This window comes from Lathyrus oleraceus, chromosome 7, assembly GCF_024323335.1.
Source record: "Lathyrus oleraceus cultivar Zhongwan6 chromosome 7, CAAS_Psat_ZW6_1.0, whole genome shotgun sequence".
Taxonomy (NCBI): Eukaryota; Viridiplantae; Streptophyta; class Magnoliopsida; order Fabales; family Fabaceae; genus Lathyrus; species Lathyrus oleraceus.
In genome coordinates, this window is record NC_066585.1 from 283,207,830 (window position 1) to 283,279,918 (window position 72,089).

At 37.9% G+C, this 72,089-nt stretch overlaps 2 protein-coding genes across 3 annotated transcripts; both read right to left on the minus strand.

The window, feature by feature from the left end:
• Positions 1 to 20,868: 20,868 nt before the first annotated feature.
• On the minus strand, positions 20,869 to 25,199 carry LOC127103538 (fructose-bisphosphate aldolase 1, chloroplastic). 2 transcript variants are annotated; one of them, NM_001427013.1, is made up of 8 exons: positions 25,036 to 25,199; positions 24,646 to 24,745; positions 23,570 to 23,952; positions 22,550 to 22,819; positions 22,239 to 22,348; positions 22,026 to 22,116; positions 21,655 to 21,924; positions 20,869 to 21,424 (listed from the first exon to the last, which is right to left on the minus strand). In NM_001427013.1, the coding sequence occupies exons 3-8, from the start codon at positions 23,753 to 23,755 to the stop codon at positions 21,146 to 21,148; spliced, it is 1,206 nt and encodes a 401-aa protein (NP_001413942.1). In that variant the 5' UTR covers positions 23,756 to 23,952; positions 24,646 to 24,745; positions 25,036 to 25,199; the 3' UTR covers positions 20,869 to 21,145. The 2 variants fall into 2 exon arrangements, with proteins under 2 accessions (NP_001413942.1, XP_050896746.1); XM_051040789.1 differs by lacking the exons at positions 24,646 to 24,745; positions 25,036 to 25,199 and having other exon boundaries at positions 21,002 to 21,424; positions 23,570 to 24,310.
• A 10,869-nt stretch (positions 25,200 to 36,068) lies between these two features.
• LOC127103456 (zinc finger BED domain-containing protein RICESLEEPER 2-like) lies at positions 36,069 to 37,502 on the minus strand. Its single transcript, XM_051040712.1, has one exon. It carries the CDS (start codon positions 37,500 to 37,502, stop codon positions 36,069 to 36,071), a length of 1,434 nt encoding a protein of 477 aa, XP_050896669.1.
• Between the last annotated feature and the right edge of the window lie 34,587 nt (positions 37,503 to 72,089).

Here is a 72,089-nt window from a genome sequence, read left to right on the forward strand (position 1 = left end):
ACCATGGATAAAACATGGATTTGTGCCGATCGAATGACCAAAGAGTACGAGAGTGGGGTTTTGGAATTCGTTAAGTATGCTGTTCAACACGCTGAAAACCCCAGACGAATGCATTGTCCTTGCTTGCGTTGTTGTTATATTGGTAAGGTTGACGCACATGGATTGAAATCGCATTTGCTGAGGCATGGAATTGATCAAAGTTATCAGTGCTGGATATTTCATGGTGAGAAAATTAACGAGAATGTTGAATCGAGTGGAAAAAGTAATACGACCTATGCTTCATACGACAAAGACACGGAAACATACGATTGTGATCGAGTTGAAGAGATTGTAGAAGCACTGGAAGAAGATCTTCATGATTGTCCTGAAATGTTTGAGAGGATGGTAAGCGATGCAGAGAAACCGTTGTACAACGGTTGCACTAAATTCTCAAGACTTTCTGCGGTATTAAAGTTGTACAACTTAAAGGCGGGCAATGGATGGTCGGATAAAAGTTTCACAGAGTTGTTGGCCCTTATGAGAGAAATGCTACCGGATGATAATGTTCTTCCTAATCGAACCTATGAGGCAAAAAAAATGTTGTGCTCTATTGGCATGAGCTATGATAAGATACATGCTTGTCCTAACGATTGCATTTTGTTTCGTAACGAATATGCAATGTTAACTGAGTGCCCTAAATGCGGTTTGTCTCGATATAAGAAAAGATTATCTCCCGCAAAAGTCTTATGGTATTTTCCGATAATTCCGAGATTTAGGCGCATGTTTCGTAGTGAAACCGATGCAAGACATCTTACTTGGCATGCAGATGAAAGAATTATTGATGGAATGTATCGGCATCCGGCTGATTCACCACAGTGGTCGAAGATTGATAATGATTATCCTGAGTTTGGATCAGAAGCAAGAAACCTTCGATTGGCATTATCTACTGATGGAATGAACCCACATGGTCTTCAAAGTATCTCACATACCACATGGCCTGTGATTCTTATGATTTATAACCTACCTCCGTGGCTATGTATGAAGCGTAAGTACATGATGTTATCTATGTTAATCTCTGGGCCTAAACAACCAGGGAATGACATAGACGTATACTTGACACCTCTGATCGAAGATTTAAAGATTTTGTGGGAGAACGGTGTGGAGGTTTATGATGGATATAGGAAAGAAAGTTTCAATTTGAGGGCGATGTTGTTTGGCACAATTAATGATTTTCCAGCATACGGGAATCTATCTGGGTATAGCATTAAAGGTCAACGTGCGTGTCCTGTTTGTGAAGACGGAACCGATACGATTCGATTGGAACTTTGCCAGAAGAATGTGTTTCTCGGTCATCGTAGATTCTTACATTCTAAACATCACTACCGTGGGTGGAGAAAAGCATTCAATGGAGACACCGAACATCGTAGAGCTCCACCCGCATTGTCAGGTGAACAAGTTTTTGAAAAGGTGAAAGATGTGCGTACTGAGTTTGGCAAGCCTTTTGCACATAAGATTGTGAAAGGTGGGTGGAAGAAAAGGTCGATATTTTTTGAATTGCCATATTGGAAGTCTTTGTACGTGAGACATTTTCTCGATGTTATGCATATTGAAAAAAACGTATTTGAAAGTGTTATCGGTACATTACTCAATATAAAAGGCAAGTCTAAGGATGGCCTTAAAGCAAGGGAGGACATGTTAAAAATGGGAATGAGAACTGAATTAGCACCCGTGAAGAAAGGAACACGAACATATCTACCACCTGCTGCTTTTACTTTATCTAGAAAGGAGAAAAAAATTTTGTGTAAGTCTCTGAGTGAAGTTAAGGTTCCAGAAGGATACTCATCTGATATCAGAAGACTTGTTTCTATGAAAGACCTCAAGTTGAAGAATTTGAAGACACATGATTGCCATGTTATAATGGAACATTTTCTACCGATAGGTATACGTTCTATTTTGCCAGAAAAAGTAAGAAGTGCCATAACTAAATTGTGTTTTTTCTTTAGGTCAATTTGTAGTAAGGTGATCGATCCCGAGATCTTACCAACACTACAAAAAGAGATTGTAATTACCTTGTGTGAGCTTGAAATGTATTTTCCTCCGTCTTTTTTTGACATAATGGTTCATTTAGTTGTTCATCTTGTGAAAGAGACACAGTTGTGTGGACCAGCTTATATGAGATGGATGTACCCTGCTGAACGGTATATGAAAATATTAAAAGGGTACGTGAAATCCCGAAGTCGACCAGAGGGTTGTATATGAAAAAATTTGGAGTGAGATAAAGGTACAATCATTTGGCCCTTAATTATACGGTATCAATTATGTTTTTTCAATTACCGATACTAACTATCAATCTGTATGTTTTTCTTAGCGATGTTTTAACATCGAAGAAGAAAGAAGAGGGTTTTGTATGAAATTGGCCGGAAAGCTTCTTAGAGGGTTTCGGACATTTTTATCATCCAAGTTCCTTAAGGATGCGGATGGTAATTTTGTGGATGCGGAGCTTCCTAGAAAATATGAAAGTTTGATATCGGCTGAAGAATGGGAAGCTTTCAAATCCAAAAGACAAGACCCGACTTTTCAAAGAATAAGTGCTACAAATCGGGAAAGAGCATCAAGTCCCGCATATCCGTACCGAAAAGGACGTGTCGGATATGGACGCTTAGAACAATCCATGGTAAGTATTTATAAATTGCGAAAACAAATTTGTTCATCATATATTAGTTTTATCTGATCAAATTGTATGACTTAATGTGTAGCTGCAGAAGGAGGAAAGTTCAGAAACATCTCTTCCTGCACATGTTTTGTGGAAGGAAGCCCGTGTGGGCAAATCTGGAGTTCCTCAAGAAGACGTTTTAAACGTATACCAGAAATGTGTAAGTATAACATTTTTTCATTAATTGAATAACATTTTTATACACAAATATTTGACAAGTATACGGTATTCATCTGATTTTTCAGGAGGAGCTATCTCAGACTCTATCTCCCGATGATACTAAGAACATACTTAGTCGGGCATTAGATGTCCCTGAGTATTCTGGTCGGGTGAGGGGTAAGGGATTTGGAGTCACTCCGACCTCCCTCAGTGTTAAAAAAGGAAAGGCTCCTAGTAATCGGGAGCTTCATGCAAGATTGGAAGCCATGCAAGCTGAGCTTGATGCATTGAGGAGAGAAAGAGATGCTAGCGCCTCAACGGTATACAGAGATGCTTCGGACAAAAACAGTATTAACTGTACCTTTCAACCGAACATTCCAGAGGTAATTACATATAATTGTCTTAAATTGAACTATTTGCTTAAATTATGTATTTGACATATATACACATTAACGATTTCTTGTTATTATTGGTTTTAGGGCATTTCCCATTGTCAGCTGTATTTGTCGTCACCATACTATCGGATGGTTGGCAAGGGAAAAGTGCATAACGTTAGCGGAGTATTACTCCACACTAGAGAGCTCCCTGCTGGATGTTTGAAGGTATCAGTTGATATTGCAGTTGACCCGAATGCAGCATTACCATATCCTAGCGATGATTCGGATGCAACAACGGTGCACGAAGCAGTAGGTTCGTTTGTTGCATGGCCGACAAACCTCATATGCGTAGGATATGAGGTATGCTTAAAACTTATGTTAACTTTAATGTGTATATTCAAAGTTTAAAATTTATGCTTAAAATTTTACTTACATATTTTCCTTGATTATGTTAAATAGACTCCCACAAAATCCAAATCAAGAAAAGAGGTAATATACAATTATATGACATATATTCATGGAAGTTGTTACATTCTTAATTTGATCTAACTATTTATATGACATGTAGGTTCAAGAAAATGAGGTTAGCAATGCCTCCGCACAACAAATAAAGGAGGTTAGGAACGCCTCCGCACGGGTAAAAAGTTCTGGTGCTAAGAAGACCGTAGCTAGGAAAAAACCTACCACCAAGTATAGGTCGTGCCTCAGGACATTTATAGAGATGACCGATATACCGACCGGAGGTGTTCGGACTATACATATGGAGGAAGGGATTTTCGGCTTTGCTCACGACCAAATGATTGGTAATGAAGACTTCATGCAAGTTTTTGGTCATGAAGAAATCGGCGTCAACGTTGTCAATACATATATTAGGTAAATCCGGTCTACTTTGTTTTATTAATTAAACAACTTATGTTAATGATGTTTACTTTATGTTAATCCGGTTTACTTTATGTTTCAAAAGAGGTGTTAATGATGTTTTTATATTAGGTTTTTGTATGACAAAATGATGCGCCCCAATGATTTGGACGAGTCATTCGGATTCTTAGCACCCGCGAGCATCAACTTAGGTTTAATCTTAAATAGACCGGATACCGTGACGGAGTACGTTCTTCGGATCCTCAATGACAATAAAGATGCGGAGAAGTTGTTTTTTATACCGTTTAATACCGGGTATGCATTTCATTCTAAATTCATCTATTATAATTATTTTCCAAGTTACCATCTAACATTTGCCTAATCATTACAGTGGACATTGGTTGTTGCTCGCAATCAATCCTATCCGAGAAATTGTGTATTATCTTGACTCGTTAGGAAATGATTGGGCAACATACCCGGATATGAAGTTCCTAATTGACACGTAAGTGAGAATGTTCAAAATTTTTCTTAGTTTATGTGAATTGTTCTAATTGCTTCATTTTTATTTTATTAGCATCCTACAAGCTTTTCGGGCCCAACGAGATATCCAAACCTCAAGGAGGGGCGCCAACCGCATTACATGGATTAAAGTGGCGGTATATTTTTAATTACCACATTTTTTATTATATTAGTGATGATACTTGATAAAACTTAGGATTTATAATCCATATTTTTTTTCATGTAGTGTCCTCAACAACGTAATCAAATAGATTGCGGGTATTTCGTGTTGAGGTTTATGCGGGATACTCTTGCTTTGGGCCGATTAGTGATTCCCACCGATGTATGTATTTCTAACTTATGACTTATTTTTATATTTACACATATCTCATTTAATTAAATAGTTGGAATTAATTCAAAATATGTTATATTATTATGTAGTACTTTGAGGAATTCAAGTGTGCATTTTATACAAAGGATCAAGTGGACGAAATCAAAGAGGAGTGGTGTCAATTCATGATAGAGCTCAAAGTTTTTTCATAAATTTGTGTAATTAATGTGTACATTTGTAGTATATGTAATGACTTGTAAATGTGTACATTTGTAGTATATGTAATGACTTGTAAATGTGTACATAAATTTGTATATATTTTGATACATTTAAGTCAAAATTGGTTTGAATTGGTATATATATATATATTTGTTAGCCAAAAATTGGTAGAAAAAAGGCCAAAATGGCATGTATAAAATGTGATAACTGTCTGTCAAAATCTGGTTGAAAACAGGTAGAAATTCTGGTTTATAAACCTGGAAAAAATATGGTTTAAAACAAAAGCTACAAAAATTTTCGTATACATTAGACAGCGCTTTTGGAAAAAGCGCTGTCTAAGGGGGGTCTTAGAAAGCGCTTTAGGCAAAAGCGCTGTCTAAGGGGGGGGGGGCTTAGACAGCGCTTTATGAAAAGCGCTGTCTAAGCCCCCCCCCCTTAGACAGCGCTTTTGCCTAAAGCGCTGTCTAAGGTATACCTAAAAAAATTAAAATAGGGGGGGCTTAGACAGCGCTTTTTGAAAAGCGCTGTCTAAGCCCCCCCTATTTTAATTTTTTTAGGTATACCTTAGACAGCGCTTTTGCCAAAAGCGCTGTCTAAGGTATACCTAAAAAAATTAAAATAGGAGGGTCTTAGAAAGCGCTTTAGGCCAAAGCGCTGTCTAAGGGGGGGGCTTAGACAGCGCTTTTAAGATTTCAAAAAGCGCTGTCTAAACCTTTAGCAGCGGAGGTTTAGACAGCGCTTTAAAGCGCTGTCTAAGGCTAAAAAAAGCGCTGTCTAAGGTCTTGTTTGGCATAGTGTTGCTAAGGAGTCGGGAACTCGAGCCTAGCAATTGTCAGACAAACACACACAAAAAGGAAAAAAGTGCCCGGAGAGACCTCGCACGGTCTCCTGCCTACGTACCTCATCTGGTATGAGGATCAGGGCGACGTAGTTCCCCCCAACGGGGGAGAAAGACTAGCCAGAAACCAAGGGAAGACACACTACCAGGGAGCTGTACTCGAGCCTAGTGTTATCCTGCATCATTGCCCTATGTTATGGTTTCTACCTACTTGCACAACAGCAATCTAATCCTATCCAGGAAGAAAGCAAGCATGCAAGTATAAACAAAGCAAACATTCACATTTCAGACAGCACACACTATATCCAGTCAAGTGAAGCTCAAACAAAGGGTTCGACTGCCAAGGCAAGTCATCTGTACAAGGGTAGTGTTAGCTCTTAACCCTGACATTGAGAGTCAGGGTGAAGCCAGATGAAAGGTGAGTGAAGATTAGACTTCACAGCTCTTATCCCTGTCCAGGGAGAGCTTCAGACAAAGGAGTGTGGGTTCAGAAAGGAGGAACCCTTCTACACTAAAGACTCTGACACAACTGTACAATGTACAAGATCTTGGGTTTGTGTCCCAATGCATCAACACAGTGGTGTGAGCAGAGGGACGACTCAACAGAATAGTGGGAGATAAACTGAATATCTCTATGATCCACCGATTGCCTTAATCAAGGTCTTCACCTGCTTGGGGACAAAGTTAAACAATCACAAACATCGCCTCTTAAGGAGGACTTCAGACAATTGCCTGGCCAAGTAACAGGCCAGGTCTTCCAGACTACATGGAGAATAGGAATTCTACCTCAATTGGTTTAATAACCAAGCAACAGCAAGCAAGTTCTCAAGGAACTGTAAGCAACTAAATGTACCTGAAATCAATCAAGTATCATCAGTACTCAGACAAACCAACAGTAAACAGCAAATGTTAATCTGTACAGTCAAACACAAGTTAATGCACACAAGTGCAAGCCATGAGCTCAAACTCAAGCATCAAACCCTACAACACAAAGTCAATGTTAGTTCATAACATCAATTCACAAGTCAATTTACAACTTGCATTGTTCTCCTTAAGCCTTTTGCATTTCAACCTGAAAATCCAAACCAAACATGAGAAACTAGACCACTAGGCCAAGCCTAGGGTCCAAAGGAGATGAAAAAATCAAAACAGCAAGTGAAAATTATCCAAAATCACATTCAAACAAATCATAAGCAAATGCAATTGGTCCCATGCTCATATCAATCACCATTATCATTTTATGCACAATTTAGTATCAAACATGCAACTTGCAACCTCAAATGACCAAACAGAATGATCAACATCAAATCCATACCAAAACAATTCAATTAATTCCACACAAATTCACACCTAAACAGAGAACATTCAATGAATAGCATATCAAATTTCAGCTCAATTGGACAAAAGGAAGTAGGTCAATGAAAATCAAGAAGTTCAGACAATTTCAAACAAGCCAACACAAGGCATCAACACAAGCACCAACTTCCAAAAATCATAAAACAGTGACACAACAAGATAAATGAATGGGATTAAAACCACAATGACCTATAATGTGTCTACAGTGCTCATACCAAATTTCACATTCATCCAATACACTATGAGAATTTCACAAGCAACATGCCAACATGTGTCACACAATGTCACCAAATGAGCCAACAGAAGAGAAAATCCCAATCAATTAGAAAATGTCATCGAAAAATCCAGAAAAAATCACATGCGTTCTCAACATAACAATGCTCAAACATGCAAAATTTTCAGCTCAATTCAACATCCCTAAGCATTTTAAATAAAATCATGAATTTGACCTAGCTTGGTGTGACACAAATTGTCACACCTCAATTCAAAAATTCATATCTCATCCACCAAGTATCCAAAATTAGCAAACTCTACATGAAACTCACCATCAATGAGTCCAAAACAAGCACAAAAAATTTCATCCATTTCTTTGAAGGCATCATCATTTCATGAAAGATATGGTAAGACATGTTCAAATGTGACACATTGAATCAATCCCTAAGCCAATTAATTTTCCACACATGCACAAAAATAATAAAAATCATGATTAAATTCTACACATCATAAGGATCATCATGAAAAAAGTCTCACTCAATTTGGATGAAAAATGAATCCTCTAGGATTTTTTGAAGTTATGGCATCAAAATGTAAAATAAAAATGAAAAAGAAATGAAATAATATATAATTAAATGAACCAGTGGCATTTTTGTAATACTAAAGCACACGGCCAAAACGACGTAGTTTCAATTAAAAGCCATGGCGCTCTCTCATTGGTCCAGGCGCGCGGTAAACACATTTCAAATTCAGGCAAGGGAAATTGAAGATCAAACACACGTTTCTCATCATCTTCTTCGAACCAATTTCCAGAAAAATGAAAAAACGAAAATCTCAACCAAAATTGACAAACTTATAACCATTAGAACCGTCTTCCAACAAGGATCATGAATATGTAACCAATTCAACCTAACTCTAAGCATAGCAACGGGATCGATCAAAAATAGAAGTGCACATCAAACTTTAAATCACAATTACTCATTCAATTCTCAACCAAATCAAAAACTACGAGTTGCACGTTAACCTACATTGAAAGATCTTTAAAACGCATATCATGATTTGAGCAATGGTGAAATTCAAAAAAATCACCTTATGATGAAGCAGTGATGAATCTTGATGTTTCCACGTGTAATTCACCAAAACAGAAGTAGCACAACGATGAGGAAGGTGAATGGAGAAGCTAGCTTAGCTCGAGGATGCTCCAGTTGCGAGATTCATCAATTTGCCATTGTTGAGCTTACTTCCAACAGTCGTGATTCTTGATGCTCTTGGCCACGAATTCAGCAAACAGATGTGGATTAAGGCTTGTAGAAGATGAACCAAAGAAGAATCATTCAATTTGATGAAGATTTGATGAAAAAAGTGATGAAGTTCTTGAGAGAATTTGAGAGAAAATGGAGGGAAAGTTTGTTGCAATTCTTGGAATATGAAATGTTGTTAACAAATTCTGTTATGATTAATGATATATACTCACTCCTTAATCACCTTGTTAATCCAAATTAACAAAAATCATGTGATTAGTGAAAATGTGGTTTTATGTGAAAGTCCAAAAATGACCTCTTCAAATAACCAATGGAACAGTAAAATGAATGTTCACACAAGTTCTATTTTTCATTTGGAGTGTGTTGGAATTGGTTTCATGTCCATTGGCCTTGTAAAACTCAAATTCACTATGCCATGCCAAAAATACACATGAATCCACTTGAAAATTGACTTTTTGCCTTGACCATTTTTTATGGATTTTGATCATACACCATGAAAGTACATGTGAAATGGGGTTTGCTCACAAAAAGATCACTCAAATTGGACATTCCATGTGAAAGTTATGCCACTTTGATTATAGGCATTTTTGGAAAATGATTTGATCATATCTTGCCAACCATACATGAGAAATTCAAGTTCTTGGACTTTTTGGAAAGGTGAGAGCAAGATCTACAACTTTCATGTTGAACAAATTTTCATTTGAAGCTTTTTTGGACATGTAATTTTGTGGTGAAAAACTTTCCATTTTTGGAAACTTCCATTACAAGTCACTTTCCATTTTTGGCAACTTTTCTCCTGATTTTATTTTCTTCATTCTTGATGTTTGAAATGTCAAATGAAACTTGTTTAGACATGAATGAAGTGTATCCAACTCTCTCCCACCTCCAAATCCATAAAATCAAGCACAGTTGACCACAGTTGACTTTTCAACTAATAGATGAATTTGGCAATGCACTGATCAAGTTGAGCCCCAATTCTCTGATGAAATGGCTCAAGGATGATACCCTAGCCTCCATAAGCTCAATATAATCATGAAATGATCCCCATATCCATTGTAGACCTCATCTCCTTGCCATGCCCTGATTGGCCCAAATGCAGATGATTAGGGTTGACCAGTGGTCAAAACCCTAATCTCAAGGAATATGATCAATCTCTTGAACCTCTTGGATGATATCAATACCATGATGATGATGATGTACCATCTCAACCAAGATCAAGACCAATCTCCTTGAGAATCAAAACCCTAATTCAGACCCCACATCCTTAGATGATTAATGACCAGTCCAATGAGTGAAACCCTAGCTTGCACCTCCACCTCTCATCTTCTGACCAAGACTTGTGAGGATGACTTGCACAATGTAACCACATGATATGCAATATGCAATGCCTACTGACCTACAAATGATATGCAATATGTTAAGCCAGTCCCAAGAGAGGAGGGCAAATTTTGAGGTGTTACAATTATTTCTGTGTTACCATTTATTTTGGTATCCATGTTAACATTCTTTTTCGGTATTCAGACTGACTCTCACCGTACCAGACAGATTCTTCTTTCGAGACCACCTCTTTGCCGATTCTGACAGGCATTGGTACTTCACTTCACTTCAGTGCAAATTTTTGGACTTTTATTGTATTCAATCCCTTGATACCTCAAAAGTGCGAAAGCCGCTGCTATCTTCTTTTCGGGTCTCCAGTTGATTGAATAGGGGCAGTTGTAATACCTCAAAATTTGCCCCCCTCATTCATGCATTCATTTTTAGGTCATTTAACATTTCATATTGCATTTCATCATGTCAATCGGAATTAGATCCAAGAAGCTTGAATATCATCCAAGACACTTTGTGGGTCCTATCTGGGTGATCAGTCAACACAAGGGAATGACTTGAGATACTTCCAACATGTTCAAATGGGGTTTATTCATCAGTCAAAATGTTAATCTTGAAGGAGCAAAAGTTTGTTCATGAGCTGTCATGCTCGCTAGGCGAAGCCCACAAGTTTCGAAGAAAAAAACGAAAAATAAACAAATAAATAAATAAATAAATAAAATATAACAGAAAAATCTTGGACTTGGACCTCTCTCTTTTGAGCCCACAAAGTCACAAAAATCAAGTTATAAATTCTAGACTTCCATCTCCCAAAAAACCCTGGGAAAAAGATAGTGAGAGAAGAGCTAACAGAGTTCAGAGCAACCTCCAGAGACTGAAGGGAACTCATCTGCAAAGAACCAATTCCCTCTCATATAAACCCTCAGATTGCTTTGCAAACCCAACCGGGCAATTCAATTTCATTCGATCTCTCCAATCAGGTTTGCCCTATTTCCACTACTTTATACTTTCAACCTTTGAATTTTGATACCATTTTGATGCATGTGTTTGACAAGAGGTTTAGGCCTCCTACACTTGGTTGCTTTTTGTGAGCTCTTTTTGTGAATTTTAATGGCATGATTCATGTGGTTACATTTTGATTTGGGGCAACTCTTGATTGCGCCCCATCTTGTCACTCTAACCTGTTTGTTGAGTTTTTTGTGAGGGCTCACATGACTCCTGAAAGGATAGCTTGCTTGGCATTCCACTTTATTTGTGGGATACCATTGGGAGATTCATTCTGATTACCTGTACTGACTCGCTTTCTTTGATGGTGCTAGCTTGAGAGATCTCTGGGTTTCTTGTTTCTTTAATTGTTGTTGCTTCGGATCTTTATCTGTGTGGTAGATCTCTTGATCCCCTTATTTTTCCCGCATTTTACCGCTTTCTTAGCTGGAAGACCTCGATAGGAGGCAATGTTTTTGTGTGTTTACTTTTGTGCCCAAAGACCTCCCAGAAGAGGCACCAGTGTTGAAGACCTACAAGAAGAGGCAATTGACGGATAAAAGAGATTAGTAGTCAATCCCCCGTTATTCAGTGCTTCATTCTTTAAGATCACACTACGTGTCGATGCTTCAGAGAAAAAGCCCAAGATCTTTTGTCCGGTCAGTCAGTGGAGAGGGTTTCACCTTTCTGAATCCCCACTTTTTGTAATGAGCTCACCCTGGCCAGGGTTAAGAGCTATGAGGTCTTATCCTCATTACCCTTTTGATCTGCTCACCCTGACGTTCAATGTTAGTGGTTAAGAGCCCATTTGATTACCTTTCTCATGGCTTGTTTGTCAAGGTTGATATGACCCCTCTTGACTAAAGCCCTACCCATGTATGTTTGAGCCCCCTGGTTGGCGCGTTTACTTTTATGATACATGTTTTGTGTGGTGTGATCGTCTCCTCATAGGATGCTAGGCTTCGTATAGTCTCCCGTCTGCATGTCAATTAAGGTAGCACTGTTCCTTCGTCTAGGACTTCCTTTTTGCATGAGCATTCCTAAAACACAAACAAACTCATTGATTTTTCTTCTCCTAAGAACATGTTAACTCCTTCTACTACAGGCGAGTAAGTCTCCAAAGGCCGAGCATCCGGTAGATTGCGTAGTAACGTCGTTCGCCCAAAACACACTCCTCTTTAACCCCATAGGTAGCCGAGCTACGAAGATTCTGATTCTCATATTCAGATGAGATACGTATGCAGTGGATGCAACATCCGTGCAAGTCATTTTCTTTTGACCCCTCTTTTAGTAAATAGTACATTAGATAAACCCACACCATTTAGACAAGAACAACAAGCATGGATCCCGTAGAGTACTACGGATGCGTAGGGGTGCTAATACCTTCCCTTCGCATAATCGGCTCCCGAACCTGAGATTTAGTTGCGAGACCTTGTCTTTTCCTTTCCTTTTTCCAGGTTTACTTCGAGCGTTTCCTTTCCCTCCTTTGGGATAAATAACGCACGGTGGCGACTCTTCTGTCATTTCTTTCTCGCCGGTTGTTTTTTCGCATCTCCTTTTTCAGGTTGCGACACTTGGGAAGACTTAAGGGCTCTTGAGGAATTATGAGGAAACCTTTAAGCACTTCAGAAACGAGAGTACGTGGAAAAGTATAAAGGTTAGGGTTGAACCCCCTTTTATAAAGGTTTATAGGCTATGGGTGATCAAGGGTCTCTCCCTAGGTCCCCATTCACAAAAGGTAGTTCACGTTTCTTACATGTCAGACAGATTAAGGCCAATATGTTGTCCCGTGTGCGTTCCACCTCAACTGACGTTTGGAAATTTCCCACAACTGATATTTAAATATTCATCCCATTGACACCTCGAAGTCTATCCTAGGCCACACTCGAGAGACTCACCCTAGGTACACCTGAGGGACTAGCCCTAGATATGCCTAAGGGACTCACCTTAGGTGCACATAAGGGACTCATCTAAAAGGGAAAATGCAATTAGGTTAAATCATTTAGCCCTTTCTAAGTTCTCGTGCTTGAGGAACTGTGTATTGGTATATTTGTAAAAGATCCACAAGAGACGGCATAAGAAGTTCACTAAGGAGAGGCGACATAATATATCGCTCTTGCCAACTTCCTACCCGCCTATTTATTGGGATGAGGGATCATCATTTAATTACAGTGCCCGTTTCCTATGTCACCCGCCTTCTATGAAAACGTGAGGGTGACATGCCTCTATCTATAAAGGTACGAGAGAAGAAGTCAAAAAGAGGAAACCATATTCTTCTAAATAATAGACTTGATTGTCCACATCCCATGCTCTTGCGAATAGGTATTGCTCTCTTGGAGTCTAAGATCTAGGCTCAAAGAATTCTTATAAATACTTTAATCTTGAGGTTGGATGTAATATTCAATTCATTGAAAAACACTAGTATACAAAACTTCTCAACATCCTTGCTTGACTTACTCTAATACCATAAAAACCGTAAAAAAAAATCCTCCAACAACCCCACCACACATGATATTGTCACATATTGTACTTTACCAAGCAGAACTTAGGATTAAATTTCAAAAAAAATCATTTACCATCTCATACAAGTATTCTCGACATAAAAAATATTGATTTTAAAGTAAATATAATTTATTAATTTTTTTTACAAAAAGCAATCAAGTAGATTCCATAAAATGGTTGAATGGATTCCATTTATTCTATTAAGAATTATATTAATAGTTAGATGAATAGAATGAATTCATAGTTTAATGGATATCACAATCAATTTGTCATACCTAAATGTTGGACATTACTAGTATATCTAACAAAATACCAAGTATTCACCTTAGTTTAAATAGCTTGTCAGAGATATTTGTTTTTGATAAAGAGTTTGTCAGAAGTTTATTAAAGAAATAAAATCCGCAAGATATGTATTGTAAAAATAAAATATCCAGGATTGTTCATAAGTCTGACTTAGTAAAAAGAAAGCTTGTTCTGAAGTTCATAACTAGTAACGTCTTAACTGCAGCACATGCAAAAGTGCCAAGGGAGTTAAAAGAAAAAGCACAACTCAGAATAAAGAGTACTAAGCCTTTTATAAAAAGATTGAATTTCCATGTGTGATTTCTGGCATACAGCTCCCAGTCTTTACTTAATTAGTACATTTTTTTGGAAGAGTGAAAATTAACTGATATGTTTATATTCTTTACTCGTTGTAACGCTCATAATTGCATGGCTTAAATTCCTCTTTTGATCGATGTAGGAATCAGAATCTAATTTAATCTTAGGCTTTGAACTAAAGTAAAGCGTAGTAGTGAAGTGAGTAGATCTTGTTTTGAACTTTATACATATAGTTGTGTGCTTGCATGATTGAGATCATGGCGATTTCTTTTCTCTCGCACTTTAATTTTGTTAAGTCCCAAGATCACGTAGTTAGTAAATTATATTAAACTATGGAAATCCCAAGATCACGTAATCTATGGAAATCTTCTAAAACTCAACATCATGAGTAATCTGTTCTATTTTCGTGTGTAATCTAGGTAATCATAAATGGTTGAATTTGAAATTTGAAAATAGTCATGCAAGAAGTTATTCAGATGAGTCGCGGAATAGTTCGTTTTGTCTTTAAAACCTTACGTGGCAAAGTTCAAAAATATGCAAAGCATTTTAACTACCACAACGCCTCTAGAGTAAAACAACCTAGTTCAATTGTATGATAACTACTTGTACGGTAGATATCGTTCTAAAGATATTCCATCTGATGGTGTTAAAACCACTCATGGTTTCTTACAAAAACCAGTTTTTGATGCTGTTAAAACCACTCACAGTTTCTTACAAAAATCAGTCTTTGATGGCGTTGACAAGCCACTCGAAATCAGAAAAGATTTTTTTTGAAAGAAATGAATATAAGAGAGAAGGGAGAGATTTCAAAATGTGAAATTTGGTGTGATTAACAAGTGATGGAAAGAATCGTTATTTATAGCTGAGTATCTGACCCGAATAGAGTGAACATAAGAAGTGGAGTGGATCGATCCAAAAAAAACTAATAATTTTTACTTGGTCAGCAAGGAGATCAGAGACTTGGTAGGGAGGAAAAAATGTGACCTAAGTTGATGTTTTCGTTATTAATTTATTAATTGATAATAATTAATAATTAATTAATTCTAACACATAAATAATTAATTAATAATAATTAATTAATTTATACCACACACTAGTTAAATAAATAAATTAATATTAAATAATAATATTAAATAAATTTTCTCCATTTCGGGTACCAAAAAAATATTGGATCAAAGTCCAAGAACGAACCGAGTTGAGTCGGCTGGGAGGCAGAGACGGGCGCACGTGTAATGTTTCATGGTATTGTGTTCTCACCCAACTATAAAATTGGGTACTCCTTGGGGTCTAGCCCAATTCACCCAATTGAAATATATAAACACTACTAAAATATGCTCTCCCTCCTATGTGAGATTTTAATGAACATTTTCAAATTCCCAACAAACACACTAGCTCATACTTGTGCTTATTTATTGCTAACTTAATGTCATTAACTTCTTCCAAGTGCCCACTCCAAGTTTTCAATCATCCCAGAAATATCAACAATCCCCCACTTGAATTTAAAAAGTTGATTTTAGAAGTAACGTTAAATATTTCTAAGATTGTGCATAAGCAAACATTTCTCTCTAGAAAATCCTTTCGTTAGAGGATCTGCGAAATTTTTATCAGTGCATACATGATCCACTCTTACAACTCCTTTAGAGATACAGTCTCTAACAGTGTTGTGCTTTCTTCTAATTTGACGCTTTTTACCATTATAATAACGATTCTCAATTTTTGCAATAGCCGTGGTATTATCGCAGTGGATCAACACAATTGACATAGGTTTTTCCCACAAAGGGATCTCAGCTAGCAAGCATCTTAACCAATTTGCTTCTTCACTAGCAATTGCTAATGCTATCATCTCAGACTCCATCGTGGACTGAGCCAGGATAGCCCGTTTCTTTGATTTCCAAGTTACAACTCCTCTAGCTATATTGAATACATATCCACTAGTTGCCTTGAAGTCATCTGATAAGGCATTTCAATATGTATCATTGTATCCTTCAAGTACAACAGAAAATCTTTGATAATGCAAACTGAGATTCACGGTCTTTTTAAGGTAGCGCATGACTCACTCAATAGCTTGTCAATGCGCATTACTCGGTCTACTAGTAAACATGCAGAACAATCCTACGAAATATGCAATGTCGGGTCTAGTACAATCAATGACATACCTAAGATTGCCAATGATGCTCTCATATTCTGTTTGTCTGGACACTTTCACAATTGTTCTTTAACATTTTCACGCTTGGATCTTATGGTGTGATCGCTGGTTTACGGTCAAAGTAATTATATTTCTTTAAGATCTTTTCCACATAGTGTGATTGATCCAAAGAAATTCCTTGCTCGGATCTCGTGATCTTGATATCAAGAGTCACACTCGCTTCTCCAAGGTATTTCATATCAAAGTTGTTGAACAACAATGATTTCACATCATTAATTACCTGAATGTTTGATCCAAATATGAGTATGTCGTCTACATAGAGACATATGATAGTGCAAATGTAATTATCATATTTGTAATAAACACATTTGTCAATTTCATTCACTTTGTACCCATTTGATATCATTAAGTTATCAAACTTTTCATGCCATTGCTTTGGAGATTGTTTTAGACCATACAAAGACTATTCTAACTTACAGACCTTGTTTTCTTGTCCATGAATCACAAACTCTTTCGGTTGGTCCATATAGATTTCTTCTTCTAAGTCACCGTTTAAAAAAGGTTGTTTTAAGATCCATTTGGTGTATTGTTAAGTTATATATAACGGCTATTGAAATTAGTACCCTAATGGATGTAATTCGAGTGATTAGTGAAAAGGTATCAAAGAAATCTAGATTTTCTCTTTTCCTAAAACCTTTGGCTACAAAGAGAGCCTTGTACTTATCAATTGTCCATCAGGTTTTAGTTTCTTTTTTAAAACCCATTTACAAACGATTGGTTTCCAACCAGGAGGAAAGTCTACTAAGTGTTAGGTCTTGTTAGATTTCAGAGAATCAATCTAATCATTAATAGTTTCTTGCCACAAATCTGCATCTAGAGATGACAAGGCTTCTTAAAGATTTATTGGATCTTCTTCTACATTATAAGCTATATAGTCGGACCTATAGTATTTAGCAACTCTTACTCTCTTAATTTGTCGAAGTTCTGTTTCAGCTTCGTCGTTGCTCTCTGTGCTTCTTACCACATGAATGTGATTTGATTCAGCGCCCCCACTCTTTTTCCATTTGAATGGAAATTTATCTTCATAGAATTCAATGTCATTTTATTCTATGATCCCTTTAGCATTTAGATCATAAAACCTATATGCCTTACTGTTTGTTGCATATCCAATGAATAGACATTTATAGGCTCTACTAGCGAGTTTGACTCGTTTCGGATTCTGAATTCTGACATAAGCTAGGAAGCCCCAAGTTCGTAAATAATACAAGGTCAGTTGTCTTTTCTTTAATATATCATAAGGATAGATCTTACTTTTTGACTTGGAAACTCTATTGAGGATATAACAAACAATCAATAAAATTTTTCCCCACCAGTGAGAAGCAACACCAGAATTCAACATAATTGCAACAACGAGTTCAGTAAGAGTTATATTCTTTCTTTCTTTCTGCTTTACCATTCATGTCAGGAGAGTATGGTGGATTCATTTTATGTACAATTCCATGTTGTCTATAAAATTCATTAAATAACCCAGAATCGTACTAAGTTTCCCTATCACTACGAAGTCTCTTAATTTACTTACTAAATTGATTTTCAATTTCATTCACATACATCTTAAACATGTCAAGCGCTTCACTTTAATTATTCATTAAGTATACATAACTATAATCAAAATAATCATCAATAAAAGTAATAAAATAACATTTACTATTTCTAGTTAAAGTTCTCTCTAATTCACATATATCAGAGTGTATAAGATCTAAGGGATCATCATTTGGTTCCATAATTAATAACATTAGGCATGACTAGTTGTTTTTTACTTGGTCAGTAAGGAGATCAGAGACATAGTAGGAAAGGAAAAATGTGGTCTACATTTAGGCTTAGGTTAATGTTTAAGTTATTAATTAATAATAATTAATAATTAATTAATTCTAACACATAAATAATTAATTAATAATAATTAATTAATTTACACCACACATGGTAATTAAATAAATAAATTAATATTAAATAATAATTTAAATTATTTTTCTTTATTTCGGGTACAAAAAAATATTGGATCAAAGTCCAAGGCCAAGACCAGATCGAACCAAACCGAGCCAAGCTGAGCATGTCGGATAGACGAACAATGATGACATCTGACTTGTATGTGTAATGTTCCATGGTAGCATGTTCTCAACCAACCACAAAATTGGGTACCTATCAGAGTCCAACCTAATTTGCCCAGTTAAATTATATAAACACTACTAAAGTGTGCTCTCCCTCCTATGCAGGACTTTAATGAAGCTTTTCAAATTCACCAACAAATACACTAACTCATATTTATGCTCATTTATTGTCAACTTAATACTAATAACTTCTTCCAAGTCCCCACGACAAGTTTTCAATCATCCCTAGAATTCTAACATAAATGCTAGGTTGTTACTATTGTGGTTAATTCAGCCTGTTTTGAGTATATAACTGGACGTGTATATTGGTTTAAGGATATACCGGGGTGTGTATATCAGATTTTTTTTTCGAAAGATTGTTTTAAAATTAATTTGGGTGGCTAGTGTGTGTATAAATATCATTCCTCATTGTAAATTTATAGTGCAACATTAATAAACTCTTTCTCGTCCCTCATTTTGCAATTTTCTCTCTTCTCCTTTTTATGTTTCCCCAACAAATTGGTATCTAGAGCTTGGTCGATTCTTGGAAACTTGTGTGCTTGATTGAGTTATCAATCATGGTGGGTCATGTATACTTTGCAACACACCTACATGTTCTTGATGGTAAGAATTAAAACAAGTGGGTGAATAAAATGAAGGCGATCTTTGGTGCACATGATGTTAGTGACATGGTGGAAACAAAACTCGAGGCTTTTCCCACTGAAGCAACTGCAACACTGAAGAAAACTCACAAAGAAGATAAAAAGATAGACTGCACTGCCTTGTTTCTCACTCACTAATGTGTTGATTCTAAGGTGTTTGAGAAAATTGCTGATGAAACCAATTCTGATGCAGCTTGGGACAAGCTTGAAAGGTATTTTGGTGGCAATGCAAAAGTAAATAAAGTTAAGCTACAAGCATTGAGGAGGCAACTTGAACTACTACAAATGAAATATGATGAGAAGATAGGTGGTTATATTTCAAGATTTTCAACCTTGACAAATCAAATGAAACAACGTGGTGAGTCTCTCAATGAGGTAAAAATTATTTAAGAGGTGTTAAGAACATGCCTCCCTTCTTTGATCACATAGTGACGACCATCAAAGAAACTAAAGATTTGGATATCATGAAAATTGAAAATCTACAAAATACATTTGAATTCCATGAGATGAAGGTAGCTGAAAGAGAGATTGAAAAACAGGGTGAACAAGCACTTAATGCAAAATTTAAGAAGTTGGAATAAAGCAAAGATAAATGGAAGAACAAAAGAAAGAAACAAAAAAAGTGGTGAAGGCAGGCCTGAAACTTCAAGCAAGAATGATGAAGGGAGATTCAAACATCATAACAGAAGAAAATATTTGATAAAAAGAAGGTCAGATGTTATAATTGTGGCAAGATGGTATACTATGCAGAAGAATGTTTGTTTGGCAAAGGAAAGAAACTCAAAGATGGTGAAGAAGAAGCCAATATTTCTCAAGAAAACTCTAGCTCAGATTCAGGTCCACCTGTGCTCATGGCTACAACTGATGATGTGATGTCAAACTCTCAAAAATGGTATCTTGACACAGGTTGCATCAACAACATGAATGAAAGAAGCGACTGGATAATTGACTTTGATGCAAGCAAGAAGATAAGCATCAAGCTGGATGTCAAAAAATCTATTATAGCATAAGGAATGAGCCATATAGTCATACAGAGGAATGATGGTAAGCCAATTGTGATCAAGAATGTGTTACTAGTGCAAGATATGCAATGTAATTTGGTGAGTGTAAGTCAATTGGTGCAAAAGGGCTTCTCAGTAATTATGGAGGCCGATTGCTTGAAGCTTTTTTATCACAAAAGTAGACTTATTATGAAAGGTTGCTTGTCAAGAAATAGAACCTTCAAGGTATGCATCAAAAGTTCTGAGTTAAGACGCCTTGATGTAACATCTCATGAACACGAGACTGAGTTATGACATGTTCATCAGCATAACAGCTCTATCCAAACAATTTGCCAAATCTTGAACCAGATATATCAAGAATCGTGGAATGCTTAAGTAGTACCGCGCGCGATCACGCAGTTTCACAATTTTTTCTATAAATAGAAAAATGTGTTTTGTCATTTGGGTTCCTAATTTTAGAGAATTAAAGCTTTTTTTACCAATGAGAAGGGAAAATGAAGGATACCATTAGGGGATCATTCATCATCTTCGTAAGTTTTTTTTTTCTTTTCCGTTGTTAAACACATGAAACCCTTAAGGATAAATGTCTAGTTCTCTTGGATTAGGTTTCCTATAAATGATTTTATTCTAAACATGTGATTTATGTAATTCTCTATGGTTGCATATATATAGTGAATTTTTGTTTATGGTTATACAATTTTATTTGAGTCTAATGCTTTCTAAAACTTTATTCTTATTTTACCTGCCATAAAACTTTCGTCGTTGTGATTGGAAAATCCCAGTAAAATGTCTTAATTACATTAAAGTCATTGTAGATTCAAGTACACGACAACTACTCATACCAAGAGATATTATTAAGTAGGAAAGTTGCATGTAACCACAAACAAAAATAGTCTCCAAGAATATAAAACATTACACATTCATTCTCCCTCATTAATTGTTGGTGCTGCTTACTAACATGTACGAATACTAACATTTTAATAAGAGTAGCCTTTGACAAACAATTCCTTCTTGGCTTCCTCAGATTCACCATCACCGATGTACTTTCCAAGTTGAGCGAGTGAGTTGGACTTGGCACGGAAAAGGAGCGCCTCTTGTGCCGCCTTCACGTTCTCTGGGAGGCCGCCCCATGTCTTCAATGCGGTATTTTGGAGAGCTCTTGCATATGAGAACGACACGTGCCATGGGTTTGGAGATTTGTTCATGGCATTCAAGTTGAGGGTTGCTTCAACCTCAGATTGTCCACCGGACAAAAACTACATAACAAAGTACAATATACGACTTTGGTCAGCATAATACTCAGTAGCACCGACACTTTTGATTGAAGGCATGTCTGGTGTCTAACACAACATTGATGCATGTTATTACTAGTGACAACATATTGTATCAGTGTCGTGTTCGGTATATGTGTCAGTGCTTCATTGCATATGAACAAAGATAACAGTTTGGAATACAAAGAATAATGTATTTGGTCAGTGTCACATACCATGATACCAGGGACAGCAGGGGGAATTCTCCTGTGAAGGAGATTGAGGGTGTACTCGGCAACTTTTGTAGGAGAGGCTTTGTCCTTAGACTCAGCTCCTGGAGTAACCATGCTAGGCTTGAGGAGAATACCCTCAAATTGTACATTGTTCTCAGCAAGGTAGTAGAAAACTTCAGCCCAAACCTTTTGGGCTACTTCAAAAGTTCTGTCAATACCGTGTTCTCCATCAAGCAAGATCTCTGGTTCCACAATTGGGACCAATCCATTGTCCTAAAAACCCATTAAATGGACATATTTTAGCCCTTTACTGATGTGATCTAATAACTATGAATTAAAAGAAAGCACTTATATAATTCGAGTGATTTTCTCACCTGACTAATTGCAGCATAGCGAGCAAGACCCCAGGCTGCTTCCTTGACTGCCAGAGCAGAGGGACCATTGGGGATGCTCACAACAGTACGCCTAATATGTAATTGGAATTCATGTGGTTAAAAAAATGAGCATGACAATTAATAAGTATAAAAGGAGAAATAAATGCATGAAATTCTGATTTTGCTTCTTCACGAGATCAAATGGATACTAACCATTTGGCGAAACGGGCACCTTGTTGGTAGTATGCAGCTGACCGAGAGGCAAGACCGTCTAGACCTTGGCACCATGACTCGTCATTGGAACCAGCAAGGGGCACCAGACCCTATTGTTCAATGTCACAACACATAAATAATGGCTTATTGTTTTCATAAGTAGAGATAAACATAAGCAGACATCATAATGGTATCAGCTAGCACTCAAGCTTATTCTTTTCATTACTTGTTCAGCAGCATAGCAGAAATTGAAAAATAATCATCTTACTAACAAAATGCGTAGTTACATAGAGTAATTCCAAATGGCTTACCTTGTCTACTTTAATACCGGGAATAATGTTTTGCTCAATAAGAACATCGACAATCTTCCTTCCATCTGTTGTGGATTGGTAAAGAGTCTCCTCAAAGAGAATGGCTCCAGAGATGTACTCTCCAAGAGTTGGAACTGTAACTAGAAGTGTACGCCATGCTTGGCGGTTAACTTCGGTGTTCTCTAGCCCAATTGAAGCCAAACGCTTCCCGCATGTAGCATTAGACTCATCCATTGCTAAAATACCACGCCCCGGTGAAGCAATTGTTTTCTACATCCACACACAAGCAACAAAAAACAAGACACTAGAAATTAATACAATGCAAGACAAAATATTTATCAACAATTTAAAATAGGAATATCATTTCTTAGATGCAAATTCTCAACAAAATATCCCATATTTTCTAGAAAAATTATAATGAAGCAGCATACAACACTGCATCAACAATGCAAAAAATGGAGTATCATTACTTAGAAGTTACAGCATGTCCAACTAAGAATACAGGAAGAGTAGCTTCATCCATTTTTAATGGCCCTTTCTATGTCACATCTGTTTAATTAACGATTTGGATAGAAGCATAGTCCTGGATAGAACATTACGGCAAAATTGATCCATGAAGCCGATCCCACTTAGTGGGATAAGGCTTGGTTGTTGTTGTTGGTGGTGGTGGGTGTAACATGTATCTCACCTTATCTCACTTTCAACTTCTTAAGTCTACTCTTATAATTTTAAGCCAGTAACGGTTCTTACATGCGACACCCACATGAAATTCAACCATCTTTAGAGGTGAAGCCAAATAAGAACTTGTTCCTAACTTCACGAGCCCAATAAGACACTATTTTAAATGCTCTAAGTAGGTAAACAAGGACAATAATAATTGAAGTTCATCAATAAATACATGCTTTAACCAACAAATTATAATAGTGAATATAAATTTCAATCATGTTAGTTTGAAGAACTAAGTTCAGTTATGACATGCTTCTAGTTTTAGCAACTTGCAAAGTTTTTAAACTCTCATACCGCGGTCTTGACGAGCTCGTCAGCATATGAACCAGCTCTGATGGTGAGGCCTGATGGAGCGGCGGGGTTGCATCTCACGACAGACACAGAAGAAGGTTGGCGGAGGAGGGTTTGTCCCTTCACCCATTCAGACTTGTCAAGAACAAGTGATGACTTGAAAAGAGATGCTGATGCTGCAGAAGCCATAGTTCACTGTCTAACAAAAAAAACTGCAATCTTATCCCTCACTGCAATGAATGAGCCTCTTTACCACACACAACTTATGCACTTGTTTCTCTGTATCTAACTATTTATTATTGTGAAGTGATGTCTCATTTGAGGCTGTTGTGAGCTAACCTATCATCACTTGACATGTGGATGATAACTCCTGCTTGCTTGGCATTCTGCATAACTGGTTTAAATGGATAGTGTTTTTCTAACCGTCTAAAAATTGAACAATAATATATATAATTATGCAGAAAGATATACATTTAATATTTTTCTCCATGTGTTACTAGTAGTACAAATGTATAACATGCACCAAAGACGGTACCAATTATAGTTGTTTGTTTGTAAGAAAAATAAGTGTGAGGCCATACTTGCTTTGCTGTTTAACTAATTTGTCTCCTTCTCAATAATATATGGTCCTGATTTAATACCAGGATTTGGTGAGATTGGGTTAACAAGGTCATCAAAGCATGCCATGTCTAAAAATATACTTTCAATGCATCAATTTCCTCTGCTAAATGCTGGAGCAGAATATGCTGATTCGTACTGTTGAGACCAAATAAATTCTACATACAGTGTAATAGAACAGTGCAAAGTCCACGATCAATGACGACTAAGTTATTACCAGAAAAGCATAAAGATAACCAAACTAGTATATGTACCAGCCGATGCATGAAGCAAATTACTGTAAATGCGAGAAGTATTTTTATACTATATGATAGTTAAAGACAATATCTAGAATTGGTCCAATTGGTAAGGGATTTGAGCTCCTTAAGCAAATGGTCGCGAGTTCAACCACTGACTCTTGCGAATATCACGGTATAGGACACATTCCTTTAACTTGAATGATTGATTATAAAGAATCATACTTCTTATAACAGCTGAAGCAGAAAATGTATCATAATTCAATAATATCAACCATTGAATCCTCTCTCTCCATATGCTTCAAAAAAACTTATGTGTCTGAACCTGCAAGGCAAAAAATTAGGGTTTTGGTGATTTATGATTTTTTTCAATAAAAGTTGCAATTCAAAATACCAATGGTGAATCATCCAAAGTAATCAAGAACCGTTTATCAAGACCTAAACTTGATTCATAATATATATATAAATAGATAAGCTTTGAAGTGTGTGCACAACAACCATTATTGATATCTTGTTTTGTTTGTTTGTAATTTTGGTCCCACAGATCATAAAGGATAAAAGCATCTTCAACCAAGCCATTTATAAAAATAGAAACACTAAAAACTTGGGATTTACCTCAAACGATTGAACTGAGTGAAAACCTGCAATGAAGCAACGAAGCAACACGGTAGTATTGAGTGTATGTTTAGTTTCACTCTAGAACTGTAAAATTGATTGTCGCATGTTAAAAGTTCTCAAATAGAATTAGTTTTGATTATATAATGAATTATAATTTCGAGCCTGGCTATAGAATTGTTTTAGTAGTACACAACACAAGCCTAAAGAATTGGTTTATAACTTCAAAATCAAAAATGTATTAAAACATAAATAAACTTACATGCAACTAACTTTTAATTCTTTGCACCTCGAGTCAAACGCTCGTTGAATGGTTTATAGAATCGTCATAAAATTTTATTTATTTTTGAATTTTTTTTTATAAAACCTTTAAAAAACTACAATGATATGATCGTCGCAATTAAATCGGATTTGAGAGTCGATTACTTAAGGTGAAAGAGCCAAAAAAGGACATTTCGTGTGTAATCCTGCATAATCTCAAATGTTATTAGTTTCGATACGTAGACCAAATAACACAGTGTGAGCAAAAGTTTCCAGGTTCATGGAGATATATAACAACATATAAGTTATCATGCTTCCATATCCACCATTAGAGTCTCCAACATTTATTCCAATAATTACATATCTTATTTGACCTATTGACGAATAAGCAAACATGCATCTCATGCTTGTTTGGATAATAGCAATGAGATTCCCTAATATCATGTTAAGAATAGCTAGGATTTCTAGAAGAAGATGGCGTTCGTTTGATGAGAAATAAAAAGTAATATCCAAAAATTGAGTGGTTGAAGTTGAAGCAGCCACTCTCGAAGTAATTGAAAGAAAAGCAACGATTAGAGTGGGAGAGTCAGAGTCGAAAAGAGGATTCCACACTTCTTTCTCTCATTCGAAATCGTGCATAAGATTTCACTACTACAAATAACACATGTCATGTCGGACGCGAAATTGATTTCACCTCGGTTACAATGCCGATGTAACAAAGGGTGACATAAAAAATGGGAAATTTACCATCAATTTAAAAATAACCGAAGGGTTAATTTAAATAGTCATGGGTTTGAACCACAACAATAACTTTAGTATATTCTCCAAACCAGCTTCATATACCTCTCGGTTTAATAACAAAGTTGAGGAAAATATATATATTTTTTAAATACTCATTACGTTGTTTACACATAATATTAATAAATTAATTTGTTTACAAACTACATTGTTTATACAGAATATTATATTATTTACATAAAATATTAAAGTAAAAAAATGATGTTCTTTATCGTCATCGATGTCGGTGAAGAACAAATGTTGGATATCTTCATCGTCATCATTGTCTAATATAAAACAAAAAAAAAAGTTACATAAATAAAATAAATATTCAATTAAGAGATTATGTTAGAACACAAACCTTTGAACTAGATTTTTCTGTACTTGCAATTCATCACATAAATCTTTGTCAAAGTAAATACACTCTCACCATCCACATATCAAATAAACCTAAATTTTTTATGTTCTTCTAATCTATCACATTGATACTTTTACTTTGTAAAATCTCATGACGCTAAGATTAAACATAGAGGATTTCACTACAACATTTGGGTTTCTTGTGGATTCACCACTATCAAATTTTAATATTCATAATATTTTTATAATGAAGGTTTTATGTTTCACGAGGATCACTAATGACAAATCAATATTAAAATAAATTGACGGCAACGATTTGTTTAAGGACGGTGAAAAAATGAATAAACACGCTACATAAAAAAACAATAAAATCTATTTCAACACAAATGCCACATACCTCTCGATTTTTTTTTAAAACCGATGGGAGAAAGCTTTTTTAATACACAAAATATTAAAATAAATTATTTAAACAAATCAAGAGTTTAACAATGAGTTCTTGGAGAAGAATCTATCTTTTCAAATTTCTTGCAATCTATCCCATAGAGATTTTATTATCTAATCCCTCGGTTATTAAATATAACCGAAGAAATAGATCATTAATTAAAAAAATTAAAAAAAAAGGTTCATCGATTGTTGTTAATATGTGGTTTTCCCCTTGGTTATATGAAAAAACCAAGGTGATATGTGGTTTTTATATTTAAAAAAATAAAATATCGCCCCTTGGAATCATATCACTAGAATAGTAATGATCATCCCTATTCAAAACATAATGTATCTTTTGTATTTTCAAGGAGGCGTTTGAGCTTCTCTGATTATTTCACTTTCCAGGACTCATTTCATTTCCATTTCTTTGTGTCTTCAAATCTAGTTTAAAAGTCTTTTCTTTTTGTTCAAAAAATATCTACAAAAACTTTCAACAAAGATGAAAATGTTTTGTTCGTTATCAATGAAAAATTTGTTGATTTCGATGAGTTGAAAGACAAAGATTTTGATCTAATGAAAACTATTTCCAAATAAAAGTTAAAAGGTTGTTTTGACATGCTTCATGGACCCATCTACACTAATCTCGTAACAGACTTCTCGTTAAATGCCTCCATTATGCAATATGGCCTGACAATATAGTCCAATGTATATGGATTTCCTATCACCATTACTACATCACTTATTGCTCAGACAATAAAGTGTGAAGAGAAAGGTAGTTATGTTGAACATTATAGATTCAACAGTGTCGTCTCAACCCACATTCCCCGAATTTATGCCAACTACAATAAGTCCACCAGTCATGTTACTCTCATCCCAATTGCAAAAGTTTGACATCAACTTCTATTGTCAAACCTCAATCCAAGAGAGAAACAACTAGAAACGCTTACTTCAGATGACAATCATCTTTTGTACTTCCTTATCCACAACGTCAACATTAATCTTTCTCTTACTGTTTTTAATTTAATGGAAATGGTTGTGACCTCTCGCGAGGAAATGACTTTCCTCGTACCACATGCAAGAGTTCTTTCTGAATTTTTCTCTCAGTTAGTGATAGTTAAAAGGGTAAAAAGAGCAGGATTAACTGTTGAAGTTAAGTAGAGTCATAAGTTTGAATATGTGGAATAGTTATTGGTTGTCCTGTTTTTTTGTAATCTGTAATTAATTATCAATGAAATTTTTTATTTCCTTTTCAATCGTATTATTGCCTAATCTTTTTTAGGATAACAAAGATTTTGATTTTTACTAATTAACTTATAAAAACATGAAGAAAATAAATTTAACAAAGAAAAAATGGAATCTGGAAAGACGTCACGTGAGAAATACTAATTAAACCATTGAAAAAAATATAAAAATGAAGTAACTGGGATTCAAAGCGACCTCCCTAATATTTATATCCCCTCGGTTTTTTTTTAAAAACCGAGGTAACATGTTATATTAAAAATAAAATAGGGCTCCCTTATAGATATATTCTCTCGATTTTATGAAAAACCGAGGTAACAGGTTGTTAGCTTGACGCTATCAGAAACTATACTCTCGGTTTTTAGCATGTTCGAGGTGAAATTTTTGTAATAAAAATTGTTATTTATAGTAGTGCTTTCATCTCGCACGACACCTAAGTAATGAAAGAAAGAAGAAGATTGTTTCTTCTTTCTTTTAGTATTTCCTTCCTCGTGTATGTATAAGACCGTACCCATTCGATTTTGACTTTTCATCAAAAAAGGATTAGTAATCCTGAATTTTTCAAGGAATCCTTCATTAGTGGTTGTGAATGACCTATTTTTCTCAATCTTTGTGACTTGCTCATACATAACATAGGTTGAAAAGATTGAGAGATAGAACCATCTGATTTCATTCGTTCTTAATAGCCACAAGATGATCATCTTAGGTTGATCCTTTTGTTGATGGATGCTCATGTTATACTCGTAGTCTCTGAAGGATGAGAACCAACTATGTTGAATCTACATAAACAATTCAAGTATTATATACGTCATTAGTATCATCCTTTGTAGGAACTACCCCGAATAACCAACTTGCAAAAAGAATTTGTTTATCATAAAATGATTCGTTGTTCCTGACTCTACTCCACCTTAATTGTTATTTTAATAAGAAAAGTTATGTCTTGGTCCGAGCGGGAATAACGTATCTCTTCTCCATGTCCATAGAGTTTTGAAAAATTCAAACACCTCAGAAATAGATAAAGAGGTCGATCAGAATTTCTCGAATGAACCACACTCCTTCATATACGTCAAGAGTCCATTGACGAGAAGGGGCTAGGGAAATCTTGAACCCAATTCTTATAGTGATGAATATAGGTGCAATTGATATCCCCGGAGAGTTATACATATGTGTATTGATAAAACCATTCATTATTTCTTGAAGTTCTATCTCTCCCTAGATGAACCATATAGCCAAGAGAAACCATGAACCAGAATATAAGAGCTTGCCCCACCCATGAGTAAATATTTCATAGTAGCCTCATTAGATCGTACATCTTTCTTGGTATATCCAGCTAGTAGATAGAAGCATGAATTGAAACATTCTAGAGCTACAAAGATAGTTATTAAATCGTTAGCACTACGTAAAACATTCCCCCTAGAGTAGCGGTTAATATGAAGGACAGAAACTCTGTTATAGCCATTTCTATACATTCAATGTACTCTACGAATATAGGAATACATAGACTCGAAGATAGTAAAATAAGAAACTGAAAGATTTCGTTGAAATTTTTTGTTTGGAAATTTCCCGAAAAACTAATCATGGGTTCTTCTCTCCATCGGAAGAGCGATGTTGTTATGCTCATTACTAAAATTTTATCAAGATATCTCTTTTTGATCCAAAGTTGAATCGATAATCAAAAGAAGAATTAGGCCCAAAATCAGGATCAATTCCGGAAAAAGAAAACTCCCATCGAAAATAAGCCAATGAAAGGCTTTCATAAAAATTCTCGTAGACTTGAGAATGAGATTTTCATTATGTACATGTCAAATCATGAATTAGCAATTTCATAGATCCTGTTCATGGATTAACGAAAATGTGCAAAAGTTCTATTTTCCTTCGTTATTCTAAGGATCTCTTCCTTTTTGCATATTAGCACCCCTCAAGTCCGTTGTACTCAACGGGAACCGTTTAGTTAGTTATGCGCATTAGTGTTATATTTTAAATGTTCGACTTTTTCGAGTTATTAAAAAGCAAAAAAGGATAAGACTAAAGGTGGATTTTTTATTAGGGCGCCTGACGAGACTTTGAATCTCGCTCCTACATATCTTTGGGTGCGATGGAGAACTCAAGACTACGTAGTTTTGGGTAAAAAATGTTTGTTTGTTGGTCGATTTTAGTGAAATCTATTTTGTCACACTCGCCGAGAAAACATTGCGCCAAAACGGTTAGAGGAGTGGACATTTGCATGGAGTTTGGATAACTGAAGGTTTTCATGAGCGGGAGCAATTGAAGATCAAAGTTATCCAATTACTTGTAATGTGTAATTTTTATCTTGCATTGGTTTTAAACAATATGAGTAGCTAAATCTCCCAATGCTAGGGGGTGTCCCTGATTTAGAATTGTAACGATTTTAAGTTTACATTTGCATTTATAATATTATTTTTACGGTAACCTTTTATTTTGTTTATTGCTTTCTCTTTCGGACCAATCGATATTGATTTGTGGTTATCAATTAGGTTGGACCGCCATTGATAAGGTTTTCATAAGGTTACTCTATAGTAGATATCACCTAGGACTAGGGATAGCCTGTATGAACCAGAGTATTCTTGATATTATAAAACTTAACTTCACCTTAATTGGCTATGGACATAGAAATTATGGTAGATTGATTAAAGGTTTTCTCACCAAGGACTTGGGAGAAAATACCCTTAAGAACTGGTAGTAATTGATATTTGTTGATGCAATAGTGACTCAGAGTTGTTACAGGGATAAATCATACACCTTCCTGACATTATTCCTTTTTCCCTGTAAACCTTTATTTTCATCCTTATTTGCTTTTACCTTTATTCTTAAATTTTTACACCTAAAAACCAAATTAATACTTTTTGTTTAATTGAATGATGATTTAAACTCGATATTGACTTGCAATCCTTGAGATCGACATTCGGGGAATTTCCTCATTATTACTATAAAAGGAAAAATAGTACACTTGCTATTTTCCCGATCAGGTATAGAGTTTTTCCTCACAATATGCCAAAAATCAAAGAGTTCCAACGATACCATACAACAATATATAGAAATTGGATACACAAATATAAAACATATAAATATAAAGACGATAAGAAGCAAGAAAAAAAAATATAAGCAAAACACACAAGCACAGAACAACTAACCTAGGGTGGACTCGCTTAGGAATTCTATAGTCCCTAACATATCGTTAGTTGTCGTAGAACGAAAAATACTCGAGCATAAGAAACACTCGAAATATAAATAAAACCGAGTCACCGCCAAACTTTACTTATTCCCAAAAAGGGAAAGAGGAAATATCAATAAAACCCACGAAAAATAAAAAGAGACTGGTCATCATAACCAGATCGGGTTCAGAAGTCGGTTATGCAATGGGAAGGTATTATCACCCCTTACATCTGTTATACTCAACGGGACCCATTTAGTTTGTTTTGTGCAAGAGTGTTAGTGTGGTATCATTTGCGATCTTCTATTTATAGAGTGAGAAAAGAGAAAGAAATAAAGGAAAGAATTTTATTAAAGTGGTGTCTGACAAAATTTCAAAATCCTGCTCTTACGTATCTCTAAGTGCTATAAAGAACTCAAGGCTACGTAGTTCTACTTACAAAGAACTACTGGATTGATTTCTTTTAAGGAGTGATCCTTTAGACATATCGAGTGACTAAACCTTTACTTGTGGCTCGCTCTTGGAGGCGGAATTCTTTGTTTGTTTCACGTCGATATGGATAAAGCATACTCATTTTATGAAAATGTTTTCGAAGTCGCGCAAGGGCGGAAAACAAGTTTGATTTGTTAAGTTGATTTTAAATGGAGACATGTATTCAAATAGGGAGCTCTGCTGCAGTACTCAAATGTCGAAAAAGGAAGAGGCATAAGCCTAATCACTCTCTTTTAATCCAAAAGTTATTATTAATATGTATGGTGAATTAGGTCAAAGTTCATTAACAGAAGACGATTATTCACACAGCAATGTCCAAATAATTGGAAAGGAGATGGTCGATACCCAATCAATATTTTTCTTCTATAACAGAAATGACTTAATTCAGATATTTATTGTATTTTAATATGGAAGACGAATGTTTGAACATGAAGCTCTACATTAGTATCCAAACATTCGAGAAAGAGAAAGTCTAAACCTAATCAAATTCTTCCATTTTTATTGTGAAAAGCTCTAAAAGGGAACAAGTTGATGTTGAATCAAGTGTCCAAAGTTGATCTATGAAAATAGTTTGGATTATGGGAGAGATACTTGATGTTGGATCAAGCACTCGCGTTGCATTTAATTTGGGAAAAAGGCTCGACGTTGGATCAAACGTTATTTTTTGTTCTTTTCTGAAAGTGGTTGATTTTAATCTTTGAGTTCACAAACAATTAATCACAATACAAATAAAGGAAAGCGGTAATTATTACACGTTATGGGAATGGGGTGCAATTTGTCGAATGGGGATATACAAAGTGATTAACAAGCTCAATCAAACAAACTATAAATAACAAGAAATTCAATGTAAAAATACACAAGAGAAAGACAAGAGATCAGGAATAAATTGGGGTCTAAAGTAATGAATTTAGCAATATGTTAAGCAATCTTATAATGGATTCATATAGGAATCACTCTATGAGAGAACGGCCAACAAAACATAAGCATCTGAGGCGGTTTCGAAAGCTAAATTAAATTTTAAGCTTCGAAATCGCGATGCACTTGGAACCGATGGGATGATTAATCGAATATTCTATTTATCAATTTAAAATAATTAATTAATCAATAAATAATAATAACAATAATAATAATAATAATAATAATAATAATAATAATAATAATAATAATAATAAACAATAATAATAATAATAACAATAATAATAGTAATAATGATTAGTAATAACAATAATAATCAATAATAATAATTAACAATAATAATAATAAAATAAATGATAATAATAATAATGACAATAATAATAATAATAATAATAATAATAATAATAATATCAATAATAATTAATAATAATAATCAACAAAAATAATAATAATAATAATATAATAATAATTGTTAGTAATAAGGATAATAAATAATTAGTAATAATAATAATAATTAGTAATAATGATGATAGTTAGTAAATGATAATAGTTAGTAAATAATAATAATAATAATAATAATAATATAATTAGTAATAATAATAATAATATAATAAAAAAACAAAAACAAAAAAGGAAAAAAAAAGGAAAAGGAAAGAAAAAGTGGGACGGATTGCTGTAGTGCAGAGAGAGAATTTTTTGAAATTTAGCAACCACAATCATGGTTGACATGTGGCAGGGGAATGAAAAATTCAACAATAATCGCAAGTCTATTCTCTCTTCTTCTTCGTGTATTTTGCAGAATAAAAAAAACAAATGCTCTCTCTTTTTTCTGAAAAAAAGGTCATTCCTTTCTCAACTTCTGACAAACAACAAGAACACCATTTTTATTAAAAAGAACATATAAAACCAAATGACAAAAACTTTCTTTCTCACCTATTCTTTATTGAAGAAAACCGTCTGTGATAGAGGGAGGTTGTTGGATGTTGGTTCGTGGAAGCTTGAAGGTAATTTAATGGTGGTTAAGGGCGTGTCACCGAAAAACAGCAAGGCAGATGGAAAGTGTTGTGGACGTTATGGCGCTATATGGAAAATTTTGTTTAGATCGCGGCGATGCTGAGCTGTGAAGAGCCAATCGGAGAAAGCATTATTGTTTTTGGTTAGAGAAGTGGAAAGAACGAAAAGGAGAGGCTACCAACGTTTCTGCATTCTTTTTCTTTTTTGTGAGTCTTTCTTGTATATTAAAAGTGAGAGGAGTGGTTGTTTGTTAGGAGCATGAGGGTTGAAATGGTGTTTAGATGTGGTGGTGTTTTGTTGATTTTTATGGTTTGTGACATGTTAGTAGTAATGAAGGTAAGTTGTGAGAAGAAAGCATGAGGGTAAATAAAACGTGTACTGAATGATCTTCCTCCTCAAAATTTCTCTTTTTTTTTACATCCCATCATTGAAAATTTTCTCTCTTTTGGGATCTCCACCCAAAAAATCACCTCTTATTTTATGATTTTCTATGCCTATTGAAAGAGAGGAATATATATGAAGCTACACGTCTGCTTCCTCTTTCCAATTTTTTTACTTTTTTTTCTTTCTATTTTGAATTATGAAAGAGAGATGCTCAGAGTTAGGGCTGGATAATGGGCTGAGTTGGGCGGTTTCGGGCCGAGTTGGGCGATTTCGGGCCCAAAACCCTCACCTAGCTTAACCTGCGGTTCATCTATGAAGGCCCATTTCCGCCCAATATCCAATACGGTTTGGACGGGTTCGGTTTGCGTGGATTGCGGGTTAGTTTAAGCTGTTTATTCGGGTTATTGAGATGATTCCTTTAAAGCTCAATAACACATTATGAGTATTTGTTTAGAAACTAAAATTATTCTTATCATGTTAAAATTAATAATAGGCCAAAACTCATGTTGGAAATTTTAAAGATGATACAATATATATAGTACAACTATGACATATTCAAAACTTACAAGTTACAAATTACTACAACTATGACAAATTCAAAGTAATATCCACTATGAAACTCCCAACTCCATCCAATCACATGCTTCTCTCTTGGATTGAGGTTGTCAAGTACCTTTTCCAAGTCTTTTTTCATCTTGGTATGTGATGGTATGGGACAATAGAAGCCCTTTGTGTTTCCTGCAAATCAATAGTAACTTAAATTAGACAATAGTTTAAAATCTAATAATTTAAAAAATAATAAACATAAGAAACTAATACAACCATCTTTTTATCCTTTTACTAAAGGAAGAAAATGTATAACTGATCCATACATTATTCAAGTAACTAAGGAACATTTCTTTACCACTACAAAGACGACCACCGATACGAGTTCCACCAATGGAAGTTTTAATTATATGGATAATATTTGATAACTCGGCCTCAAATGTACTATATCAAATCAAACTACAAAGTTAATTTATTCATCAAGGTGATTGTAATGGAAATTCCATTCAAATTGCAACAAAGGAAAAAAACTTAAATATAAAGCAAAATAAAGCAAACTAAAACCTGGAGAAACTTTCAGAGGCTCCAATGGCAACCAAACAATAGGCATTGGTAAGTTTTGAAAAGACACCAACTTCACAAGAATTCTCAAACCAGAGTCCTACCTATAACGATTGTTATCAAGTCTATTAGTTAAGAGAAAAACTTATATATTTTTTTAAAAAAAGTATCATAATGCAATTATATATTGATTTTGAAATACCAAGAGATGTGTAAAAAGTATTAATGTTTCATCACTTACTAGTTACCATAAGAGAGGGAACAAAACTTTTTGATATAATAAACCAAGTTTCATCACTTCAGTAAGTTAGATCAATGGTACTTACTAGCTAGAAACTCATATATATATAGGTCATGCATGACACCAAAAAATCAAAAAACATAGTTGACCTGAAAAATTGGACAACATAAACATCAGTTAAAAAAGATAAAGTAATAAGTAAATAATGATATACACACATCCATTTCAAGCATAACCCAAGGTTGTGGCTGAGACTATGATGATGAGACACCTGATACTTCTCTTGCTGCTGAAGACATTTGTTGAAACTCTAAAATAATTAAATAATTTTTTTTAGAAAGGCATAATTATACAACATTACAACATATTTATTCAAAATTCAGGAATAAATTTACCTGTTACAATATCTTCTGAAAGCTCAAAATCTTCCATGAGATTCATATCTTTGAAATAGGTAAAAGAAGGTCTTAACCAATTCTGAGTGCAAATTAAAGCCTCGGTCATTTTAGCAGTTAGGGAACTCCTATAGCTTTCTATGACTCTCCCTCCTGTACTAAAAGCACTTTCAGAAGCAACAGTACACACTGGTGTGGCTAAAATATCTTTAGCCATTATAGATAAAATAGGATATTCGAGTGAATTGCGTTTCCACTACACAAGAGTGTCAAAGTTAGGATCCCTTTTGATACACTTACTAGAATTATACACCTCAAGCTCATTTTGTTGATCAACCGAGTCTTGTTCCTCTAAATATTGCTCAAAAGCATCGACTATAGCCATAAGTGATGAACGGGTAGTAGATGCAGTTGTTTTATCATTGGAGACATTGTTTCCACCACTACCAAGAGGTTGTGTGGAATTATGTTCTTGGTCATAAGCTTGCTTATACCAATCATATAACTTTTGTAAATTCTTTTTTATAGATTTTACCAACTCACTACCAAACTTTGATCCAACTCCATACATGTCCTTAAACGTCCACTCAATGTAACTTAACTTGTATATTGGATCAAGAATAATACCAAAATATATCATATTGTTCATCTTATCAGCACTCCCCCAATATCTATTATACTTTTCCATCATATCCCCACCCAAACTTGCAAAAAAATCATTTAATTTCGAAGTAGCTTGCTTCAACTCACAATAAATGGCAGACACTTGGTGAAAACAAGTATGCAAACTCACATTTTGAGAGGTGGAAAAAATCTTAGTTGCTTCATAAAATAACTTTAGAAAAGCGCTAAAATCCCTAGCAATGTCCCAATCATCATTACTAGGGGGATTACCTTTTATAAAGAACTCCCTATAGCTCGACTCTTCATCCTCAAGCTTTTCAAAAGCGAGCTGAAACTTCTCCACAGCCTCTAGCATTAAATATGTCACATTCCAACGAGTTGAAACATCAAGACATACTATTTTTGTGCAAGTTATTCCAGCAAATTCAATGCATTCTTTAAACTTGGCTGCCCTATGAGGTGAGGACTTAACAAATCTAACAACATCCCTAACACTAATTACAGATAAATGTTTATCTTTCCAACCCTCATTTACCACCAAGTTCAAAATATGAGCTGAACACCTCATATGAAAACACTCTCCATCCCCCACTAACCCATTCATATTTGCTATTTTTCTCTTTAGATATGTCACAGCAACATCATTTGAAGTGGCATTATCAACATTTATGGTTGACACATTCCTAATTCCCCAATCCTTTAACACTTCTTCAATCTTCCTACCTACAGTTTCACCCTTGTGGTTTAGAATTACGACAAAGCTTATAATTATCTTTTGATACTTCCATTCGTTATCCACAAAGTGTGTAGTAAGGGTCAAGTAGTTGAGATTTTGTATAGAAGTCCAACAATCAATAGTAAGTACTAACCTATTGCAGTCAGACTTAAAAAAAGCCTTTAACTTTTGTTCTTCATCCAAGTGTAGCTGAAAACAGTCCCTAGCTACTGTACGCCTAGATGGGATGGTAAATTGGGGTTGCATTACTTTGGAATGAAAATTAAATCCTTCACCCTCTACTACACTAAATGGCTGCTCATCTAGAACTACAAAAACTGGCAAAGCCATTCTACAAGCTTTCTTGTCAAATCTAGAGCTAACTTAAACCAATTTACCATCTACAGTTGGGTATGTTAAAATAGTTTGTGTGGGGTCAGTCGACACAACAAGGGACTTCTTAGGATATTTTAAAATATGGTGGTTCAAATTGGTGGTGCGGTGAGTCCTAGGGTCACACAAGTATTTTTTATGGCAGTGTTTGCAGGCTGCAGTGGGTGCATCAACTAGGTCATCGGGTAATCTAATCAAATGTTCCCAGCAAGCAGATGATTGCCTAGAACCACTTGCACTAGATTTCCTCTTCTTTGTAGGTTGCATAGTTGAACCTGCTTCATTAATTGGTAGATTTTGATTAGGATCACCAATCACTGAAATAACGAATAAGCCAATCAAGAACTACCAATCAACAAATAAAAGTTCCAATTCATACACTACTAGATTTAAAACTATGATTAACAATAAAAACTTTGTAAAGAGAGTAATGATACTTGATACATCAAGAAGAATTGTAAAGAGACAGAACAAAGACAACAATAACCACACCAGAACAGTACTTAAAACACTACTACATTGATATATAAGAATCATAACAAAGACAACAATAACAATATAAATTCTTAGAATAACACTACTATTATTAAAACTATAGTTACAATGATTAACAACAAAAATAATTCTTAGAATAAATTCAGCATCCCAATTAAATAAGTGTCATTCTAAATAGTTATCAGAAAGATATAAAAGTATTGGCTAAATAAGTGATATATATTATTAAAGTATTAGAAAGATATAAAAGTATTGGCTAACCTAGTGATATATATTATTAAAGTCGTAGATGATGTAGTTTAGAATAGAAACTGAAAAATACAAATTAAACACTAAACCAAGTAAATTGACATTGAAAATTAATATTTAAGTTCAACAATTTTGGAATAATGATTTTGTCTTGATCAAGGATTAAATGATTTACTTCAACACTGAAAAAATTATAAAATAAATAAAAATTAAACAGGTTAAATGAGATAAAAAAAAATGGGATTAAGTATAAAACATATTCATGGCATAAAAAATTATCATTAGCATGAGCATACCAGTAATAATTTCAATAATTGTATTCAAATCCTACAACTTCATCCAATCTACTGACTTGTTCATCTACACTTTAAGAATCAGTTTAAAATAACCCCAATTCATATGCATACAAGACATACAAACAGACCCAATTAGCATACATTTCAAACAATCTCATACACTACTGGTTAGTTTTAAATCAATTTGAAAACAATTTCAAAATCAGTTAAAAACAACCCCAGTTCAACCCAAATTCATATGCATACAACACATACAATCCCAATTAGCATACATCTCAAATACATGAAGTCGAATACACTTACAATTACACTGGTCTTGCTCTAAGACTCTTTCCATGCTACTTTGACATTGATCCATATCTCCAAATCAAACATCAATAACATCACAAGGTAAAGAATGATACAACATAAGATAAAGAATGATACACCAAAAAAAAGTTACTACGATTTTGTAGACTTTAGACTTTTTAATAATAGAAGTAAATTAGCTATGGCCCAATTGCAACTACCAAACTTTTGCATTACAATGAACCCATCCTTAAAATTGTTGTTAATGGACAATCAAATAGATAAAAGTTATGTCAGAACCTCTTACTTTCAAGCTTTCCGGGTATCAAACTTTCGGATGGTGTGAGAGGAGAGTTGAAGATGAATTAACAAAACTCTGTATGATGGACAAAACACGACTTGGAAATCATGCACAAAACAAAGAACAAAATCATACACATAAAAAAAAAAGATAAAAACAATGAATGAAGAATCAAACTTATAAATAATGAAGAACGAATTCCAGCTTTCCACGTATCAACGATACTAGATCCTTCGAAACCCATTCTGATGGTGGATCAATGGTGGGTGGTGAGAGTTGAAGATAAGGTTTTATGGTGTGAGAGGAGATTTGAATGAACACTGAAACTTCATTTGATGGTGGTTAATGATAGTGGATGGTGAGTGATGGTGTATATATGGTGGGTGGTGAGAGTTGAAGCTAGGGTTAGTGAGTGATGATGGTGTGCGGCCGAGGAGTGAAGGAGAGAACAACAAACAGAATGAGAGAAAATGAGTGGAAGTATGAGATTGAGAGTGGTAGTAAAGCCTAGTCCAAAACGACATAGTTTTGCCTAGGTCTATGAATCGGGCGGGTCAGGGTACCCGCGATTCAGTAAAACCTACCCGGACCCGTCCATTAAGAACTGGTTTAACCCATTAATTAGACCCACTTACCCGCTAACCCATCTTAACCCGCCAAATTCTTTTTTTCTTCAATTTCCTACGGTTTTGGCCGGGCTTCGGATCCTTGTCCAACCCTACTAAGAGTAACAAGGTGTGGCTACCGATCCGTTAAATTGACCATGAAAGTAAATTATATGGTAAGTAATTTAGGGTTACATCTTTATTCAATATCCACAATCTCCTTTTAGACATTCTTTGAGTACTAAAATGATTTTAGTAATAAAATGGAACAAAATTAATATATTTTAAAATAAATAAAATAAAATCCAATTGAATATATAATTAAATCCATTAGTATTTTTCGAAAATTTTGACAAAGAACAAAAATAAAAAGACTCAAAATGAATAAAAATCGAGTGCGAAAAATACTCGAAAATTAAAATGAATGCACTAAAATGATCAATGTGAAATGAACCTCTAGAAAATAGATAAGTTTTAATCAAATTTTGAAGTAAAAAAGACTCAGTTGAAAAGGCTCAGGCTGATCAAACTGCAACCAAAAAAGGAGCCGGAAAAATAAAACGAGCACGCTGGTTTAAACTACGCGAACCATAGATTAATAAAACTGACGTTTGCAAGCTCGATTTCAAAATTTTTTGCCCGCTAATTTTACGTATATTTGAAAATTGACTCAACCGGTCTGTCTGTAGATCCAAAAAATTATTCTGGTTGACATTTTAAACATTATGCCGAATAAAATGCATGTTATGATGGATAGATGGTGCAAATGTCTTGTGAATGTATTGGTTTACAAACCGAGGAATTATGAATAGACAATAATATGCAAAGGAAATCACTCTTGAACTTTTTGCTTCTAATTATCAGTCACAATCAAAACTCTATAAAGATTCATATGACAACAATACTCTTGACGGTCACTCTCTGGACCTCTGAAACATGATGCAAGGGAATGGACGATGCATTAAAATTGAGGTGACAAGCTTTTTGACTTCTTAATCAACAGATGACTGAATGAATGTCATCAAGATCGGATGAAATGTTAGAACTCCCGACTTTTCATCTAAACCCTGATGAATGATAGATGCATGATAAAATGAAATGATTACGCTATGCTGATACAGGTGAAAAACTCAGGGTAAAATTTAGGGTATGGCAGTTGCCCCTATTTAAACATCTTTAACTAGAGTATATGAAGAACGTTTATCTTCAAATCAGCATGGTGAAAGATAATTTAAATATCAAACTTACCCAAAGTTTGCCCTTTTTTTGCAATAGAGTGATATGTTTATGGTTATGAATGAATACAAAGAGATTAAGAAATACTCTTGATTTCTTAATCATCAGATGATGTGAAAAGTACGCAATGAGATTGAGGAATGCCCTTGATTTCCTAGTCATCGGGTGGCAATGATAAATGTAATAAGGGTTAATAAGTACTCTTGACTCCTTAAAAATAAATGCAAATGAATTAAGAAATTCTCTTGATTTCTTAATCGTCAAGTGAATATGAATGGGTGTAATGAAATTAAGAAATACTCTTGATTTCGTAGTCATTGGGTGATGTGAATGAATGCAATAAAGGTTAAAAAGTGCTTTTGACTCCTTAAAAATGAGTGCAAATGAATTAAGAAATACTCTTGATTTTTTAATCCTTAGATGTTAATACAATGAAGGTTAAGAATAACTCGTGACTTCTTAAAAATGAATGCAAATGAATTAAGAAATACTTTTGATTACTTAGATACTAAACAAATGAATTAAGAAATACTCTTGATAATTTTCTTTTTTACGGTCTCTTTTTATGGTATATACTGTTAGGACCACCACCCGAAACTTAGAAGGTTGTTGTTCTAGAGCAATTCCAAACTTAAAACCATGTTACACATACAACTTGTGTTATATTATAACTACCAAATCCAATGGAATCAAATGATTAATTTTAACAAAGAAAATATTTAAAGCAAAAAGAGGTTAGAAATGGGTAATTCTAAGGGGTTCTAGACTTCGAGAAAAATAAACATTTGTGTGTATATGATATGACAATTAATTGTAGAGAAATAAATCAAGTTCTATAAAAGTTTACTATAATATGGATGCATTCAAATTTGACAAAAATAGTAGACAATGATCATTTAACTCAAACCTTATTTGTTTTGGCATCTGAAAATTGAAAGATGTTAAGCTAGAATTTAATATTTAGTTTTTTATCGTTCCATTTATCTTTTAAGACTTCGATGGATCATAAACATTTATATTCAAGTACCTGATATATTTCACAATCCACTTATATTTATTAGGTTTAATATCCTTTTTAGTCATGTATCTTAACCTCAGAGTTCATTTTGATCCCTTAATTTATAAAGGTCCATATTGGTCCCTTAATTATTCAAAATCTACCATGTTAGTCATTTTCATCAAAGTGACAAATTTAGCGATCAATTTTTGAATTTTCCTTCACTAATTAGACAAAAAAGCCTAACATGGTAGTTTTTGAAGAGTTAAAAGACAAATATAAATTTTTTTAAGTTAAGGGACCAAAATAAACTTCGAGTTTAAAATACGAGACCAAAAAGGATATTAAGTCAAATTATTACTACTAGTGTAAACATAAAAATAAATATTTAACATTAGAAATATCTCGTAATCCAAACACTTTTATTACTAGATAATGAAAACCGTTTCAAATTTTGTGATGTGAGTACTGTTGATTATAGACTTAAGTGTCGGGTTTTTGTTATCGTCTCCACAAGGATTGTGAGATATCGCCGCCGTTCGACAATTGTTTTAATTCTTAACTCGTAGTAACAAGGGGGGTTTTGGTTTTAGTCACGGTAGCTTGCATAAAAGTGTAAGGAAATGCGGTAGAAGTTTTGGTTTTTCTATTTGAGAAATATTGTCAAAGTTAGGGTTCAACGATCACTTTGCATATATATGTTCGATCAACAAAACTCATAAACTTCTTTAGATGATAAACTATTTCACAAAATCCTCCCAATGTGTTTATCTCTAACACACATTGTGAGTTTTCCCATTTTGATCCATTGTTTATCTCTAACACAATCTATCAAAATGATAACTTTTTGGTTCAACTTTATGGTGAACAAAATCATTCATTACTATCTCTAGCTAACAAACAAGATTGGATGAAAACCTAGGTAAAGAGTTGGTAAACATCTCTCGATCATAAACCAACACAAAGAGTTATCAATAAAACAAAGTTTTCACCATACATTCATCATTAAAGAGTTTACAAATGAAGATCATCCCATATACACACAAAGCTTATGATCATCTACATCTAACCTTGACAAAATGAAGGACTTAACTACTCATTTTCATGGTATCTTGGTCAACAAGTTTCGGAAGGAGGTTGATCAACATCCAAGTCGAAGAATCGAGATTGGATGGGAATCCACCTTCTTTTTGTAGAACAATGTTAAGAGATGAAGAAAAAGTGTTTCTAGGTTACAAAATGTCTCTAGAACAATGTTGGAAAATATCTAAGTCTAAAAAAGTATCAAAAGTACAAAGTATGGGTTCCAAAAAGTAGCCCCTGCTACTTATAGTACTGCTCTCTGAGCTGTCATGCTCGCTAGGCGAGCAGAATGGTTCGCCTAGCGAGCCCCAAAATAGGCTACCTGAGGCATCTGCGCCCAGAAAATATCTAAGTCCAGATTTCACATGTTCGCTAGGCGAAGCCCACGCTTCCACCTTCGCTCCAACGAGTTTAGGTGGTTTTGCTACTGGAATTGCTCGCTGGAAGCTCGCTAGTGGCTCGCCTAGCGAGCAAGTGCTGGCTGTGAATTTGCCCAAGTATGGGAGTGTTCGCTACCTCCTTCGCTGGTTGCTCGCCTAGCGAGTTTGCTGACTTTGCTACTGCAAAATTCTGGGGATGCTCGCTGGAAGCTCGCTGGAAGCTCGCTGGAAGCTCGCTGGAAGCTCACCTAACGAGCACTTCGCCACAGCACTCGCCTAGCGAGCATGCTGATGAATGCATTCTTTTCTTGGTCCCTTTGCCAACTTTCTTGTGCCTTCATTTTCTATTATTTCATGCCTAATTCCTGCACAATAACGCACAAATTAAAGGTACCAAGATCGTTTAACATTGTATTGGAATTCATCTAAAGCAAAGGCGGTTTCGAACACTTTAACGACAAAAAGGAGTGAAAGATGCCCACATTTGATAGCTCAAATCATCACTTTTGGGCATCTAACAACTCTCCCCAACTAGATTCTTGCTTGTCCTCAAGAAAAGTATGCCTCTTGAAGGACAAGAGGATTTGCTTTAAGAAAAAGGTTTCTCCGAAATCGGATAAAAGGGCTCAAACACAAGAAAATCAACCAGGCACAAGTTCCCAATGGTTAGAATAACATAATACACAAGAACTAAAACTTTATAGTAATGTAAAACATGTAACAATCCACAACAATATTATCTTGAATGAATCACCCTATCTTTCCTCTTCGAATAAGGATTGAAGAAATTACGCGTTTGCAACCGCGGGAATAATCTCACTCTCCAACAAACAATGAAGAAATCAATTCAATTCATACAATGTCTAACAATTATAAATGGAAATGCGGAAGCGCGGAGATCACTAAGGACTTTTCCGGTTGTAGCTTGGTTAGGTTTACAAACAAGGGTCATTTCTAAGGCCATTGAAATCGAAATTGCCGATGCAAAAGAGACATTCACTGTACACTATTCACACATCTCAACTTCGTTCCCTTTGTTTCTCATTTGAAACCTTCACAACTCTTATTTCACAATTCAATTTTTGTTTTTCATTATTTTTCTTCCAAGCAAGCATTCATTTTCATTTTCTCTATTTTTTTTCTTTTCTTTTCACATCGTATTCACAAAACAGATGTTTCTCTTTTCTATTTTTTTTTCAATGCTTGCTCGGTTTTTCAAGAGTTGTGGCACTTACCGATTTTCAATTTCTTTCTCCCCAACTTATCTCTTACTCACCCTAAGTGAATGCTCTTGACTTTTTACGGCAAAAGAACAATTATCAAAATTTTCCGGGTTTCAAGAAAAAAGATTTTTGACATCTCGCTTTATTTCAAGCAGAGATTCAACTGTTTAAGCTCAAAGGGGTTAACGAATACTCTCTCTGCTCACGGGTAAGTTGTATTTGGAACTGGTTGTGCTCAAAAGAAAACAAGCGCCTTGATCATTTCTAATTGCTTCCACATATTCACAATAATAAAAGACAAAACATGAATCAAATGAATCAACAAAGTTTATTAGAATCCAGCATTTAAGTGTACAATTGAGGTTTCCTCACAATTTGTGGTTCTAAGTCCTAGATGAAACATTCATTCAAATATGTTGCAAAAAGAACAATATTCAAATACAAAAAGAGTAAAGTTCTTAATGCATTCTAAAATTCTAACCGGAGGTAACCATGTACCTTAGCATTATTCACTTGTTTATTTTTATCATTGCCATCCAAGCTCAGATGCACCTTCATTGGATACTTCTTTGAGGAGCAACCAATCTAGAAGGTTTGACACTCATTCAACCAAAAATTTATTAAAACAAAAGAAATTTAAACCAAACAAACAAAAGAAATTTAAACCAAACACAAAAATTTAAAACATAAATAATAACATTACTTCAAAATTTTAAAAATAATGTGCGTGGGGGACAAAACACCCCAAAAGTACATAATCAAAACCAAAATACTACAAGTCTAAAAATACAATAAAATAAAATAAAAAAATGAAAAATACAACAAACTTAGCCCTCAAAGGACTCAGAATTCTCATCACTACCGGCCTCAGAACCGGTATCATCCTCATCATCATCGTCGTCATCACCATCCTCAGCACCGCCAGAAGTATCAGCACCAGATGCACCAGCACCCGCCCCCTCTCCAAACACAGGCCTGTCCACAGGCCAGCTAGCGTGCTGCAGAAACTGCTCACGCGTCATTAGAGAGTGCTCACCAGAGGGGTCACGCGCCTGCAACTGTAACAATTGCATAGAATCATTCTAAGATACATGCAAATCTAAACCCACATCCAAAACCTAATAATACCCACTGTCCCAAATTCACCCTACATGTCTCATACTTCAGAAATTTTACAAATTGGAAGCATAAAGTAATGGAGAAAGGGCAAAACTGATTTGAGAGATCGATTTAAAATTGAGATGCAAGGTTGGGTTTGCAATGCAATGCTAGGGTTTTAGTGAGAATGAATGTGAGAGTGATTGTGAGTGAGTGAGATGCTGACTACAAACTAAAAGTGGTTTTTGGGCCCAAAAGAGTGGCCTGCTGAGAATTAAATGAGTTCTGCCACTCAGCGCTCGCTACTGCTTCGCCTAGCGAGCAGCTAGCGAATCAGCTCGCTACTGCCTTCGCCTAGCGAGCAGCTAGCGAGCATGACAGTATTTTGCTTTTTCAAAACAGCATGCAATGCACATTTCAGCAAGGTTCTTCAAGTTGAACACCAATACCAACACAACAAAAAGCGGTAAATACTTACAATGTTGGGGTGCCTCCCAACAAGCGCTTGTTTAACGTCGGATAAGCTCGACGGTTCGATGCTTACAGAGGAGCATCCAAGGAAATAGCACAGCTCTCGCGATCCACATGACCTCCGAGATAAACCTTCAAACGTTGGCCATTAACTGTCCAACTCTCTTTCTTTTCCATATCCTCAATGACAATAGCTCCATATTCCTTGACTTCTTTGACCCGAAATGGCCCAGACCATTTTGATTTCAATTTTCCGGGGAATAGCTTCAACCTGGAATTGAACAATAGGACCAACTGTCCGGGCACAAATTCTTTCTTTCGAAGCTTTTTGTCATGATATTTTTTTACCTTTTCTTTATACAACCAACTCGAGTGATATGCGGCATTGCGCATCTCTTCCAACTCAAGCAGTTGCACTTTCCTTTTCTCACTGGCCAAATCCTTATCAAAATTTAAAAATTTCAGAGCCCACAAGGCTTTGTGCTCCAATTCGACCGGCAAATGGCAAGTTTTACCAAACACCAATTGAAAAGGAGTTATCCTAATTGGAGCTTTAAAAGCGGTACGGTATGGCCATAACGCTTCATCCAATTTTTGTGACCACTCTTTTTTCGAATTTGACACAGTTTTCTCAAGAATTCTCTTAATCTCACGATTAGAGACTTCGGCTTGACCATTAGCCTGTGGGTGATACGGAGTCGCCACTCTATGTGATATTGTAACACCTCAAAATTTGCCCTCCTCTCTTGGGACTAGCTTAACATATGGCATATCATTTTTAGGTCATTAGGCATTGCATATTGCATATCATGTGGTTACATTGTGCAAGTCATCCTCACCAGTCTTGATCAGAAGATGGAGAGGTTATGTGCAAGCTAGGGTTTCATTGGACTGGTCATTAATCATCTGAGGATGTGGAGGTCCAAATTAGGGTTTTGTGGTTCTCAAGGAGATTGGTCTTCATCTTGTTTGAAGTGATACATCATCATCATCATGGTCTTGATATCCTCCAAGAGATTCAGAAGATTGATCAAGATACATTGGGATTAGGGTTTTGACCATTGGTCAACCCTAATCAGTTGCATTGGGCCAATCAGGGCATGACAAGGAGATGGGGTCTACAATGGATATGGGGATCATTTCATGATTGTATTGAGCTTATGGAGGCTAGGGTTTCACCCTTGAGCCATTTCATCAGAGAATTGGGGCTCAGCTTGATCAGTGCATTGCCAAATTCATCTATCAGGTGAAAAAGTCAACTGTGGTCAACTGTGCTTGATTTTATGGATTTGGAGGTGGGAGAGAGTTGGATACACTTCATTCATGTTGAAACAAGTTTCATTTGACATTTCAAAGCTAAAGAATGAAGAAAATAAAGTCAGACAAAAAATTTTCAAAAATAGAAAGTGACTTGTAATGAAAGTTTCCAAAAATGGAAAGTTTTTCACCACAAAATTACATGTCCAAAAAAGCTTCAAATGAAAATTTGTTCAACATGAAAGTTGTAGATCTTGGTCTCACCTTTCCAAAAAGTCCAAGAACTTGAAATTCCCATGTATGGTTGGCAAGTTATGGTCCATTCATTTTCCAAAAAGGCCTATAATCAAAGTGGCATAACTTTCACATGGAAGGCCCAAATTGAGTGATCTTTTTATGAGCAAACTCCATTTCACATGTACTTTCATGATGTGTGATCCAAATTCATCAAAAATGGTCAATGCAAAAAGTCAAATTTCAAGTGGATTTAAGTGTATTTTTGGCATGGCATAGTGAAATTGAGAAGTACAAGGCCAATTGACATGAGAACCATTCCAACACACTCCAAATATCATTTAGGACTTGTATGAACTGTCATGAGCTGTCATGGTGTATAATTGGAGAAGGGCATTTTTGGACTTTCATTGAAATTGCATTTTCACTAATCTTCCAAATTTTGCTAATTTGAGATTAAGAAGTGGATTAAGGTGGAGTATATATTGTTAATCATAACAGAATTTGTAAACACAATCACAATTCTCAAGATTTGTAACCAACTTTCCCTCCATTTTATCTCAAACTCTTCAAGCTTCATCAAGGATTTTTGATCAAAACTTCATCAAATCTTCACCAAATTGAGTAATTCTTTTTGATTCATCTTCCACATACCTTAATCCACATCTGTTTTGGTGAATTCGTGGCAAAGGCCTCAAGAATCTCAACTGTTCAAAGTGAGCATAACAATGGTGATTTGATAATTCTTGCAATTGGAGCTGTTTTGGATCGAGCTAGCTATTCCATTCAATTTCCTATACCTCAATCATCATCTGTTTGGAGCTTTAGCATCGTGAAACCTCAAGATCAAGCACTGCCTTCATCATTAGGTATTTTTTCGAATCTCACCATTGCTTAAATTAATAGGTGGCTTTTATAGATCTTTCAGTGTAGATGAGCATGATGTGATTAGTTTTTGAATTGGTTAACTGTGGAGAGAGTAATCATGTTTGGAAGTTTGATGTGCGTTTCTTCTTTTGATCGATCCCTTCGCCATGGTTAGAATTAGGTTGAATGAGTTACATATCTTGGATCTATGTTGAGAGACGGTTCTTTTGGTTATATGCTTGTTGATTTTGGTGGAGATTCATTGTTCATGCGTTGCTGGAAATTTTCTGGAATTGTGTTGTTGGAGAAGAAGCTGATGCACGCATTTGATCCATATTTTTTGCTTTTCCATTCAAATTGTTGTTTGGCGCCACCATCAACCAATCAGAACACGCCCTGGCCACTAACTGAAACGGCGCCGTTTTGGCCGGTGTTTTAAAATTTACAAGATTGCCATTGTCTCATTAAATTAATTGTTATTTCATTTTTCTTTTTCATTTTAATTTCATTTTGATGCCATGACTTAGGAAATTCATAGAGATCTCAAAACTTGTCCAATTTTGGTGAGATTTTTTTCATGATGATCATTGAGATGTGTAGAATTTAATGATGATTTTTGTGGATTTTTTGCATGTGTAGAAAATTAATTGGCCTAGGGTTTGTGTGATGTGTCACATTTGAACATGTTTTGCCATATCCTTCATGAAATGATGAGGTTTTCAAATAAATGGATGGAAATTTTTGTGCATGTTCTGGACTCATTGATGGTGATTTTCATGTAGAGTTTGCTAATTTTGGATACTTGGTTGATTAGTTATGGATTTTTGAATTAAGGTGTGACAATTTGTGTCACACCAAGCTAGGTCAACTTCATGATTTTATTTAAAATGCTTAGGGATGTTGATTTGAGCTTAAATTTTGTGTGGATGAGCATTGATATGTCAAGATTGCATGTGAATTTTGCTGGAATTTTTTGCTTGAGTTTTCTAATTGATTGACAATTTTCTTCTCTGTTGAACCATTTTGTGACATTGTGTGATACATGTTGGTAATTCATTTGTGAAATTCTCATATTGTGTTGGATGAAGATGAAATTTGACATGTGCATTCTAGACACATTATAGGTCATCATGGTTTTGATCCCATTCATTTCTTAATTGTTGTCACTGTTTTATGATTTATGGAAATTGATGCTTGTTTGGATGCCTTGTGTTGGCTTGTTTGAAATTGTCTGGACTTCTTGATTTTCATTGACCTATTTCCTTTTGTCCAATTGAGCTGAAAATTGACATGCTATTCATTGAATGTGTCCTGTTTAGGTGTGAATATTTGTGGAATTAATTGAAATGTTTTGGTATGCTTTTGATTGAGATAGTTTTGTTTGGTCATTTGAGGTTGCACATTGCCTAGTTTGTACCTTTTAGGTCATGAAATGATAATGGTGATTGATATGAGCATGGGACCAATTGCATTTGCCTTTAATTTGGTTGATTGTGATTTTGGATAATTTTCACTTGCTGTTTAGAGTTTTTTATCTCTTTTGGACCCTAGGCTTGGCCTAGTGGTCCAGTTTCTCATGTTTGGTGTGGATTTTCAGGATGAAATGCACAATGCTTAAGGAGATTGCTTCAAGTCAATTTGAGTTGACTTATGAATTGTTTTGACTAACATGACTTTGTGTTGTAGGGTTTGATGCTTGAGTTTGAGCTCATGGCTTGCACTTGTGTGCATTAACTTGTGTTTGACTGTACAGATTAACTGATTAACATTTGCTGTTTACTGTTGGTTTGTCTGAGTACTGATGATACTTGATTGATTTCAGGTACATTTAGTTGCTTACAGTTCCTTGAGAACTTGCTTGCTGTTGCTTGGTTTTTAAACCAATTGAGGTAGAATTCCTATTCTCCATGTAGTCTGGAAGACCTGGCCTGTTACTTGGCCAGGCAACTGTCTGAAGTCCTCCTTAAGAGGCGATGTTTGTGATTGTTTAACTTTGTCCCCAAGCAGGTAAAGACCTTGATTAAGGCAATTGGTGGATCATAGAGATATGCAGTCTATCTCCCACTATTCTGTTGAGTCGTCCCTCTGCTCACACAACTGGTGTTGATGCATTGGGACACAAACCCAAGATCTTGTACAGTGTACAGTTGTGTCAGAGTCTTTGAGTGTAGAAGGGTTCCATCTTTCTGAACCCACACTCCTTTGTCTGAAGCTCTCCCTTGTCAGGGATAAGAGCTGTGAAGTCTAATATTCACTCACCTTTCATCTGGCTTCACCTTAGCCCCTCAATGGCAAGGTTAAGAGCTAATTTTACCCTTGTACAGATGACTTGCCTTGGCAGTCGAACCCTTTGTTTGAGCCTCACTTGACTGGATATAGTGTGTGCTTTGTGAATATTTGTTTGAAATGTTTGTTTTGATTTGTGGATGCTTGCATGCTTGCTTTCTTCCTGGATAGGATTAGCTTGCTGTTGTGCAAGTAGGTAGAAACCATAACATAGGGTAATGATGCATGATAACACTAGGCTCGAGTACAGCTCCCTGGTAGTGTGTCTTCCCTTTGTGTCTGGCTAGTCTTTCTCCCCCGTTGGGGGGAACTACATCGCCCTGATCCTCGTTCCAGACGAGGTATGTAGGCAGGAGGTCGTGCGAGACCTCTCCGGGCACTTTTTTTCCTTTTTGTGTGTGTTTGTCTGACAATTGCTAGGCTCGAGTTCCCGACTCCTTAGCAACTTGTTGTTTGTTTGTTCTTGTTGTGTGTTTGGAAGCTGATGTAAGTCCATCGAGTGGCATTCAGGTTCCAGTGTGCGTGTGTTTGGTTCGGATGCAGATGTAAGTCCAGTGATTGGCGTTCGGGCTCCACGTTTGCCTCTTTGTGTTTTTGGTTCGGATGCTGATGTAAGCCCAGTGATTGGCCTTCAGGCTCCATGTTTGCCTGTTTGTGTGTTTGTGTTGTTTGGCGTGCGTGAGCCGAACTACAGTAGCTCTGATTCTCGTTCCAGACGAGATATGTAGGCATAGGATGCGATGTCCTAGCGAGCTCCCTTCTCTTAACCCCACCTGTGTTCCTTGTGTGTGTGTGATGTTCTAGCAACCTTTTCTTTCTTTTAGAACGTGGATCCCGTCGAGTACGACGGACGTGAGGGGTGCTAATACCTTCCCCTTGCGTAACCGACTCCCTTACCCTTTCTCTTTGGTCGCGAGACCATGCTTTTTCCAGGTTTCTCTGAGCGTTTCCTTTCCCTATTTTGGGATAAATAACGCGCAGTGGCGGCTCTGTGTTGTTTTGTTTTAGCCCGCCGGTTGTTTTTCGCGGATGCGACAGCTGGCGACTCTGCTGGGGAAAATAAGCAAGATGTTGACCTGTGCTGGTTCATCTTCCCTAAGCGAGTCTCTCCTAGCGTTCTGGGATAGTTTAGGTTGCTTGTTTTGCTTTATTTATTGCATTTATTATTCTAACAGTGTATATATTTGCATAAATATTTGCATGCATCATACTATCATGTTGTTGCCGTCCTCTGTGCAGGTGGTTCCTCTGTTTGGGGTGGGTGTTCTGAGTGGGGCTAAAACCCAGGCCCGAGTATACACCTAGGACTAGTGTGGTCTCATGTTGCCTCCTTCATGTTAGGTCAACATGTGCCTGGCAACATGATGTACCACAAGCCGGACGAGGTTCATTTGATAGTGCTTTCCTCTGTGGGGTTCTCCACTTTGGTTGAGTTACTTCATTTGAGCCGTTGACTCTGGTGACCGATCATTTCCCGGATCTTTGGTTTAGACGATCTTAAGAGAGCTACAATGGCACACCCGAAAGGGCAAACCCATTGAGTATCTTTGCCCGATTGTCAAGACTATTATCCGCCTTAGGGTGACCTGATTAGAATTTACCTGTGAGGGGAGGGTGGTTCTTTCAGATGCATGTTCAGATGGTGACTTTGATGGTGACTTTTTGTTCCGTGGATCAGAGTCATATTTATAAGTCGGATTTATGGCCGTTTATTGCCGAGATGCCGGAGTGTTGTCCGAGTTATTTATCAGTGGGGATCCGTTTATTTCAGGATTCCCCGGGCCGATTCAGATGATTATGGGTATCTGTTCAGAGATGGTTTGATGATGATGATGATGTATTTTTCTTCCGTTTATTTCGGAACCCTTGAGTTGGATTTGTGGTTACATGTTCCCTCAGATGGTTGTGATCAGTTCAGAGATCCGAGCCGTGATTCAGAGCAACAGATGATCAGATGGCTTGGAGGATGGGAATGCATTGCATTCATTCATCAACATCATTTCATAATGCATTTACCTGCATCTAACACATGTTTACCCATATGCAGGGACATTTTTGATCGAGATCCTGGGTGAGAGACTTTCTGCTCAGACATGAGGACCGGTTTGAAGCATGATGTTGCCTACAGTTTCTTCGACCCAGAGATTGGTGTGCTGAAGGAGATGATAGCATTGATTACACCCGACCATGTGGGGATGTTCAGAGAGGCATACGGTGGTATCCTGAAGATGGTTTTCAGACTCACTGACAGCGACAGGAGCGGCATTCATACCCTTCTCCAGTTCTATGACCCGGGGCTGAGATGTTTTGTGTTTCCAGACTATTTGTTGGGACCTCTGATGGAGGATTATGCTAGCATCCTGGGTATGCAGATTCGTGATCAGATTCCTTTCCATGCTACTAGGGTGGAGCCCGATGTCCTTGGGATTTCCCGCGCTATTTATTTGAGTCCGGTAATGATCAAGGAGGGTCTGAAGGAAAAGGGGAAATTACCTGGTTTTCATTTGAGTTTCTTGGAAGCTAATGCCAAGGAACACGCTGCAGCGGGTAATTGGAAAACGGTTTGTGCTTTGATTGCTGTAAGCATTTATGGGATTATTCTGTTTCCTAATCAGAAGAGTTTTGTGGACCATAATGCTATCAGATTATTCATGCAGAGGAACCCTATTCCTACTCTGATCGGAGATGTTTACTACTCGGTTCATAACAGGAACGAGAAGAGACGAGGGGGTCTGATCCGGTGTTGTGCTCAGTTACTATTCAGGTGGTTTATGGGGTATTTGCCTTCCCGAGGTGCTTTTGCTCATCTTGATCCTACTGTTAAGTGGTCCTTCAGGTTGATGGGGTTGCGGGCTGCTGATATAGCATGGACTCATAATGGTATGGCTGGACGGGATTTTATATACAGTTGTGGGAGTCTTCCCAATGTGCCTCTTGTGGGAGTCCAGGGTTGCATCAATTACAACCCGGTGCTTCTCAGGAGACAGATGGGGTTTGCTGTAGAGGGTCCTCCTCTTAGTCGAGAGATTCAGGAGTCCTTTTACTTCCCGATTGATGGCAATCAGGCCAAGCTGAGGCAGGTATTGGATGAGTGGCGTGATATTCAGAGGAAGGGCAAAGTTCCTTATGGGAAGGTCAACTGTCGGTATTTTCCTCTATTTGATGATTGGTTGCGGAAGAGAATTGAGATTACACATCTACCATTTCCGGGAGGTGATCCTGGGTGTCCCATGATTGAGGGTCCGAGTTCTTCTGTCAGTATGGAAGAGTTCCTCGAGATGAAGAGGGCCAGAGATCAGTTGCTTGCGGAGAAAGCGGAATTGGAGATGAGTGTTGCTCGGATTCAGATGGCTAACCAGGAGATCAAAGTGAAGATGGAAGATCAAGACAAGCGACATGCCCTGGAAGCAAAGCGCTTTGAGATAGACACTGCCTATTATGGGAAGGTCAGCCAAGCCTTAGCGTCGTCGACAAAGGAGCACGACATCACAAAGGAGAAGCTAGCCAGAGCTGCAAAAGTCATCGAAGATCAGAGGGACGACAGAGTCTGAGTCCTCATTGCTGAGTGGGAGGCAAAGCTGAAGGTTAAGGAAACAGAGAATGTGAAGATCATCGCCGAGAGGGATCACTACATGGCTGAGAGAGATCATTACTTCAGGCAGATGAAGATTCACCAGAAGGAGGTGGGGAGATTACAGCAAGAGAATACCGAGCTCAGGTTCGCCGCATAGTTCGCGAAGATGGAAGCTGAGATAGGGCCATCTGTGGGACCCTCATCAGGCTAGATCTTTCATTCGTGTTGGATTACCGTCAGGCTTGTTGACGGAATTCATTTGCTTGTATTTCTTTCCCGATTCTGGAGATTTGTATCAGCTTTGATGTATGACTATGGCACTTCTTGTGCATTTTGTTATGTGATGGTTATTTTCATTCAGTGATTGATCTTCAAGCTTTATTTGCTTTACCGTATGCACTCACACAAACACACACATGGTTGGGGGTATTTTGCTGAAATCATATATCTCTGATCTGTATGTTGAAATCAAACGCTGAATGACAGAATATTGATGCCGGATTATTATTTGTCTCGATGAAGCCAGGATCAAGAGACAAAGTGTTCCTCATATGGATAAACGTTACATTCATGCATGATCATAATAACTTGTGTTTTATTTTGCAAGTATCTGTTTCTAACGTGCGTGATTGTTACAGGAATCATTGCTCGTGCTCGCAGAACTGTACCTTTGCACTCAACCCGTCCACACAGATACTTCACAAGGCGCAACACTCCCAGACTGATGGATCTCCCAAATACTGATATCCTCGAGTTGAAGGACAAGATGAACGAGCTGATCAACATTATGCAGGGTTTTGCAGTTGGTCAGAAGGCTCTAGCTGATAAGGTCGAGAAGCTCGAGCGGGCTTCAGCGGCAAACAGTGGTGAGAACCTGGATGGTGTCTCCAACCAGGGGCTGGGGTCTAGAGATGGTGGAAAGCGGACGACTATTGGTGTGGTGAACAACAATGCCGGCGGTTTCGGTGGTGCTGGTGGTCAACCTGGGCCGGGTCAGAATCTGAAAGATAGTCTTTTCCCTCCATTCTTTGGTGTTGAAGATGATAGAGAGGAAGATAGGGAGGCTGATCAGTTTTCGATGCACAATGAGCCATTTGGTCAGTACGGTGCTCCACCACAGAACAAGGAGATTCAGCTGTTGGCTGAGAAAATCAGGGCGTTGGAGAGTTATGCCACTCCTAGGGTGGTTAATATGTCAAATATGGGGTTAGTGGAGGGGATTGTGATCCCACAGAAGTTTAAGGCGCCCGCATTTGACCGATATAATGGGAGTTCTTGCCCTGAGACTCACTTGCAAGCCTTTGTCCGCAAGATCTCTGCTTACACCATGGACCAAAAGCTGTGGATGTATTTCTTCCAGGACAGCCTGTCCGGAGGCTCACTGGAATGGTACACTAAGCTCAAGTCCTCAGATATCAAGAACTGGCAAGATCTTAGGGACGCATTCTTTAAACAGTATCAGTTCAATGCTGATATGGCCCCGAGTCGTACCCAGCTGCAGGGTATGTCTCAGAAGAATAACGAGGGGTTTAAAGAATATGCCCAAAGATGGAGGGAGTTGGCTGCCAGAGTGCAACCTCCACTTGTTGATAGGGAGATGTCTGATCTCTTTATGGGGACATTGCAGGGGGCTTATGCTGAGAGGATGGTTGGTTGTCCGGTGACCAACTTTTCTGATATCGTGGTGGCTGGAGAGAGGATTAAGAGCTGGCTGAAGCTCGGGAAGATTCAGGGTGCAGCTTCTTCTTCAGGGTCGAAGAAACCTTTTGGAAATGGCCAGAGGAAGAAGGAAGGGGATACCAGTGCTGTCTATGCACAGAGGGGACATAGTAGGGACCGTTACTTCCAGCACACTGCTGCGGTAACTATTCCTGCTGAGAATCAACAACCGCAACAACAACAACAACAACCTCAACAACAGAGACAACCCTTTCAGCAGAGGCCTCAGAGGGCCGGGTACCAAGTTAGAGGGAGAATGAATGATAGACAGTTTGATAGGCCTCCAGTGACCTATTCTTTTTTGTTGAAGAAGTTGATAGATTTGGGGCTGGTACAATTGAGGACGCTGGCACCTTTGAGACCTGATCAAAGGCCAGCTAATTATGATGAGAATGCTAAATGCGAATTCCACTCGGGTGCTCCCGGACACAATGTAGAGAACTGCAAAGCTTTTAAGCACGTAGTTCAAGACTTGGTGGATTCGAAAGCAATCAACTTCGCACCATCTCCCAACGTTAATGCTAATCCCATGCCCGCGCATGGTCAAAGGGGGGTGAATGCTATCTCTGAAGAGAGTAGGGTTGGGCTGTCTACTGTTGATCAATTGAAGACTCCTCTGGCTGAGGTTAAGAGGCAATTATTGCTGAATGGGGTCTACCTGGGTTGTAATGATGTTTGTGCCGAGTGCACTGTTTCTGTCAATGGGTGTGAATGGTTGAGGAAGACTGTCCAGGGTCTGATGGACGATGGAAGTATTCTGGTTGAGAAAGCCGATAAGGGGAAGGATGAAGTCTCCACCATAACGATATACTTTGATCCGGTGGATTTGTCTACTCTTGCTGAGGCGGCTCCAGTTACCATCACGGTACCTGGACCAATTCCATATGACAAAGATGATGTCGTGCCTTGGCATTATGGTGGAGAAGTGTATTGCAATGGCGAGAAGGTGGAGGATCAGACTGCAAGTGAAACCACCGTGTCAAAGGTGGATAATGCCGGTACCAGCGGTTTCACTCGCAGTGGCAGATTATTTGCTCCGGAGGCCCTGAGGGGAGGAGAAGGAGAGAAAGAGAAAAAAGAAAAGGCCGAGGCTTTAGCCAGGGCAAAAGGGAAGGCAGTGGTTGATGATAATGGTACTCTAGTGGTGACACCGGCGGTTGGGTCGGATGAAAAACTTGATGATGATGCAGAGGAATTCTTGAGGATCATCAAGAAGTCTGAGTACAAGTTGGTTGACCATCTGCAGCAGACTCCTTCCAAAATATCCATTCTGTCGTTGCTATTAAGCTCTGAGGGGCATAGAGAGGCTTTGCTGAAAATCTTGAAGAAGGCATATGTTCCTCAAGAGATTACAATTAACCAGTTGGAGACGGTCGTGTCTAATGTGCATGCCAGCCATGGGCTGGGTTTTACAGACATGGATCTGACGGTGGATGGGAGAAATCACAACCGGGCTCTACATATAGCAATGGAATGCAAAGGAGCCGTGCTTTCGCATGTGCTGGTGGATACTGGCTCCTCATTGAATGTGTTGCCAAAGAAGGCTCTGGCTAAGCTGAATTGTGATGGACTGATTCTGACTCCGACTGATTTGATTGTGCGGGCGTTTGACGGGTCGAAGCGGGCCGTGTTTGGAGAGGTTGAGATTCCAGTGAAGATAGGCCCAGAGGTGTTCAAGTCGACTTTCTATGTCATGGATATTCAGCCGGCATACAGTTGCTTGTTGGGTAGGCCGTGGATTCATGCTGCTGGGGCAGTGACTTCGACTTTGCACCAGAAGTTGAAGTACATTTGGGAGGGCCAAGTCGTCACTGTGTGCGGAGAGGAGGACATCTTTGTCAGCCACCTGTCCTCGTTTAAATATGTGGAAATGGACGGCGAAATCTGGGAAATGCCTAGCCAAGCATTTGAAACCGTTAAGGTGGAGAATGCTCTTTTTGCCAAGGAAGAAGAAAAACCGTCCATATCTTCGTACAAGCAGGCCGCTGAGGTGGTAAAGAATGGAGAGGCTCCTGGTTGGGGCAGAATGATGGATGTCCCTGCGAAGAAAGATCGCTTCGGAGTGGGGTACCAGCCGGGTCGAGGCTCATCAGGACAGGGCAGAGGGCGTCGTACGTCAGTAACCTTCACTAGTGCCGGAATGCTGGATCCGGATCACATCTGCATGATGAGTGATGAGGCTGATAGCGACTGTGACATGGACCGGTGGATAAAGCCGTGCGCGCCAGGGATGGGAATCCAAAACTGGAAGGCTGAAAAGATCATCCGGGTCACTCTGCTGGAAGAGTAATATTTTTCCTGTTTTCAGTTTATATGCATGAAAGCCATACGTGTTGCCCGACACGTAATGGTCCATTGTAAGGGCCACCTCATGTCTAAATTTGCAAATTCGCATCATTAATAAAGGATGTTTTTCAGTTAAAAGCGGTGTTCCCTGTTTTTCATTTATTTTTGCAGTTTAAAAATAAAAACAAAATAAAAATGGCAATGTTTTCATTTTTCTTTTTCAATTTTGTCTCACACCGGTTCTAAGCAATGCATGAATCAACATTCATGCAGATGCGATTCTTCTCCGGATCTCATTGATAACAATCCTGTTACACCCTCATATGACTTCGACAATCCAATCTATCTTGCTGAAGAAGAAGATGAAGAAGATTGTGAACTGCCAGGGGAATTAGCCAGGTTGTTGAAACAAGAGGAGAAGGTGATTCAGCCGCACGAAGAGCAGGTTGAGGTGGTGAACTTGGGTACCGACGAGGTCAAGAAAGAGGTGAAAATCGGGGCTGCTTTGGAGGCGAGTGTCAAAAGCAGGTTGGTAGTGTTGTTGAGAGAGTATGTCGACATCTTTGCCTGGTCTTATCAAGATATTCCAGGATTGGATACCGATATCGTTGTGCACAAGCTACCATTGCGAGCAGATTGTCCTCCAGTGAAGCAGAAGTTGCGCAGAACACGACCTGACATGGCGATGAAAATTAAAGAAGAAGTGCAGAAGCAGTGGGATGCTGGTTTCCTAGCTGTCACTAATTATCCGCCATGGGTTGCGAACATTGTGCCAGTCCCGAAGAAGGATGGGAAAGTGAGAATGTGTGTGGACTACCGAGATCTGAACCGAGCTAGTCCGAAAGATGATTTTCCACTACCTCACATTGACGTGTTGGTAGATAATACAGCTCAATTCTCGGTGTTTTCCTTCATGGATGGTTTTTCTGGCTATAATCAAATCAGAATGTCGCCAGATGATATGGAGAAAACAACGTTCATTACACCGTGGGGCACTTTTTGTTACAAGGTGATGCCATTCGGTCTCAAGAACGCCGGTGCTACTTATCAGAGGGCCATGGTGACTTTGTTTCATGATATGATTCATCATGAAATTGAATGCTATGTTGATGACATGATAGCAAAGTCCCAAACAGAAGAGGGGCATTTGGTAGATCTGGCCAAGTTGTTCGACCGGCTGAGACAGTTCAGACTGAGGTTGAATCCGAACAAGTGCACGTTCGGAGTGCGGTCTGGTAAATTGCTGGGGTTCATTGTGAGCGAGAAAGGAATCGAGGTTGATCCTGCAAAAGTAAAAGCAATAAGAGAAATGCCTGAACCGAGAACAGAGAAAGAGGTTCGTGGTTTCTTAGGTAGATTGAACTACATTTCACGGTTCATATCTCATCTAACAGCCACGTGTGAACCGATTTTCAAATTGTTAAGAAAAGATCAAACGGTCAGGTGGAATGATGATTGCCAAGCGGCGTTTGAAAAGATAAAAGAATATTTGCAGGAGCCTCCGATTCTGATGCCTCCTGTGGAGGGAAGACCGTTAATTCTGTACCTGACAGTCCTCGAGGGGTCTATGGGGTGTGTATTGGGGCAGCATGACGAGTCTGGTCGAAAAGAGCATGCCATATACTACCTTAGCAAAAAGTTTACCGACTGTGAAACAAGATATTCACTGCTCGAGAAAACTTGCTGTGCTTTGGTCTGGGCTGCTCGCCGACTAAGGCAGTACATGCTGGTTTATACCACTTTGTTGATTTCCAAGATGGATCCAATCAAGTACATTTTTGAAAAGCCAGCATTGACCGGACGGGTTGCGAGGTGGCAAATGATTTTGACAGAATATGATATACAATATACCTCTCAGAAGGCAATCAAGGGGAGTGTATTGTCTGATTACCTCGCTCAGTAACCTATTGATGATTATCAACCGATGAAGTTTGAATTCCCTGATGAGGACATCATGTTTCTCAAATCGAAAGATTGCGAGGAACCAATCCCGGAGGAGGGGCCTGACCCTGAATCCGAATGGATTCTGATGTTTGATGGGGCCGTTAACGTGAATGGAAGCGGTGTTGGTGCTGTTTTGGTTACGCCGAAAGGATCCCACATTCCTTTTGCTGCCCGGCTAACATTTGAGTGCACCAACAACGTAGCTGAATATGAAGCTTGTATATTGGGGATTGAAGAGGCGATTGATTTGAGAATCAAGAACCTTGTCATATATGGAGATTCAGCTCTGGTTGTAAATCAAGTTAACGGAAAATGGTATACGCATCAATCTCATTTAGTTCCATACCGGGATTATACGAGGAGATTGTTGACATTTTTCACCAAAGTGAAGTTGCATCATGTGCCTAGAGAGGAGAATCCTTTGGCAGATGCTTTGGCTACACTGGCTGCCTTGATTAAGGTGCAGTGGTGGAATCAGTTCCCCAGTGTTGAAGTAGGTCGTCTGGATAGACCGGCTTATGTGTTTGCTGTTGATACAGCGTCTGATGATGAGAAGCCGTGGTATTATGATATCAAGCGCTATCTAGAGACCTAAGAGTATCCTGAGGGAGCATCCAAAAGGGACCGAAAGACTCTGCGGAGGTTGGCCATGGTGTTTTATCTGAATAAGGATGGGGTTCTGTATAAGCGGAATTTTGATTGGGTCTTGCTCAGATGTGTTGATGATAGAGAAGCAAGCCAGTTGATGAAAGAGGTTCATGAGGGATCGTTCGGTACCCATGCCAGTGGGAATGCAATGGTAAAGAAGTTGTTGAGGGCAGGTTATTATTGGATGACAATGGAGGCCCAATGTTTCAATTTCGTGCGGAAGTGTCATAAATGCCAGATTTATGCTGACAAGGTGCACGTGCCTCCTAATCTGTTGAGCTTAATGTCGTCTCCATGGCCGTTTGCTATGTGGGGCATTGATATGATCGGAAAGATTGAGCCTACAGCTTCGAATGGACACAGATTCATATTAGTGGCTATTGATTACTTCACCAAGTGGGTAGAAGCAGCCTCTTATACGAATGTGACGAAGCAGGTCGTTGCCAGGTTTCTCAAGAGAGACATCATCTGCAGATATGGGGTTCCGGAGAGAATCATTACTGATAATGGTTCTAATTTGAAAAACAAGATGATGGCAGAGTTGTGCCGGGAATTCAAGATTGAACATCACAATTCTTCTCCCTATCGTCCGAAGATGAATGGGGCAGTTGAGGCAGCCAACAAGAATATTAAGAAGATTGTGCAAAAGATGGTGATAACCTATAAAGACTGGCATGAGATGTTGCCGTTTGCATTGCATGGGTATCGAACGTCGGTGCGTACATCTACTGGGGCAACTCCTTTCTCGTTGGTATATGGAATGGAAGTTGTGCTGCCGGTTGAGGTTCAGATTCCCTCTTTGAGAGTCCTGATGGACGTGAAGTTGCAAGAGGCGGAATGGGTAAGGACCCGGTACGAGGAGCTAAGCCTGATTGAAGAGAAGAGGCTGGCAGCCATCTGTCATGGGCAGTTGTATCAGCAGAGAATGAAGCGTGCTTTTGACAAGAAGGTGCGACCTCGGGTATATCACGTGGGTGATATGGTGCTGAAAAGGATCCTTCCTCCTCAAAACGATCGTAGGGGCAAATGGACACCCAATTATGAAGGTCCATTCGTGGTCAAGAAGGTTTTCTCTGGTGGAGCCTTGTTGCTAACGACCATGGATGGCGAGGATTTTCCATCCCCTGTGAATGCGGACGCAGTTAAAAAATACTTCGTATAAAGAGACCCGCTGGACGAAAAGAATAAAATAGTCCAGGCAAAAATGGGCATCCCGGCGAACCAAAAAAACAGAAAGAAAGGTTCGGGCAAAAATTAGGGATAAAAAGAAAATTGTACACCCGGCAAGTCGAAAACCTGAAAAGGCGACTTGGGCAAAAAAGGGTATCCCGGTGGACTGAAGACCCGAAAGGGCGGTCCAGGCAAAAGAGGGATTGAAACGAACAACTACGTTTAGCATGATCGTTTGCGCTTTGGTTAAGGCATCATGGATAAATACCCGGTAGGGATCAATTGGAATCGTCTTGTTCAGAAGGCGGAAGTATGGAGAGTCTGAGGACATATGGGGTGTAACCGAGTTGGAACTCGATGAGATCACGGGTTTCACATTGCCATTAGGATAGATTTTTTCCTTTTGTGCGCAATTACCTCTTTCCAGGAATTGCTTCATTTGTATTACTCAATTTGAGCCACACACTTTTCCAATCAATAAAATGCATATTCAGTCAAATAATTTTGTTTTTGTTTACCGCTTTGATTGCAAAAACATCCGGTTGTTTTGATAAAGAATCTTTGCATTTTAAGACATACAGGTCCCTTCCAATGCATGTTTATACGATTGAAAGCTGGAAATCTTATTTGGAAGGTTGAGTGACCCAAGTGTTGAATTCTTAACACGCCTGGGGCACGGTTTTATCTAACGATCTGTTTTGCAGGAACTGTTAGATATTTTTCACTCACTTGCAGGTTGTGATGTGGAAGCTGTTGGAAAACAAATCCCCATGGAGTCCAATCAGGGACGGACGAATGAATATGAAGGGATGACGAAGAGGCGTTGAGACGTACGACGATCCTTGAGTGATAATCAAGGAGACTCTTCAAAATCGGAAGATTGGAAAGTCTGTAGAAAATCCCCATGGAGTCCAGTCAGGGACGAATGAATGGGTAGAGAAGCGATGAGAGACGTCGAGGCGTACGACGATCCTTGAGTGATAATCAAGGAGACTCTTCAAAATCGGAAGATTGGAAAGTCTGTAGAAAATCCCCATGGAGTCCAGTCAGGGACGAATGAATGGGTAGAGAAGCGATGAGAGACGTCGAGGCGTACGACGATCCTTGAGTGATAATCAAGGAGACTCTTCAAAATCGGAAGATTGGAAAGTCTGTAGAAAATCCCCATGGAGTCCAGTCAGGGACGAATGAATGGGTAGAGAAGCGATGAGAGACGTCGAGGCGTACGACGACCCTTGGAATTAATCAAGAAGACTCTTCAAAGTCGGAAGATTGAAAAGTCTGTATAATCCCCAGGAGTTTGCATTTCGTAGGGCGCGGAGCGATTTGGGAGTACAAGATGATGGAGCAGAAAAGGTCCAGACGAGTCTGGGAATTCTCAAAAAAAAGTGGAAGGTCGGTACGAGATTGGGAGGTGGATGCTGTGGTTCGACGAGTCGACGGGTGTTATGTACCACTTTTTCTCATTTCCCCAGCTAAGTCCTCAAGCAGAATTAGAGGACCAACTCCCTAGCAGATCCAAGGTCTGTGGATCCCTTAGCTGAGTCAGGATGGTTATCCCTGGCATGTTTAAAACGGTGTTTCCTCAGCAGCCAGGCCTGGAGGTTGCTATTCCCCGAGTGGAGCGGGTTTCAATGAAATATATCTCCAGCAGTGTTCATCCTACCAGTGGATTGGATGAGTTTCCGTAGCAGACTGATATCTGCATCCCCAGCTGAGTTGATTCTACTTATGGATTGCATGGGTCGTCCCCAGCGGAGTAGCATTCATTTCCCCTAGCAGGGTCAGGATGGTTATCCCCAGCAGGTTTAGATTGATGCTTCCCCAGTCTCAGGCCTGGAGGTGGCTGTTTCCCAGTAGAGCTATCTATGAGCATTTCCCCAGGGAAGTTGCCAGGTATCTGTGAGGGTTTCCCAGAGCAGAGTCGGGATTGATATCCCCAGCAAGTCGAAGACTGTTGTATCCCCACAGAGGGTTGGTGGTTCTTATCCCCAGCAGTTTCTCGAGAGGATTGGGTGCAAAGGAGGTTCTTCCCCAGCAAGGGTTACCTTTTCCCAGCAGCAGTGTTATTCCCCATCAGGGCGGAATCGGAGTATTGACGAGTTCCTCAGCAGAGTGTCTCGTGCTCCCCAGCAGAATCCCTTGAGGGGGACGCTTTTATGCATTCATCATGTAAAGTAAGCATAGCATGTTGCATAGAAAAAATGAATCGCGTAGCATTTCCATAATTATGGAGCATTACGCAGAAAAAGTCATGCATCATATTGCAAGCATAAGCTAGTCTCAAACCGTGGTTACTGTTTGAGAGGTGACTCTATCCAAAAGGTGAAGGTGTTGCTCCGAGGAGTCTAGCATCATGATCTAATCAAAAGTATTCCCCAGTAGTATGATACTGGAGGAGACATTTTTCCGTCGGGCAGAGATGGAAGGGTTATGCAATCAGCGCAATTCAAGCCGTGATTACCGCTTGAAGTTTTCGTTTCGCCGGATGGTGAAGATGTTACTCTGAGGAGTTTAGCATCATGATGTCAGATCAGCAATGTTCTCCGGTAGTGCGATACTGGATGACTTTTTCCGTCGGACGGAGATGGAAATGAGATCAAGGATATTACGCGATCAGCGCGATTTTTCTGGGGTTCAAATGGAGAGAAGGAAATGTTGAGGCATTTTCTGGGGTTCATATGGAGATTGGAGATTGGAGATGAAGGTTTTATCCGGGATGAGGTCCTCAGGATTGTCTTCTGTTCATGTGTCACCTTAGACTTTGGCGGATGCCAACAGAAGTCGTTAGGGGTGTCTTCGGATGAAGAGATGCACATGTTGCCTTCCTGTTGTGAAGGTGTACCCTCTGATATGTCGCCCTCAGAGTGGTTTGGTGTTATTTCCGAGTTGCCAGCGGAATTATCACGAGAGATGGGAGAACGGGGTTCAAATGGAAAAAAGGAAATGTTGCGACATTTTCTGGAGATCGGGGTTCAAACGGAGAAAGGGAAGTGTTGAGGCATTTTCTGGAGATTGGGATTCAAATGGAGAAAAGGAGACATGAGGTGTTTTCTGGAGATGGGGGTTCACATTGGCGATCGCGAGTTATCGTCAGGCGACTGGGGTTAAAATGGAGAATGGGGTTCATTATATTGGCAAACAGGAGAACGGGGTTCAAATGCAGTGGTCAGGGATCATTTGTAAAAAATTTCGGGGTTCAAGAAAATAAAAATAAAGAAAATTTCGGGGTTCAAGAAAGGCATAAAAAAAAAAGAGATAATAATCCCCAGCGGATATGTGGTGTTCAGGCCATGGCTATCCCTGCGTTACCATTTATTTTGGTATCCAGGTCGACGTTGCTGTTTCGGTGATCAGGCCGACTTTCTCCGTTCCAGACGGATTTTTCTTTCGAGACTGTGTTCTTCGCCGATTCTGACAGGCGTTGTTAATTATTTTCCCATCAGAGTGCAAATTGTTCGTCTGTTCTTGGTATTCAATCACTCTTCATCCTGATCATCTGAAAGCCGAGGCTATTCATATCGACAGGTTCACAGTGGATTGAATAGGGGCAGCTGTAACACCTCAAAATTTGCCCTCCTCTCTTGGGACTAGCTTAACATATGGCATATCATTTTTAGGTCATTAGGCATTGCATATTGCATATCATGTGGTTACATTGTGCAAGTCATCCTCACCAGTCTTGATCAGAAGATGGAGAGGTTATGTGCAAGCTAGGGTTTCATTGGACTGGTCATTAATCATCTGAGGATGTGGAGGTCCAAATTAGGGTTTTGTGGTTCTCAAGGAGATTGGTCTTCATCTTGTTTGAAGTGATACATCATCATCATCATGGTCTTGATATCCTCCAAGAGATTCAGAAGATTGATCAAGATACATTGGGATTAGGGTTTTGACCATTGGTCAACCCTAATCAGTTGCATTGGGCCAATCAGGGCATGACAAGGAGATGGGGTCTACAATGGATATGGGGATCATTTCATGATTGTATTGAGCTTATGGAGGCTAGGGTTTCACCCTTGAGCCATTTCATCAGAGAATTGGGGCTCAGCTTGATCAGTGCATTGCCAAATTCATCTATCAGGTGAAAAAGTCAACTGTGGTCAACTGTGCTTGATTTTATGGATTTGGAGGTGGGAGAGAGTTGGATACACTTCATTCATGTTGAAACAAGTTTCATTTGACATTTCAAAGCTAAAGAATGAAGAAAATAAAGTCAGACAAAAAATTTTCAAAAATAGAAAGTGACTTGTAATGAAAGTTTCCAAAAATGGAAAGTTTTTCACCACAAAATTACATGTCCAAAAAAGCTTCAAATGAAAATTTGTTCAACATGAAAGTTGTAGATCTTGGTCTCACCTTTCCAAAAAGTCCAAGAACTTGAAATTCCCATGTATGGTTGGCAAGTTATGGTCCATTCATTTTCCAAAAAGGCCTATAATCAAAGTGGCATAACTTTCACATGGAAGGCCCAAATTGAGTGATCTTTTTATGAGCAAACTCCATTTCACATGTACTTTCATGATGTGTGATCCAAATTCATCAAAAATGGTCAATGCAAAAAGTCAAATTTCAAGTGGATTTAAGTGTATTTTTGGCATGGCATAGTGAAATTGAGAAGTACAAGGCCAATTGACATGAGAACCATTCCAACACACTCCAAATATCATTTAGGACTTGTATGAACTGTCATGAGCTGTCATGGTGTATAATTGGAGAAGGGCATTTTTGGACTTTCATTGAAATTGCATTTTCACTAATCTTCCAAATTTTGCTAATTTGAGATTAAGAAGTGGATTAAGGTGGAGTATATATTGTTAATCATAACAGAATTTGTAAACACAATCACAATTCTCAAGATTTGTAACCAACTTTCCCTCCATTTTATCTCAAACTCTTCAAGCTTCATCAAGGATTTTTGATCAAAACTTCATCAAATCTTCACCAAATTGAGTAATTCTTTTTGATTCATCTTCCACATACCTTAATCCACATCTGTTTTGGTGAATTCGTGGCAAAGGCCTCAAGAATCTCAACTGTTCAAAGTGAGCATAACAATGGTGATTTGATAATTCTTGCAATTGGAGCTGTTTTGGATCGAGCTAGCTATTCCATTCAATTTCCTATACCTCAATCATCATCTGTTTGGAGCTTTAGCATCGTGAAACCTCAAGATCAAGCACTGCCTTCATCATTAGGTATTTTTTCGAATCTCACCATTGCTTAAATTAATAGGTGGCTTTTATAGATCTTTCAGTGTAGATGAGCATGATGTGATTAGTTTTTGAATTGGTTAACTGTGGAGAGAGTAATCATGTTTGGAAGTTTGATGTGCGTTTCTTCTTTTGATCGATCCCTTCGCCATGGTTAGAATTAGGTTGAATGAGTTACATATCTTGGATCTATGTTGAGAGACGGTTCTTTTGGTTATATGCTTGTTGATTTTGGTGGAGATTCATTGTTCATGCGTTGCTGGAAATTTTCTGGAATTGTGTTGTTGGAGAAGAAGCTGATGCACGCATTTGATCCATATTTTTTGCTTTTCCATTCAAATTGTTGTTTGGCGCCACCATCAACCAATCAGAACACGCCCTGGCCACTAACTGAAACGGCGCCGTTTTGGCCGGTGTTTTAAAATTTACAAGATTGCCATTGTCTCATTAAATTAATTGTTATTTCATTTTTCTTTTTCATTTTAATTTCATTTTGATGCCATGACTTAGGAAATTCATAGAGATCTCAAAACTTGTCCAATTTTGGTGAGATTTTTTTCATGATGATCATTGAGATGTGTAGAATTTAATGATGATTTTTGTGGATTTTTTGCATGTGTAGAAAATTAATTGGCCTAGGGTTTGTGTGATGTGTCACATTTGAACATGTTTTGCCATATCCTTCATGAAATGATGAGGTTTTCAAATAAATGGATGGAAATTTTTGTGCATGTTCTGGACTCATTGATGGTGATTTTCATGTAGAGTTTGCTAATTTTGGATACTTGGTTGATTAGTTATGGATTTTTGAATTAAGGTGTGACAATTTGTGTCACACCAAGCTAGGTCAACTTCATGATTTTATTTAAAATGCTTAGGGATGTTGATTTGAGCTGAAATTTTGTGTGGATGAGCATTGATATGTCAAGATTGCATGTGAATTTTGCTGGAATTTTTTGCTTGAGTTTTCTAATTGATTGACAATTTTCTTCTCTGTTGAACCATTTTGTGACATTGTGTGATACATGTTGGTAATTCATTTGTGAAATTCTCATATTGTGTTGGATGAAGATGAAATTTGACATGTGCATTCTAGACACATTATAGGTCATCATGGTTTTGATCCCATTCATTTCTTAATTGTTGTCACTGTTTTATGATTTATGGAAATTGATGCTTGTTTGGATGCCTTGTGTTGGCTTGTTTGAAATTGTCTGGACTTCTTGATTTTCATTGACCTATTTCCTTTTGTCCAATTGAGCTGAAAATTGACATGCTATTCATTGAATGTGTCCTGTTTAGGTGTGAATTTTTGTGGAATTAATTGAAATGTTTTGGTATGCTTTTGATTGAGATAGTTCTGTTTGGTCATTTGAGGTTGCACATTGCCTAGTTTGTACCTTTTAGGTCATGAAATGATAATGGTGATTGATATGAGCATGGGACCAATTGCATTTGCCTTTAATTTGGTTGATTGTGATTTTGGATAATTTTCACTTGCTGTTTAGAGTTTTTTATCTCTTTTGGACCCTAGGCTTGGCCTAGTGGTCCAGTTTCTCATGTTTGGTGTGGATTTTCAGGATGAAATGCACAATGCTTAAGGAGATTGCTTCAAGTCAATTTGAGTTGACTTATGAATTGTTTTGACTAACATGACTTTGTGTTGTAGGGTTTGATGCTTGAGTTTGAGCTCATGGCTTGCACTTGTGTGCATTAACTTGTGTTTGACTGTACAGATTAACTGATTAACATTTGCTGTTTACTGTTGGTTTGTCTGAGTACTGATGATACTTGATTGATTTCAGGTACATTTAGTTGCTTACAGTTCCTTGAGAACTTGCTTGCTGTTGCTTGGTTTTTAAACCAATTGAGGTAGAATTCCTATTCTCCATGTAGTCTGGAAGACCTGGCCTGTTACTTGGCCAGGCAACTGTCTGAAGTCCTCCTTAAGAGGCGATGTTTGTGATTGTTTAACTTTGTCCCCAAGCAGGTAAAGACCTTGATTAAGGCAATTGGTGGATCATAGAGATATGCAGTCTATCTCCCACTATTCTGTTGAGTCGTCCCTCTGCTCACACAACTGGTGTTGATGCATTGGGACACAAACCCAAGATCTTGTACAGTGTACAGTTGTGTCAGAGTCTTTGAGTGTAGAAGGGTTCCATCTTTCTGAACCCACACTCCTTTGTCTGAAGCTCTCCCTGGTCAGGGATAAGAGCTGTGAAGTCTAATCTTCACTCACCTTTCATCTGGATTCACCTTAGCCCCTCAATGGCAAGGTTAAGAGCTAATTTTACCCTTGTACAGATGACTTGCCTTGGCAGTCGAACCCTTTGTTTGAGCCTCACTTGACTGGATATAGTGTGTGCTTTGTGAATATTTGTTTGAAATGTTTGTTTTGATTTGTGGATGCTTGCATGCTTGCTTTCTTCCTGGATAGGATTAGCTTGCTGTTGTGCAAGTAGGTAGAAACCATAACATAGGGTAATGATGCATGATAACACTAGGCTCGAGTACAGCTCCCTGGTAGTGTGTCTTCCCTTTGTGTCTGGCTAGTCTTTCTCCCCCGTTGGGGGGAACTACATCGCCCTGATCCTCGTTCCAGACGAGGTATGTAGGCAGGAGGTCGTGCGAGACCTCTCCGGGCACTTTTTTTTTCCTTTTTGTGTGTGTTTGTCTGACAATTGCTAGGCTCGAGTTCCCGACTCCTTAGCAACTTGTTGTTTGTTTGTTCTTGTTGTGTGTTTGGAAGCTGATGTAAGTCCATCGAGTGGCATTCGGGTTCCAGTGTGCGTGTGTTTGGTTCGGATGCAGATGTAAGTCCAGTGATTGGCGTTCGGGCTCCACGTTTGCCTCTTTGTGTTTTTGGTTCGGATGCTGATGTAAGCCCAGTGATTGGCCTTCAGGCTCCATGTTTGCCTGTTTGTGTGTTTGTGTTATTTGGCGTGCGTGAGCCGAACTACAGTAGCTCTGATTCTCGTTCCAGACGAGATATGTAGGCATAGGATGCGATGTCCTAGCGAGCTCCCTTCTCTTAACCCCACCTGTGTTCCTTGTGTGTGTGTGATGTTCTAGCAACCTTTTCTTTCTTTTAGAACGTGGATCCCGTCGAGTACGACGGATGTGAGGGGTGCTAATACCTTCCCCTTGCGTAACCGACTCCCTTACCCTTTCTCTTTGGTTGCGAGACCATGCTTTTTCCAGGTTTCTCTGAGCGTTTCCTTTCCCTATTTTGGGATAAATAACGCGCAGTGGCGGCTCTGTGTTGTTTTGTTTTAGCCCGCCGGTTGTTTTTCGCGGATGCGACAGATACACCGTAATGTTTTAAAATGCTTTCTAACGGTGCATTACAAAAGTGTGACCCTCCGTCACTAATCAACACTCGGGGGTTCCGAAACGGGAAAATATGTTTTTCTTCAAAAAAATTATTACCGTTTTCGCATCCGCCCGAGGTGAGGGAATTACCTCAATCCACTTAGAAACGTAATCAACTGCCACAAGCATATACTCGTTACCATAAGAGGGTGGGAATGGTCCTACAAAATCGATACCCCAACAATCAAATACTTCAACCTCTTGGATGTTTTGGAGAGGCATCTCGTCTCTCTTACCAATCCCACCGCTTCTCTGGCAACTATCACAACTTTGCGCATGGGCATGTGCGTCTTTGAAAATAGTGGGCCAATAAAATCCTGACTGAAGGACTTTAGTGGCCGTTCTTACCCCATTATAGTGTCCGCCGTAAGGCGAGTTGTGACAATGCCAAAGGATGCTCTGCGCTTCATCGTCAGTAACGCATCTCCTTAAAAGGTTATCACTACCCAACTTAAACAAGTATGGGTCATCCCATACGTAGTACTTGGCATCCGAGAGAAATTTCCTTTTTTGGTTCGAAGTTAGGTCGGGAGGCACCAAACCACTAGCCTTATGGTTCGCAAAGTCTGCAAACCACGGCCTAACTTGAATTTTGAAAAGTTTTTCATCAGGAAACTCTTCCCGGATTTCCTTCTCTGAAGCGGTAACCTCCACATTAACTAAGCGAGATAAATGATCCGCCACCAAATTTTCCGATCCTTTCTTGTCTTTGATTTCGACATCAAATTCTTGCAACAAGAGGATCCAACTGATGAGCCTTTGCTTCGAGTCCGATTTGGTGAGCAAATACTTAATCGCTGAGTGGTCGGTATACACTACGAATTTGGACCCTATAAGATAAGACCTAAACTTTTCAAGCGCATACACTATCGCAAGTAATTCTTTTTCAGTGGTGGCATAGTTAATTTGAGCCTCATTAAGAACTTTACTTGCGTAATGTATCGCATGAAATTTTTTCTCTTTTCTTTGGCCCAATACCGCTCCGATTGCATAGTCGCTCGCATCACACATGAGCTCAAAATTTAGATTCCAATTTGGAGCGACTATAATTGGAGCGGTAACCAATTTTTCCTTTAAAATCTCAAAAGCTTGCAAACATTCATTAGTTAAAAGAAATACCTGATCCTTAGCTAGCAAGTTACTCAAAGGCTTAACTACCTTTGAGAAGTCTTTGATAAAGCGCCGATAGAAACCGGCATGCCCCAGAAAGCTTCGGATTCCCTTCACATTCACCGGAGGAGGTAACTTTT

Bases quoted from the DNA above. Each gene is read 5' to 3' on its own strand.
- LOC127103538 (NM_001427013.1), bottom strand. From the start codon at position 23,755: ATGGCTTCTGCAGCATCAGCATCTCTTTTCAAGTCATCACTTGTTCTT. The intron at 22,349-22,549 runs GTAAGCCATTTG...ATTGAACAATAG, and splicing joins CCGGTATTAAAGTAGACAAG to GGTCTGGTGCCCCTTGCTGG. The intron at 21,925-22,025 runs GTGAGAAAATCA...ATGGGTTTTTAG, and splicing joins GCTATGCTGCAATTAGTCAG to GACAATGGATTGGTCCCAAT.
- LOC127103456 (XM_051040712.1), bottom strand. From the start codon at position 37,502: ATGGCTTTGCCAGTTTTTGTAGTTCTAGATGAGCAGCCATTTAGTGTA.